Below are 61,259 nucleotides of genomic sequence, written 5' to 3' on the forward strand. Positions count from 1 at the left end.
GAGCCAGCCAGTGGAGGGGGGCGTGAAGGGGCGGGGTGGCCGAAATCGCGTCATTTCGGCCCCGCCCCCTGTGACGTCATGACGCAAATTGCGTCATTTGACAGCGGGGGCGGGGCCAAACGCCGCGATTCACCGGGAATCGCGGCGTTTGGGATCTAATTCTGCCCACTTCACTAGGAAGTGGGGCACTTCCTAGTGAAGTGGGCAGAATTCGGGAGATTGCCACACTCGCCCGGGAGACTCTCCCAAAATGCGGGAGTCTCCCGGACATTCCGGGAGAGTTGGCAAGTATGCACTAAGATGCACACAGGTTTGTCCTGCTTAAGCCATATCCCTGTGGAAGGTATACGGTGAACGCCAGACCATGTTTTATCACATAGGACTTCTTCAGGGGAAAGAGATACCTGGGGGTAAATGTATCAAACTGAGAGTTTTCCTGCGGGTTTGAAAATGATAGCTAGAATCTGATTGGTTGCTATAGGCAACATCTCCACTTTTCAAACCTGCCGGAAAACTCTCAGCTTGATACATTTACCCCCTGATCGGTATACTCTGAAGAAATACCACATGTATACCTCCCTTGGAATGGCAGTAATCAGGCATTGGCCATTCAGTTTAATATTATTTCTGCACCATCTAGGTATATTTTCTAAAACACAATTTTGCTTACAAAAAAAAAAAAATGTAAAGCATTAACATAAAAAAAAAAAAAACAGTTTAGTTTACTCTCATTACATAGTTAAGGCATAAATGAGGCTTTAATGAGTAGTACATTAGAGACATTGGGAGCCTTGTAATTAAATAAGGGGTTAGTCCAAAAGTAATAGGAAGCAGTACCTCAAAGTGATCTGGTGGTTTTTTGTTTTTTTTTGTTTTCACCCTCCACTTTTTCCAACGTGCAGTTATACAACAGACTGCAGTCCTGTAAATGTTGTACGTCTGCACAGAGGAATAGTAAAAGCATAATAATCAATGGTCCTTGGAATACACACAGTTATTCTGACTGACGTCTCATCACACATAGGAAAGTAGGTGTAGGGAACAGCTTCAACCACTAGATGTCACTCTATGCCCCATGTTCTAAATATCAACGGTCTGATTCATTAATGAACATATCTCACATTATCAACACATTTATTTATTTATATAGCACCAGAAAATTCTGTAGCGCTTTACAATTGGGAACAAACAGTAATAAAACAATACTAGGTAATACATACATACAGAGAGATTAGAGGGCCCTGCTTGCAAGCAAGACTAAGCTCCAATGGAGCAAGGACTGCTGTGAATGAGTTCTCTGTACAGTGCTGCGGAATCAGTGGAGCGATATAAATGATGATGATGAAGCTTATAATCTAGGGGATTTGGGCATACGCACATCCGTATTCAACTACAAGCTTATCTAAAGATACATATCTTGTTGAATACAGGTCTAGTTGCGTTCTGCTGTGAAAGACAATACACTGCAGGATACGTGCAATACATATGTGGAATATAAAGTCCCAGAAGAACTCACAGAAAGAAGTATTTAATTATTGTCACTAATAATAATAGAGTCGTTAATGACAGGACATGAAATAAAAAGTTGTGGGTTTTTTTGTTGCATTTTTTTTCCATATATACATTTATCAAGATATTTCTAATGTTTACATAAAATGCGTTTTTACAGTTGCTCTTGGTTACAAACACATGTTCTATCATGCATACGTGACCATCATCACTATCACTTAGCACTTACACCTGCCCTGAAGCTAGTGCAACTGATAAGACAGGGGAAAAAAAAATGTTCCGATGCCCAAAGCTTAAATCGCTATGTACACTCGAGCTTGCACACCCTTACTGTAAATTAAGAATGTGCATATGCCCATTCCATTCGCGTTCTGACCCATGAAATATTAGTCTGTCGAAAGTGTCCTTTGCGCTCATAGATGACTTGCATACACTTGCATTCTCTGGCATATGGTATGTTTCTGGGCATGTGCAGAGTAATATAACGCAAGGTACGTATTGGAGTTTACGTTCCTTAATGAAACAGTCCCGGTATGTGATGATCATACTGAGGATTGGTAGGCACTAAAAAAGAGTTACAAATAGGCAGGCAAATAAGCACTAAAAAAAACAAAATTGACAGTATAAATTCAGCATTAAACAGAAAATACGTAATTCATTAAGAACCATTTTCTTATTTCATTATTAAATAATAAATCAAAATCTTCACAAGTCTTCTCAAAAAATTTCAACTGAAGTGAGTGGACAGTGCTTCAAGCAAGCTAACTGTGATTTCATTTATATTACAGTTACTTACGACTTTGTCATCTGTAGTAAAAGTCTTGTCTCCTTGTTTTATACCCATACTTGTATACGTGAACATTAAAGTAGGCTGTACAGTAATATTTTCCAGAGAACAGTAATACCTGGTCTTCAAACATTTATTTCAAAGGGATGTCCCCCTTGAACAAATATTTTATAAATCTATTCTTCATTGCAATACAATTTAGCTCACTAATGCCAGGGTAGCAAGTAGTTTATTTTGTGCAGAAGTTTCTTGTGAAGTCTGCGTGCTTATGTTTCTAAGTCACTCGAGGGTATTCAGGGTCCTATGCAGACGTCTCTTGTGGGGTCTGCATATGTCAGGATTCCCAATATAAAACCACAGAGAGAGCGTAGTGAACAAAGTGTTTTGTTTTGTTTTTTTTTTTTACTAAACACCGGTTACACAGGTTTCAGGATGCAATACAGTAGGGTATGGCAAAAATAACAAGAAAACTCAGTAGACAACAGATGCAGAATTCGATGGAATGCAGGATTTTACCACGAGGTATTGGAGATGACACCCAAGGTGTGACAGTCTGCAGTGCAAAGCACTGGTGAGCAGGAAGTGGAGACTGCTAGTAACAATCTGCAACAGGTTAGTCCTCTGTAACACTGGAGAGCTGAAAGCAGGTATTGGTGGTAATACTCTCCAGCAGGATAATGCTGAAATACTGGAGAGCTGAAAGCAGGTACAGAGTCACAGACAAGCCGATTCAGGTGTCACAGGAAGAGGTGCAAAATCTGAGGGACGAACAGAGGTCAATACCAGGAGAACAATCATGATAGTACACAGTAAAGGCAACATATGATCTGCAAAGGCTGCTGGGACAAGCAGGCTTTTATAGGCCAAGGACAACTGTTAAGCATCCTGGAGTAACGAGCCTAGCTCTGGCAGCTAAGAGAGCAGACAGGAGCTGCAGGATACAGATCGTGACAGTGTACTTATGTATCCAAGGCCCTGTGCAGAAGTTTCTTGTGCAACCTGCGTGCTGATGTTTCTAAGCCACTAGATGGTATCCAAGGCCCTGTGCAGAAGTTTCTTGTGTAGTCTGCGTGCTTATGTTTCTAAGCCACTAGATGGTATCCAAGGCCCTGTGCAGACGTTTCTTGTGCAACCTGCGTGCTTATCTTTCTAAGCCACTAGAGGGTATCCAGGGTCCTGTGCAGACATTTCTTGTGGAGTCCGTGTTCTTATGTTTCTAAGCCAATTAGATGATATCCAGGGCCCTGGCCCAAACAGTGCCAACACTACAAAAATGCCACACTGCACACTTCATCCCTGGCTGAAAGTTGCAGAGAGGCAACAATTGGTCTTACATGAAAGGAAATCAGGCGTGGTGTCTTTCATCAGCTTTATGTCCTATGTAGGACATCAATTAATCCTTCCTATCCCGGCTTCTGATGATCCCACGCACCTTGCACTGATATAGATCATCATCATCAATATTTATTTATATAGAGCAAGCAAATTCCGCAGCTATTTATAATTGGAAACAAATAGTAATAAAACAATACTTGGTAATACATCTATACATAGAGGTAAGAGGGCCCTGCTCGCAAGCTTACAATCTATGGGAAAATGGTTTGATACACACAGTAAGTGCTTCGTCATAAGGCATATTTTTCAGCTAGAATGCAAAAATTACAAAGTATTTTGTGGGCTGTATGCTCAGTCACAACTATGTTGGTTCAGAGGGCCGTTGTCTTGTGTTAGTCGCATAGATGGTGGTAATAGGTTAACCTAGGAAGATTAAGATGCTGGTTGAGGAATATTATAAGCTTCTCTGAAGAGGTGGGTTTTCAGAGAACGCTTGAAGACTATAGGAAAGTCTTGTGGTGCGAGGGAGGGAATTCCATAAGGTGGGTGCAGCCCGAAAAGAGGGAGGATGTGATGAGAGTGGAAGAGAGACATAGATCTTGTGCAGAAACGGAGGTGTCGAGTTGGGAGTTATTTTGGGACAAGTGAGATGTATGTCGGTGCAATTTTGTCAATGGCCTTGTATGTTAGTAGAAGAATTTCATATTGGTTGAAAAACAGGCGAGTAGAGACTGATAGAGTGGCTCAGCAGAGGAAGAACAATTTGCAAGGAAAATCAATCTAGCTGCTGTGTGCAAAATAGATTGTAGGGGTCGGAGTCTGATTTTGGGAAGACCAGTAAGGAGGGAATTACAATAGTTGATGCGGGAGATGATGAGTGCATGAATTAAAGTTTTTGCAGTGTCTTGTGTGAGATATGTGCATATTCTGGAATTTTTTTTTAGATGTATGTAACATGATTTAGATATAGAGTCGATGTGGGGAACAAAGGATAGTTGTGAGTCAAGGATTACACCTAGGCAGCGAGCTTGCGGGGTGGGATTTATGGTCATGTTGTCAACAGAAATATAAATGTCAGGCAGGATGCTTCTATTGTTGGGCGGGAATATTATTAATTCTGTTTTTGAAAGATTGAGTTTGAGTTGGTAAGAGAACATCCAAGATAAAATGGCAGAAAGACAGTCAGTAACGCGAGACAACACAGATGGTGAGAGATCTGGAGAGGATAGATAAATTTGTGTATCATCCACATAGAGAAGATACTGAAATCTATAGGATATTAGTTTTACAAGTGCAGTGGTGTAGATAGAGAATAGCAGAAGCCTTGTGCTACTTCAACTGACAGAGGAAGCAGAGCAGAGATGGATCCAGAAAAATTAATACTGAAAGAGCGATTATATAGGTAAGATTAGAACCAAGATAGGACAGGGTCTTCAAGACCTAGGGATTGTAGCGTTCTGCACTGATACAGATGGATCTACAGCTTTCAACTTCGGAGTAGACAGAGACTGGCCAGGCTTTCTGCATATTATCTAAAGTCCATGGTGTCATCAACTTTTAGAATTGTCAGTGTTGTTACTAAAAAGTTAATAAAGATGTATGGGAAGGGGCAGAGAGGTGATCATATCCCTTATCTGCACCACTGCTAGAATATCTATTTCCAGGTCTTGGAAAAGTCCTTAACAATGCAGGTGTGACAGTGTTTAAACAACTAAAAGAAGAGAAACTGAACTGTATTTGTTCGGACTCATAAGACAAGAGGCTTGCAGGCAAAATTTGATTATACTGATAGCCCACTGACTTGATATTGTATAAATTGGTCACTGTAATAGTGAAAGTGGATTATATGTCAACATTTAAATACAAAAAAAGTTTTATTTTAAAAGCAACAGATTTTGTTTAAAAAAAATAATTAACTGCCCATGCAGAGAAACTATAATGAGATTACGACTCATTTTGCCCAAATTAAACTACTGAAAGATATAATAATACTTATTCCATGTGCACATAAACTTCTCAGATATTCATCTCCTTACATAACAAGATTATCTTTCTGAATCCAAAGCTCTCGTTTTACAAGCTATATAACCAAGTCATCTGTGCAAGCATGTCAATGGATTATATCCATCCACTCACTAATCACAGCATCATTACAGATGTAATAGTAAGTACACTACCAACCACTTAACCAATGCAGAAACTGTGAACGTTCAGCCTTACAAGGGAAACTGTGTTTCTTTTCCATTTTTTGTTCATTATAATAATTGCATCTGTACAAATAAATATAAATAAAAGCAAGTTGGTAAAGGTCTGTCATATCTTTTAAAGAAGCAATTCAGTACCTCTTCTCTTCCATAAGCACTCAGCCAGCAGCTTTCTGATTTCGTGCTGGTTTCTTATATCATAATACACTATCATTTAGCGCAGGCCTGGTTAACTTGTGGCTCGCCAGGTGTTGTGAATCTACAAGCCCCAGCATGCTTTGCCAGAAGATAGGCAACAGATAGTTAGCAAAGCATGCTGGGACTTGTAGTTTCACAACACTTGGAGAGACACAGGTTGGCCAGGCCTGATTTATAGACAGGGGCAAATAGAGCTATGGGGCACAGATTTATACCTGGATAATACATGTTGCAGTTCAAGGTGTATAAATGTATTCTGTGGCACACACATACTACATGGCCAAAAGTATGTGGACACCCCATCTAATTGGTGTGTTTGCCCATTGAAGCCACACCCATTGCTAACATGTGCATACAGCCATGCAATCTTCATAGTCCCTGTCATAGTCTCCCCCTCTCCCAAATTGCCCCCCTCAGGAGCCAGGTTTTAAGGGGGGGTTAGGGTCTCAGTCGGACCTCCCATTGGTGTGCACTGGGCAGAACTTTGACTCGAGGAGCCTGTTCTGGGCCTTCCACTAGATGGATTTGGACGATATTTAATATAAAAACAAAAACAACACTGGGCAGCCATTTCATGGGTGTGTTGGACGAGCTGCTAAGCTGCTAATTATTTTTACAAGTTTGACAGTTACATCCAACTCACTGATAACTTAATAAATTGGATATTTAAACCCGGGCAACACCGGGTACTTCAGCTAGTTTATTATATATTATCTTTATTTAATAAACTGGTGAGAAAGCAAAACGTTGTGTCATCAATACAATGTCAATATTTTAGAGATTTTAGTCTAATATATAAACATTCAAGTTACAGTTTCACCAGGGTGTTTTAACATTATTTCTAACAATAGGAGAGAGGAAAGAGGGGTGTGTGGGAAGGTATAGGGATTGAGCTGTAGTTATCTGTAAGTTTACTTATAGTTGGCAAAAATGGTCTGAATTAATTGGTATTAATGGTGCTTTTCAAATAAAAATGCATTCATCCCAAGTGAATAACAATAATTGTTCAGGTTGACATAGATATAGTGATAAATAGGCCTATTTAACATGGATCACATTTCTGCTCCATTAAGAATCATCTGTGACAGCAGCGAAGACTGATGACTTAACGTTACCAATTTACCATAAAAGTAATTTTGGAACAGTGCATCCAATAAGAGGCTGTCCCAACAATGACTCAATTTCTCTTACCATTCCGGGTCCTAGGGCTAGTTTCAGCACGGTGGCGTAGTGGTAAGCACTTCTGCCTTACAGCACTGGGGTCATGAGTTCAATTCCCGACCATGGCCTTATCTGTGTGTATGTTCTCCCCGTGTTTGCGTGGGTTTCCTCCGGGTACTCCGGTTTCCTCCCACACTCCAAAAACATACTGGTAGGTTAATTGGCTGCTAACAAATTGACCCTAGTCTGTCTGTCTGTCTCCGTCTGTGTATGTTAGGGAATTTAGACTGTAAGCTCCAATGGGGCAGGGACTGATGTGTGTTCTCTGTACAGCGCTGCGGAATTAGTGGCGCTATATAAATAAATGATGATGATGATTAATCAATGCAGGGGAGAACAAAATCTCCCATATCTCCTTCATTAGGCTTTTGTTACCTTGACACTATACTTAAAAATGTCTAAATGAAGCCGAAATAGCTGTTTCCGCATGGAAAGACTTGAGACTTGATAAATAGGCCTCATAGACTATAGTGCACAAAAGTTGACAGTGCAGCGTAAGATGTACTTAAGATATACACCTGCTCTGCAGCAAAGAATCAAAATCAATTTAATTTTTTTAAATCTTAGCAACTAATTATGGTATGTTATTGTATGCCTTAAAAGAATTACCTGCTAGGCAATCTGCCTCATCAAAGCTATAGTATACTCAACAGTAACTGTGCCCATACGCCCAGCTCTATGTAGCTGTCTGGACAGAGGGCAGTAACAGTTATACTAAATGCATTCCTCTCCCCCCAGCCCTTTGGTTGCAGTATATTTTAGTACACGTCAGATGCCAGTAACAAAGATGGCCGCCACGCAGCGGGTTCATGGGTTTTGTGCGACTACGGAGACGGGAGACGGATGGGCGCATGCGCGGAGGGCTCTTTCGGGATGTTCGGTCCAACATAGTGTAACCCTCCGCCCAGGGCGCGTTCTGGAGCGGAGGGTGGGGGGCGAGGACTCGGAGGGTGCCATGGGACCGACATATGCAGCTCACCGGAGAAGAGGCCGCTATGTAGGACCGTAGACAGGAGAGACAACAACTCCCCGCCAGCTGGGCACAGCCTGTGAGTCACGTGTGCAGAAGTGGTCACCTCTCGAGGTGCTCACCGGCCTGTGCCAGGCACTGGGCTCTAGGTGCCCCATGGCAGAGGGAAAACTCATTAAGCTTGTACAGTAAGAGTAGAAAGTAATTTTTGTTACTGAAATTAATTATGTATTATTTAACTCCCCAAAGAGCATTTACTATACCATTATATATATATATATATATATATATATATATATATATATATATATATATAATCTCATCTCAGTGGATTGATCCTAATAGTGTAGTATGTTAAGAGGTGGTTAGTAATTGTAATGGAAATATGTGGCTTCCAAGTCCAAAAAAACTTATTGGTAGCCTTAACTGTAGAAACTAGACCTCTTTGTCCATATGTATACTCAGTGCTTCAAGTGGAAATTCAGAAGTGGCAAAATGTAGGTGAAAGGAACAGTGAAAGTGGCGGTATGGCATACCTCCATATACCGCTCCACGTTCAACACTGTGTATATTGTCAGTCTAGGCCATTTAGCAGGTGTTGGCCCATTTTGGTAGTCATCAGCCCGAAGGCCAAAAGGGCAGAAAAAAACAAAATATAGTGTAGTAAAGTATATCCTTTAATAGACAATAAAGAAATACATGCACAAAAAAGAAATAGAAATCATGGTAATTGGAGTATTGATGTTACACTCCAAACTCATTGACCTCTTTTATGAATAGACCCTAGTTGCTCATCTGGTATCTCCTTTCATCAGAAGGATAAGCAGTGATAGATGACAATTAATCCAAAGAAGGAGACTGCCCCCCTATTGTGCGCCAACACGTTTCATTCTCTTATAGGAGTTTCTCGGGGATAATATCTATCAATAGTATAAGTGTTTTTAAAAAAAATCATATATTCTGATACAAGTCATGTGTACATATGCTGTTATTCTTAAATTGACAAACATGAATACATTTTATTTACAACACCAAACGTTGTATAGCGCCGCTATTCATTGGTGTAAGGAAATAAGTTGGTGGTTGTTAATAATACAGGCGCCACTATTTGAAACATGGACTATCCGCATGCTCACCTGTCATTCCAGGGTGTATTCAATTATCTTGAGCTCACATGGGGAGCTGTGCTACTGAATGGAATGTACTCCCTTCTTCTCCACCATGTCCTAGGTGCCAGACTGTGGGATGAATGCAACTCCCCAGTTCTCACCTGACTGTTGGCAGTGGTGCCCAGAACATTCAAAATTTCAGCAATATTTAGCAGCATTGCCATTGAGTTTCCCTTTTGCCATTGGTGCCAGTATAATTAACAAGTATCAATAACTTTGTGGTCATGTAAAGATAACCTCTTCTGATGTGAAAATTGCAGTGATATGATTTTCAATTGGTATGTATGCTGACATTGGCTGACTATACACAGGACATGAGGTCACCCCACCTAAGCTTAGAGGATAGGAAGTTGCACAACCAGTACAGGAAGGGGTTCTTTACAGTAAGGGCAGTCAAGATATGGAATTCGCTATCGGGGAAGGTTGTGATGGCAGATTCAATTGATATGTTCAAGAAAGGATTAGACAATTTTTTTGCAGAAAAGGGTATCCAGGGTTACAACCGTTAATTAAAATTATTATTAATTATTATTAATTTTTATTTATAGGGCGCCACAAGGTGTCCGTGGCGCCGTACAGGGACAAAAACGAATTACAATACAAGGTGAGACAGCACAGTACAGTAAACATAAAGCACAGTAACTCAGTAAGCTCAATGCACAGCTAGTGAGGGCGGGGGGAGTATCCGCAAATGACGGGGCCCAAAAAGAGGGCGTGGAAGACAGGGAGACCCCCAGAGGGGGAGGAGGGCCCTCGAGGAGAAGGGCAAAGTAGCTGGAGAGCAGAGTTAGAAGTGGTGGAAACAGGAGGAGAGATGGCCCTGCTCAGAGGAGCGTACAATCTAAGGGGAGGGGTGGGCAGACGGAGAAACGCAGGGGAGTAGAGGGACGGAGGCAGGGAAGGGGAAAGAAGGGGGAGAGGCAGAGGATAAGGTAGGTAGTTAAGTGGGAGACTGGAAGGCTTAAAGAAAAAGGTGGGTTTTTAAAGCCCGTTTGAAACTGGACAGGTTAGGGGAAGTCCTGATGGAGGGAGGGAGCTTGTTCCAGTGGAGGGGGGCAGCGCGGGCGAAGTCTTGGATACGCGCGTGGGAGGAGATGATCAGGGGGGAAGATAGGCGACGGTAATTGGCAGAATGATGGATAGTAGTGGATCCAGGGAGAAATAGGACTACAATATTGGGTCTGGAGGGATTTTCCCTGATGGAAACAGATTACCGATTACTTCATCTGGATACATTTCAAATATAAGTGAGGGATCGCAGGAGAATCAAAAATAGGTTGAACTTGGACTGATGTCTTTTTTCAAACTCATTAACTATATTGCTATGTAAACGTGACTTGTTTAGTTTCTCATTGTGAAAGCAGACCTATTGCCAGGTCCAATCATGTAATTTTGTTTTTCTTGCATTACTACATAGTGTCATTATGCACAGTCTTGTAAGCAAAAAGTAGGGGTTCCCCTAGGAGAGAGCATTTTGTTTAGCATGTTTATGTTCTCCAGCTAATGGCAGCTCGCACAGTAGTAGGACTGTGATGTGTAGATGAAGCCGGCCCTGTAGCGAGCATAGTGCATACTGACAGCTAGACTCTGAAGGTGAGTCCGCTGTTAGAGTAGAGTTTGGTCCTGGGATGGATTCCTCTGCACATCACAGCTTTCTTGTTGCCCTGGAGAGAGCATAGAACTTAAACAGCGCTTTAAATAAAATGCAAATAGAATTATTGGATAACCCAGTTAAATTTTTTGCTAACTACATAGAGTAAAATAAAAAATAGGTCCTCCTTTATTTATTTTTAGAGTTTATCTTTGTTTCCTTCCCTCCATTTTAGTTGATTACAGCTTTTGCAGTTTCCTTTACATTAAGTACATCGTGCAGTAAGGATGCATTTTTACAATCATCCCAGCATTATATTGTTTAAGAGCATGATTTTTAGGTACCAAATGACCTCCTACACATGAGTGTTATTTTAAAGCATTTAATATGTTCATAAAGCATATTCAACTCTGATAGTCCAAAAAAAGAATTTAAGCAGTATGATTTCTTTTTGCGTGACTTTTGATGTTGCCTGCAGCCTTCAGAAAGCATTAAATGCATGTTAAAAATACAATGAGATTCTATGAGAATACTCATCTAGCACTTAGTAAGCACTTGTCGGAACACTTTTGGACAACTTTGACCATATTGGACGCTGTAGAGAGAATCGAGGTGCAGCCTTTGGTCTCTTTCACATAATGTGGTCAATTGCAATCCTTTTTCTTCACTTTTAACTAGCTGTGTTTGAAAACACTTGTGTGTGAGTTTCATGTTACAGCTGATTGTTCCAGTAGTCAGATATAGTTACTTTTATCTTCTGACAACAGAGCACCAGGGATGGGCACCCCAGGTGTGGCTTTACTGCAATTATTCCCAGCAGGTTTATAGCAAGGTATGATTCAGTAGTGTACATAATTGTCCCTTACATGCCCAGAATTGATTCCTGGTTTATTAAAGTCAGTTTGGTCCCTGGCTTGTAAAGCAGTGCAGATTTCCTTCTTGACTTGCATAATATAAATTGTTCCAAGCTGGGAAAACCAGCCAACCAGCATTCCATGATGACTTGGAGAAACTTCTGGGTGGAACAAAGTTTCCGGCATTCAACTGGTGCTGTGAATGATTTGGCTTAAAGCGTGTATTCAGGGAGCCTTTACTCTAGAAGTTTGGTATGTTAATGGTAAAATTGATATTTTAAGTGCTTGAGTATGTCACCAGTTACCTGCAAGAGTTTTTAAATGATCTTAATAATATATATGTTAGATTTTTATGGTCCACAAATATATTTTGAGTTCAATTGTTCTTTTTGGCATGTTAGTTGCTTCATTTTAACATTAAAGGGTATATTTACTAAACTGTAGGTTTGAAAAAGTGGAGATGTTGCCGATAGCAGCCAATCAGATTCTAGCTGTCAGAATGCACTAAATAAATGAAAGCTAGAATCGGATTGGTTGCTATAGACAACATCCCCACTTTTTCAAACTCGCAGTTTGGTAAATTTATCCTTAAAAGTGTTTGGAGATGAGTTTTCTGGGTTGAAGGTTTGTATTGTCATTGTACTTTGTTCTATGTTATTATAGTGTTTGGATGATACCAGTAGTAATAGAGATACATTTTTGTCGATAAGAAATACAGCCAATCTATGTCTTGTGATTAACTACTTGCAAACCCTTCAGCCACATGAAACAATTACAATGTCTGTTTTCCTTGCGGCTGTGATTGTTAATATTTTTGGTGCAAATTGTATTTCCCAATCCAGACTCCTTCATATAAATGCAGAAGTGCATATTTGTTTTTCTATTTCACCTACTAACCTCACGTTGGTAATCATGTACATTTTTGTCCTACTAGGTTGCAAAAATGAAGTTGAAAATGAATGATGCTGATGTCATGGCAGCGTCTGTATATGTAACATTACAAGGCTTATCTGATAACCACGTGCAAGGCGTACAGAACAGCCTGTCAGATATTGACCAGTCTGGTTTATGGTAGAATAATGAATCAAATATCTGATTGGCTGTTACAAGTAAAGCAATACCTGCAATTTACCTTGAAAGCACACAAATGGGGATGGAACCAATTGTTTCTAATGACCCCACACTTGCCAATATCCCTAGAATTAGATGCTGCATGTTCCAGTTACTCACTTTCACTGAAGTGAACTTAAAGGAATTGACCGCAGGTGTATGCGTTGGTTACACACTGCACGATTGATATAGTAAAACAGTGCCCCCCCATTTTCCATCTTTTGGGTTTTCTATGTATGGTTATACCCTGCAAGTGAGTTCTCTGTACAGCGCTGCAAGATTAGTGGCGCTATATAAATAAATGATGATGTGTATCTTAGGGAATTTAAACTGTAAGCTCCAATGGGGCAGGGACTGATGTGAATGAGTTCTCTGTACAGCGCTGCGCAATCAGTGGCACTATATAAATAAATGGTGATGATGATGCCCTTATTTTGGCAGCTACAAGTGCCCATTTTTCTCTATCGCTTTGTTTTTAGCAGTGTGTAAGATGTTGTGTCTGTAATATATATTTGAAGGTCTGCTATGGTTTACTCGCAGAAAAAGATGTGCTTCTTTGTACAGTAACCTTCCCTGTGGTCATCTCGCATACTGAGAAGTCTGATTACTGTTGGCAAACATTTGCTTTAACAATACCTCTCAAGTATAGGGTGTTATAAAAACTGAGAGTGAAGCACTTTAGTAAATACTAATATCATTAAATAACCCATTCTATAAGAACTCATTGACACACTAGTGTCCTGTGTTTAATTCTTGTTTCTTAACATAATTTCTATAATGTTAGTTTTTTTTCATTTAGATAAGGATTCCAGATGGTGTGTGTGTATGTATGTATGTGTGTGTGTGTATGTGTATATATATATATATATATATATATATATATCTATCATTGTGCAGTGGATATTGGCTGTGTAAGAAGTATGGCTATGACGTTTTGTGGAGCGATTTTTCTTTTCTTTTTTTTTTTTAAAGTGGTTTCTTATGAGGTTAACCATTAACAGCTTGTATGTTTGTGACCAAAGTGTCACTTCAGAGAGTACTTAGTCATCTAGCTGCTGTCATATTTTTTTGTAGAGGTTTAAGACCGATTTCTTCAAGTTTAGGAAGCTTAAGAGTATGGGATGGATTCTAAAATGTGCCGCAAAGGCTGCTATGAAATGGTAAGGGCGATATATGTCCGTCGTTGTCTTAAAAACACTTATCCATGTGTTATGTAGAGGCTGTATCTGCATGTATTTGCATTATAGCAAAATGCTGTATTCCGTACGTTTGTACATTTAAGTTTATTAAGGTTGGCTGCTGAAAAACAAATTTTAGACTTCTCAAAAAGGCTGTTTAATGGGTCTGTGAATATGTATACTTTATGCTTAAGGGATATTGCTATCTAAATGAGACTGGAAAACAGACTGTGGAATTTCCAAGTATGCTGCATGCCACAGTAAGTCCTGTACTGTCTCCAATGCATATGATCTGTTTGTAAGATTGTCATATTAGGCTGGTTACAATAAACCGCTGGAAACATTGTATCATGCTACAACTTCCATGTCCAATATTCTGTTTTCCCATCTTGTTTCCATCCATTGGGACTTGGCGTTTCCATTGATCAATACTGCATGGCGGATTTAATTTCTGTTAGTCGGAATGTATCTGTTGGTAAGGTTCCGAGAGTGGCGCATTCACAGACACAAGCGCCATTGTTTATTATTAGATTATCAGGTTATGAGACTCATTTAAAATGATTTTCTGCTTCATCATGTGGTTATGCTGCATTTATATTGCTGTGTAATCTTTTGCTTCGTATAAATGGAAAGTGTTTGTTTCACATTTTTTGATTTTAATTGGTATTTTGGTATACTTTTTCATTGGAAATTTTATATAGCAAATCTTTTTTTTTTTTTTAATGAAACTGCTAAACACACTTTAAGAACTTGTCAAAACACATAATAAATTACTAGTTGCTTTACATGATTAAGGAGTTGGCTTGAAAACTGTATTATTGTGAGCAGTCCCTAAGCCTGGTGCATAGAAACGAAAATGCTGCCTATCCTTGGTACCTTGGCTAATTGGCACCACTATTGGCAGTGACATCTGTTGATTTTAAACTTTCCCCAAATCTCTTGGGCCTCTAATGATCACTCTGCCTGAATACTAAAAATGTTGTGGAATTGACCACAACCTATATGTTTGTGCTGTCACTGTTCAACCATAATTCATAGGCTTGATGATATCCAAACGTTAAGACCAATCACCAGTCAACCAGATATATCCAAGCTAGCCAGCTGTAGTTTAACGTATATGGTGTCCAGCGTAAGGCGTCCTTTATGTTATCTTATATTTTTGGCTCTTCAGATCTGTCAGATTTTGAAGTGAACTTCTGAGCAGGTCAATGACCTGTAACACAGGATTGAATTGTGATAAGACTTATCAGTGCTGAGTGAACTCTTGTTTCAGCCTGTTGGGGTACAACATCCAAGGTAGATACATATTTCTGCAAATGAAATCTATAGGATATTGTAACTGAAACAGCGTGAATATTAGTAGTTAACCAGAAATAGACTAAAGGCCAGGCTGCCCAAGCAATTCTTGTCGTGTGATTTTTGTGCTATCAATCAGCAGTTATATTGCGTATTCTCAATTTGGTCTTCTACAATGGAATAGTGTTGTATGCAAATACTAGAGCTCAGATGCATGTTGTCACACAGCCAAAATGTAATTAAAGGGTAAATATTGCATGGGAACAACATAACTTTAACATGCTTAGCATAGTTTTCTCCAGTGTGATTAGCCACACAGAATTATAGTCTCATGATAGAAAATAACTTGTTTGACCCTGTAAAATGTGAAATATGGTTTTCTGGCTTTCTACAAACATTTTAAAACACCGACCAAACTTGGTGTTATAGAGAAGGTGGCATCATATAGAGGAGAACACATAATGATATTAATACATCTAAAAAACATTTCCAGAATACGTACGTATCTCATACAAGACACTGCGAAAACTTTAATTCATGCACTCATCATCTCATCTCCCGCATCAACTATTACAATTGCCTCCCTATTGGTCTTCCCCAAATCAGACCCTAACCCCCACAATTTATTTTGCACGTAGCTGCTAGATTGATTTTCCTTGCAAAACGTTCTTCTGCTGAGCCACTCTGTCAGTCTCTACATTGGTTGCCTGTTTTTCAACAAATCCATTATAAAATTCTTCTAACATACAAGGCCATCAACAAAACTGCACCTACATACAGCTCATCACTTGTCTCAAAATATCTCCCAACTCAACACCTCCGTTCTGCACAAGATCCTCGTCTCTTATCCACTTTCATCACATCCTCCAATTCCCGGTTACAGGACTTTTTTCGGCTGCACCCACTTTGTGGAATGCCCTCCCTCACACAGTAAGACTTTAGTCTTCAAACCTTCAAGCGTTCTCTGAAAACCCACCTCTTTAGGCAAGCTTATAATGTTCCTCAACCACCCTCTTAATCTCCCTAAGTTATCCTACTACCACCCTCTACACAGTTAGCACCAGATTAAATCCCTGTGACCAATATTACTGTGTAACTGGATCATATAGCCCACCAAGTACTTTTTACCTTTTCATTCTAGCTTGATCAATATTATCTATGTGGCACTTACTCTCATGTATCAAACTCCCATTGTCCCATAGATTGTCAGCTTGCGAGCAGGGCCCTCTTCTCTGTCTGTATTACACAGCATTGTTTTATTACTGTGTATTCCCAATTGTAGAGTGCAACGGAATCTGCTGGCGCTTTATATATAAATTTTGATAATGAATAATACATTTGTTGGCGTGAACGATGAGTACTGTAGTGTCCCGCCTCGCAGTGCTGGTGCTATGGTATAATTCTGGCCAGGCAGCTCTCTCAATGGACTCTGTATTTTCTGCCTTGGCCTGTGGGTCCAAAAACATATTGGTAAGTTATTGCCCTTCTGACAGTATTTGCCCTAGTGTGTGTGTGTGTGTGTTTGTGTTGTAGGGTAATTACATTGTAAGCTCCATTGGAGCAGGGACTGATGTGAACAAATAAACATTCTCGGTGGTGTGCCATGTGATATGGTGGCGTTATATAAGTAAATAGGAAAAAATAATAATTACCAAGAAGGACTCTTAGGGTTTTACTGCTAGTGTAGTTGGCTGTGTCCACCATGCATGTCAATGCAGAAATCATTGATCTCTATGGGATTTATATACTCGCTGAACAACAGGATGCACGTGTATTACCAGTGGTGTGGCGAGAGATGGCCTTTATCATAGATATCAATGACTTCTCACATGAATTGAGGTGCGTCTACCATTCTGTAGACATTGCTAACTGCAGCGGTAAGGGGTAGGCTTTCTTATCCATCGTGTCCCTAACCTGAAGACTAAATCCAGTTTCTAGTGCCAGGCTGGTTACCCATTGGTATTGCGTTCGTTAAACGCCAGTGATGTCGTGTGTTTGACATGCCGTAGTAATGAACACTTGTGGTTGGGGAGTCCTCCATTGACCCTGCAGAAGTGCACTTGCAGTGAATGGAAGGAAACGGTGACAATGCAAATACTATTGGGTATGGGGTTCATGCACACACCTGTTTTACATGCTCCTACTAGCTTTAACCAACACTAGTAAATGCCTCTATTTTGATACCGGTGCCTAAGGGGCATTAGATAAGCAATCCTAACGCTACCAATCGCATTTGGTTAGAGATAAAAGGAGAAGTGTTTATGCTTTAACACAACTTTAGAATTGTAACCAGCTTTATGTTTACAGTTGTTTCCTTATTAGATGAATTAATTGATGTGTAACCCTTCCTCATATTGTTACCTTACGCAGGTTGGGATTTTTGTTTTTTGCTCAAGATATTTCCTGAATCCTACGATATCACAGGTGATTCACTGGTGTTTCCACTAATTATTTCCTCATGCGTGTGTCCAAACCATGACATACTCAAAGGTGTAGCCGGTCATTTCAAATATGATGAGACTGCAGCTGTCTGAGTCTCTATATTCTCTTCCTTGTTGATTGTTCTGCAACACATACAAGTCTAAGGGGTATATTTACTAAACTGCCGGTTTGAAATAGTGTAGATGTTGCCTATAGCAACCAATCAGATTGTAGTTATTTATTTAGTGCATTCTACAAAATGACAGCTAGAATCTGGTTGCTACAGGCAACATCTCCACTTTTTCAAACCTGCAGTTTAGTAAATATACCCCAAAGTGTTTCAGTGCAGAGTCTCATCGTCTTAGCACATTTGTTTAATTATATAATTGAGAGCTATAGTTTGGCTTTAGATGCTATGAAGTGTCACATAGTTGCCAAATTATCATTAATTACTGCTTTATTGAGCAGCAGAAAACATAAATGGAGGCCACTGAAAATGTTGGTAAAACAAATGCTGGTTTAGACATATTTCGAATTGAAAATGGGACTTATTTAACGGCATTTTTGGCAACTGTGTCTAGGTTCTACTATTAACTCTTTGTAACGGTTGCATAAAATAAAAGGGGGTGATTGGTCCAGGGAGTAGTACTAATGTGGTAGCTGTCACCGGTGACTTGGTTTTCCTTCCTCTAGATTAACACAAATAGAATTTGTGAAAGTTTTTATTTGTTGAAAGTGGGGTTTCTCCGCAAGCTTACTTATTTACACCACTTATAAATTACATCACAGCAGCCACATCCTCTTCTAGTTTGAAATAATTATTCCCCAGGTGTCTGTTTTAGCAGCAACCTTGCTGGTCAAATATTAAACTGTCTCATGGCCAGAGGTCAGACATTCATGACATGGAAAATTTTCTTTTTTCAACCTTTACCATTGTGTCACGCTTTGCCCTGTGTGCTACAATAAGACCCTTGAAACCTCAGCCCGTTGTAATTAAACCGTGTTGTGCTCACTCACATTACAACCGTAAACTTTGCTGCACAAAATGAGTCATTATCTCTAGTATATTTTTTACTGCTTCATAATGAATAGTAGCATTGGATGAAATGCACAGGACGTTCTAAGAATGTCTGCATATTGTAACATTGTCAGATGTAACATTGTCGCTGTGTAGAACAGAGTGATTTGAAAAAACAAAATAAACATCATTTGACAATAATTTGGCCACTGGGGTCTTTTTGGGGCACTGTTTCGTAAATCTTTTTGTTCAGATAGTTGAGAAAGAAGTAGGGCACCTTCCAGTTTATTTCCGTCACAAATAAAACTAGTACATTGGCCTTCCTTGTCTAAGTCTAGCAAGGGACACTGTAGGGATCCTATTGGAGGTCGGTGATCACATGTTTTAGAGCCTTTTCCAGCCAGAATCGCAGCTTTGTTGAGCTCCAGTAGTGTCGTACAGTCATAAAAGGGCTTATTTAGTTTCCCAATCATCCAGGGGACACTGCACCCCTCAGCCAACGTTCTTCTTCAGCTCATTGAGTCCATTTATGATGTTGCTGGCTCCTAGTGAATTGATAGACTGCTTTCTCATGGATATTGCTTTGAAATTGAATGTTTCAACCATGTGTATGTAACTGTTGAGCCTAAAATTTGTGTGCGATTCCTAATGTTTGTAGTAATGCATTTTGTAGCTATTGTACGATAGGCTGTGCTTGAGCAATAGGCCTTAGGCTGGGTACACACCACTACAGGTTTTTCGCCCTCATTATCGCGCCAAACACACGATAAACAACCGTTAGGTCCGATATGGCAGTAGTATCGGACTATAACCATCATGTTTTATCGTTCCAAAGCACATTGTATCGTTTGATTTTATAAACGTACTAAAATCTCCATAAACAACGGAATGATGTCGGGCAAATTCTGAAGTGTATGTGCTCATGACCAGCAGTTGTAGGCAGATCTCCATAGAGCTTAAAGAGTCATGGGGTATATTTACTAAACTGTGGGTTTGAAAAAGTGGAGATGTTGCCTATAGCAACCAATCAGATTATAGTTATCATTTATTTTAGTACATTCTACAAAATGACAGCTAGAATCTGGTTGCTGTAGGCAACATCTCCACTTTTTCAAACCCGCAGTTTAGTAAATATACCCCATGATCTCTTCAGCCGATGGTTATGACAGATGAAGAGCACAGATCTGAGGGTTAAACATGTAAAATGTGTATAGTGTGTACACATGAATCGGCATGCAGATCGGGACTTTGTCATTGTAAAATCAGTAACGATATCGCATCAGGAGGAATCTTCTGCAGTGTGTACCCAGCCTTATACAAACAATAAAACCGCATTATGTCAAATACTAAAACATATTTCACATAAAAGATTTGTTCATTCCCGGATTCCTGTCTGGCTCGCATACTGACAAAAGACCCAGTTAATGCAGAAGTGTTGGTTGTGTATGAATGTGTTGTAAGACCCGTAAGTGGAAGTTACTGTAATTACTTTCGACATGTAAAATAAGGAATTTAAAGATGATTTTGTGATGATACCTTTGTAAGGACGACCTATAACCAGGAACATTTGGATCCAGTTATCAAAAGGGGCTGCACAAGCACATCTTGGGTTATATTAACTAAACTGCGGTTTGAAAAGGTGTAGATGTTGCCTATAGCAACCAATCAGGTTCTAGCTGTCATTTATTTAGTACATTCTACAAAATGACAGCTAGAATCTGATTGGTTGCTATAGGCAACATCTCCACTTTAGTGTATATACCCCCTTGGTGTGTCTGTCATTCTCTAATTACTTTGTTTGCCAGTCTTCACTTGTTACTGTTCTCTCAGCAAACCATGCACAGAATTTCATGTGTATACCAAACTGCACAGGCGTTCCCATTGATGTAAGCACATCATTTCTGAAAATAAGTAGGAAGGGGACACATAGCAATGGCCTACAACTGGCCTATAGAACGAGCAAGGGTACGTACAAACGCTGTACAGAAGGCTGTAGGATTGGAATGTCCATCAATATGTTCTTGGATGTAACATAGTGTCCTAGACAACTATCCAGTGTAACCTTGTAGTTGTGCAGTACTGCTTCAGTAGACAATCCCCATCTTGTCACCCTTACTTGATTTGGATATAAAATATTTATTTACATTGTTATAACGAGCAGAGAATAATAGGTTTTTCGATTTGCATCAATCTTGCAGAAAAGATGACTTTTTTTTTTTATTGTGCACACCTAGGTCAATATTGAAAAATAGGAAGCTGTCAAGTATTTTAATGCTGGGACTGGCCCTAGAATTTATTGACATGCATTGGTAAACAGTCTGCTTTGGTTGCTGTAAATTTTGCAACAATCCCACAATGTAACAACCTGTGATAAGTTTATTTTCTTCTTCTTTTGGCAACACTGTATCCTGTTTGTGTAATTGGCAGACTGTTCGTGTTCCCAGCGCGTTTACTCCCTGAGCACTAACCTTTATCAGTAGAGAGGAAGCCGGGTGGAGTTTCCTCCATTCTCCTGCAGGGTGAAGTACTGCAAGGATTACTAGAGCTATTCATCCAGACAGGTATTTCTATAGTTCGCCATCCTCCCTAAGGCATGGTGTGACTGCCTAGGTGGTACTGTTGTTGTACAGCCAGTTTAATTTCTCAGGTGTCTGTCTGACTTTGAACATCGTACCTGTGATTGTATTGTCTGAGTTACAGAAGAGCATCTTTTATCCAACACAGCCTTGCAATATGTAATCCGTATCATTCTCTGTTCTAGACCAGTTCATTCTCTGTGAGTGAGGCATTCCCGATTGCACTATGGAGAACTGCCAGGGCAAGGACTGTGGCAAAGAGAAGAGCGTGAGCTCCGACGAAATACCTTTCTTTGCGGCCTGCGACTGCGAGGAGGATCTGACCCGCGGGAAGCCCATCCGAGGAAGGACAAAATCCCGCAGCTTGTCTGCATCTCCAGCACCTGGAAGCGCTAAGGAGTTCAGGTGAGCGGCCTAGTATAAGTCAAGTCATAGTATTAGTCATTTAGTCATTACAGCCTAGTATAAGTCATTTCTGCATAAATCCTCTCTGCTTTATTTAAAACATCAAAGTAGTATTTGTTTAAATGACTGTGTACTAAAAATTAAAGTACTTGTGACATATTTTTTTATCTTGTACTTAAAGAACCATCAACTACTAGTAGAATGTTTACTCTAAAAGTGTTTTCATTTGTATACCGGGCATTGGCATTAGGAAGCAAAAGTAGGAGACTGATGATTAAAAGAACGCCATAAAATGAATTTATGTTTGAATAAGCATGTTTATAGATAGACTGTTGGTACATGTTAATTCATGGTTACATGTGAGGTTTAAATGAACATCTTTTATAGGAGCAGAATTGATTTCCCCTTAAATTTCCTCCTCGTTTTCTTGCAGAAGTAGAACGTTTACTTAGTAAGAAGAACATGCTTCTTATGCTCATACACACTGCAGTGGTTTCACTTACTAACTCATTCCTGGCCATATCTCAGAGGGCAAGTGAGACCTCTGCTCCTTGTGAACTACGTCCTCTTTCTGTGCACTTTGAACAAACCTGCGTTTTATTGTTTCTGAATACAGTTAATGTTGTTGTCATTGATATCTACCCGGAAAAGCTTGGACCATGCATGCATTTAAAAAATCCCTTACTACATTCCAATCAGCCTCTGCCCGGCCCCATGTGATCTCCGTTCATAATACTTAAGGAATATAGCTGCTAATGATATGTGTGAACTGTTAGTGCGGGGTCCTCAGCGTAATAACTAAAAGTGCATATTCAATCTCGTTCATTGTGAGAGCAGAAGCTGAATCAGTCATGGAAATCTCTAGGGTTAATTCATATCTCTGTAACATTTGCCTTCCTCAACTTCTCCAGTTCTTAACAATGCAACCAAAATGCTGCTTGTACTCACAGCTAGGAATGAGCAAGCACTTTTCTGAACCTTATCTTCTGGAACCCATCACTTGTCTGTCTGTCTCCATATGACATTTACTGTAAAACTAAATGTAACCCCCCCTCCCCCCCCATAGAATGTCAGCGCTAGTGATATAATCAGCAGCATCTGGGAATGTAACATATTCATAATAAACACACCTTTTACATTTATGGGGTTTTCTAATAATTACAGACATGAGAACTGTAAATAGTTTACACAACGAATTGAGTGACACATTCTGTGAGACCCATGTGCATAAGAGATTTTGTTATATCCTAGTAAGGAACACATGGAGTACATTATTTAATGTTGTGGAAAGGGCATATTTTTATAAAATGCAGAATGCCCTTTTCCTTGTGTCATGTATCCTCTAGTATGATCCATATTAAAAGGAGAACACCAAGTTATGACTCTTACACTGCATAGGTCATATACCCAATGTCCCCACGGTACCGATCATACAAATAGAACCATGTGGTACATGATTAGCAGAGTAAGATCCTTGCTTCTATTAGTTGGGATGCCAGGGGCTTACTTGAAGAAAAATATGTATGGCATTATATTTTCATAAGTTCAACAGTGTTTTTAAAAGGTGAGAACTTTCTAACCAAAGTTGCTGCAATGCCCGTTCATATAATGCATTAGACCAGGGGTAGGCAACCTTAAAAGTTCAAAGAGCCATTTTGACTCTTTCCTGAGAAAAGAAGACTCTGGGAGCCACAAAACACTTATTTACTTACCTTCACTCAAGTGGTGTCCCGGCCCTGGGTCTTCTCCGTTCCTCCTTGGTGCTCTCTCTGTCAATTGAATGATGCTGAAGCAACCTTAGGGTCACGTCAGCATCATTCAGCCAGCAGGGAGCAGCGGCGGTTGAGGAGCGCTCTCTCCTCTGCCGGCTTCCATTCGTTTTTTTATTTTTAAACTGCAATTAGTTTAGCAAAGGGGGTGACAGAGAGGCGCTCTGTCACCCCCTTTGCCACTAACACCCGGACTATGGAGCCGTAGCAAATAGCTGAAAGAGCCGCCTGCGGCTCCGGAGCCGCAGGTTGCCGACCCCTGCATTAGACATGTATTATGGACTTCTATGCGGAAGACAGTCCTTTTCCTGTCTGTTTTGGCACTATGGGCCTGATTTAGAATTGGGAGCAAATCCAGTTAGACCATGGAATAAAAATATTGTGCTGGGGGGGGGGGGATGTGAGGACAGATTTAGAGTGTGTGGGGGGGAGGGGAGGGTCTTAACTCAACCTGAAGGTGCAGTGTTACAATAAAACGGGCCAATATTTGTGTGCGCCATGCAAAATCAGGCAGTATTTTCCCTGCTAATATAAACAAACCGTTACATCTGCACCCCTTGCATAGCATGGTTTGGCTCAGTGTATATTTGTTCCCTTTTGCTGGGTTTACTCCTGAGACCTCATGTGAGCGTAGTGATCTCTCTACAGTAGCCATATTTATTGTTAAGTCTCCAAGTACAAATTAATGTATTTTTGTACTGCCAATAGTTAATCATTTTCATTGATTAGAAGAGGCTCTCTGTTATAGTGTAAGTTCGAGAGAAATTTCTTTTTATTTAATTTCTGATCTAAACTTCCCCCTAGCTTCTCCCCTCCTTGCATCACATGGTGAAGACAATGGTTGATTTTAATTAAAAACTCTCCTATAGTGTCTGTAACTTTCATATTAAAAATAATAAACATTTACCATAGAAATTTCACGTCTGAGATACTATATTCAAGTGTTTGCGTAGTACCAGTTTGTGTGTATTGTCACATTGTAGGTGCTGTCATTGAAGTCCATACAGTACCTTTTATTTTACATTGCCTGGTCAATCAGTCTGGCAGATGCTAATGAATAATTAATACAAATATGTAAAGATATAAGAATCTCTGAAGTGTATGTCCTTACAAGAAAACTTTGTTGTAAGTGAACTAAAATAATTACCTTCACTTCATTTATCTTCGAGGCTTAGCCCGTCTTTCCCAGTGCATCTCTACTACATTCACTTATATATGTGTGACGTCTCACTAATAATGAATGGACCAGTAACTTAATAGATTGGCATCAAATTAATTATTGAATTGAGTGAGGAATTGTACACACGGGTTACTGATGACATAGTTTTATAGATTCCCTTCTTGTGCCTGAACATTGGTATCATAGAGGAACAACCCTGTTTTGTCAGACATTAGAGACCCATATTGTTTATTTCAAACTTACAAGATGTGAAATGTAAATGATCTCATTAATATATAATTGTATGCAGACAAGAAGGAGGAGTCAGAGCAGCAGGCAGTCTGTGCCTAATGTCTTATTAAACACTCAATCACTCTTCAATGGGGCGGAATGAACAAAAGGTCATTAGTCCTATTTTAATAATACAGAGATGGATATAGACATATATTCTATATATATTGTGTATTAATAATACCACTGTAGTATTTTATGGTGTGAATCCATCCTACAATGTTATATTTTTAAATAACCCATTTATTTTTCGTCTCCTTGTTAATATGTTTGCTCAGTAACTTACTTTTCTTTCATAGCTGTTTCTGCAGATTAATTAAAGATTTTATGAGGATTACTTGTCAGATATACACCCAATGTGTTACCCGTTATCTTGGTGCTACTTGTATTTAAGGCTATATTAACACTACGTAAGAGAAGATTAATTTTTATTTTGTTACACATTAATTTCAGTAACTTTCACCTCTATATTGTAGTATTTGCAAGTTTTGAATACATGCAGATATGTTGATATTGTCTCCATCTAGGATCTAGGTAAGATGATGTCCCATAGCTAGGAACGGCCACTAATTTCCTGGGACAGTCAGGTTTTGAACATTTGACTCAATGCAGATCCTCTTACTCTGTATATATGATGCAATTTCCCACAATGTATTATTACTGTTTTTAATTATACAAGGAGTGGCTGTTTTTGCTCTTTACGTGCAAGTTCAGTAGTCTGTTCTGATGGAGAGCACTGAGTTTCATCTGGACAGAATCTAGAATGATGAGTTTAGATGCAGCAGTAAAACTACCTACTGTGATGTCACTGCACACTAATAGCCATTACATCTAACAGTACATGTGATTGTAACACTACCTACTATGATGTCACTGCACACATATAGCTATTACATCTGACAGTAGATGGGATTGTAAAACTAGTTACTATGATGTCACTGCACACATATAGTCATTACATCTCACACTAGATGTGATTGTAAAACTAGTTACTATGATGTCACTGCACACACATATAATCATTACATCTAACAGTACATGTGATTGTAACACTACCTACTATAATGTCACTGCACACATATAATCATTACATCTAACAGTACATGTGATTGTAACACTACCTACTATAATGTCACTGCACACATATAATCATTACATCTCATAGTAGATGGGATTGTAAAACTAGTTACTATGATGTCACTGCACACATATAATCATTACATCACAGTAGATGGGATTGTAAAACTAGTTACTATGATGTCACTGCACACATATAATCATTACATCTCATAGTAGATGGGATTGTAAAACTAGTTACTATGATGTCACTGCACACACACATAATCATTACATCACAGTAGATGGGATTGTAAAACTAGTTACTATGATGTCACTGCACACACATAATCATTACATCACAGTAGATGGGATTGTAAAACTAGTTACTATGATGTCACTGCACACACATAATCATTACATCACAGTAGATGGGATTGTAAAACTAGTTACTATGATGTCACTGTAATGATTTTAGGGGATAAATACAGTTATTATGAGGGAATACAAGACACATTTGTGGAAGAATCAGTGAATTAAAGTACAAGTTGCCTCATACAAAGGAGCTACTGGTAACATTCTAAAATTTTGCTGCAATAAATCGGAAGTGAGATAAGGGTAAGATCATGGCGGGTGAAGCATCTCTTCCTCTAGATTTCATGTTTCCTGTCTGCTGTCGTATAAAAGTATGATGTAAGGAGGTTTCCAGAGTATTAATGGCTGATAGCAGAGAACAATAGGTTTCACTACACTACACATAAAGAACACATAAAATATCAGTGGTAAGGGGGGTTGTATCCTGTCACTATAATTAGTGACCCCCATATCGCAGTCAGATGTATACTGCCCCTGGACACCAGACCAGGCTGGGGCCTCTTACATATTTATGAATGTCACAAGATACTTTTCACATTGGTTCAATTTATTTTTCTGGTTTGGTTTCTCTGTGACAAACAACTTTTGTTATGGGGGTTGTATGAAATATATGAGCTCAGTGCCATTACACAGACGTGTTTACTCAATGTCTGTGGTCTCGTGTTCCTCCTTCACTGTATGCTGCTGTTGTTGGTCTCTTCCATCTGTGAGTGCTTTATGGTGAGGTTGTGTGGTATGTAGAGTAAGCATGACTCTGCAGTCTCTGTGTCACTCATACACTCTACCTGTGTCTTACCTACTGTAATATTCACCAGCACATAGCCCTAGTGCAGGCCTGGTGTGCAGTTTTCACGCATTCTGTTACTGCAGTTGTCTCAGTGCTGGTTTTGGTACCAGAATAGAGACAATTAGGAATAACGTGACAGACTGGGGAAATGTTTCTAAATTGTTTGCTCTTTCTAAAGTCAGGAAGAGACAGAGAGGGTCTTGTGTCATATACCCTGATTATCCTGTGGTTCTAATGGAATGTGATCCTTTTTGGCCTATATTTAGTAATGTCAGCATGATCCTATTCATGTTGTAGAGCACGTCCGCCACACCCACCACCAGTGCCCTACACTACAGAAGTTGACCACTGTAGCCCTGGTGGTCATAATAGCTTAATGATGTGGAACATATGTCTGGTTTCTGTAAGGATGAGTACATAATACACATGGGGCTCATTAAGTTTAAAAGGGAAGTCCCACTTATGGAGCAATGCGATGTGGTTTATCGGTCCTAAAACCGTTCCCTGGAACACTGGCTCCTAAGTTCTCAGAACATACTTCTTTCCTAGTCCATTTCAGTGACCTACATATTACCTTATAATTCCGCTTTGTTTGGACATTCAACTTGTAATGTACGTGAAACCTATTTCTTGAGTAACTGTATTCCTAGGCTGCTCCTGTATTTAACTTTTTATATTTCTGCCTTTTAGATATATAGTACTTTAGTACTTGTACTTGCATTTTACACTATAAGATTGGTTACTGAAAACCTTGATATTTTTATTATCTTTCATTATTCACAAACAAACTCTGCATTTTGGGGTGAAGGTGACAGTAGCCCATGCTTGTTATTTGATTGGTTATAATGACTAGTAATTAATTTAGTCCTTGAAACACATTCCCCCCCCCCCCCCCCCCCAGTTTTCTGGTCTTGGAGGAGAACTTGTTTAGATAATAATGTCACATATATTGGACTTCGAACACTGACAGCTCTGCTGCCTGAAAAGCAAGAGGGAATTAACTGGTTAATGCTGTGTGACAATGCCGTGTTCTGTGCTTTTGTAAGATAGATTAGTAGAGGGTTTTATATTGATTGCAGGATATTCTGTGATTTTTGATTTGTGTCCCTTTTTCTCCCCAGGAGAACGAGATCCATGCATGGACCATGCCCAGTAACCACGTTCGGACCAAAGGCCTGTATGCTGCAGAATCCGAAGACGATCATGTGAGTACTCTCTACTCTCTGGAGTTCTGATAACGGGGACAGATTCGCATCCTGCTGCTAATCTGGTCCTTCAGCACAGAGAGATCTGTACTACCTGTGTAATGTAGGATACTTATAAGATTGTTGGACCTTAATTTGCGCGGTTGCGGTACACACCCCTCATTTTCTTTGCAGCGCTTTTTGCAGAAGTCTTACTGATGGCTGATGCTTGAAAATATTTGCCCTGTTTACAGTGGGGAGCATTCAGCTGAAGTTACAAGTTGAGGACAATTATGAGAGATTAGAGTCCCAGGCTAATGTTTCCAAGGGTTTATCTACTCCGTTTGTTCATTTACAAACACATAATTAGCGTACAACTTTCCAAATTAAGCTGTGATGGTGGCTCACATGCTTCTGAAAGCTTAATGTGGCACTGAAGCCTGGTAACACTCCAGTATGTATTCTTATGTATTCTTGTGGTGGTGGGTTCTGGTGCTAAGACTTGCACAGCCTTTTACATACTGTTTTGTCATTTGCAGAATGAGCTATTAGTGGTGAGATGGGGCAGCTTTGAAGATATTACTAATTTAACTGATTTCGTTAGAGCTTTTTAGCCATCCAAAATGTCCTGCTGTTTGGGAGCTGGTGCCAATCAGTACTTGGCCTGTACTTTCAAGGGAACATAGGGTGCACAGTCTAGGCACATTTTCCTAGACAGAATGCATTGATATGTGCAGATAATATAAGAAGAAACTCATGTTAGATACAGCCCTGGGTAATAGAAGACAAAACTAAGGGTCAAATGAGCAGTACATTAGGAGGCAAAATGGGAACGATTGGTTGGTCCGAGAGGGCCGGTGAACTGCATTTCCTTTCGAGGTGAGCATGCCGTGTGGGCAGCACGGTGGCTCAGTGGTTAGCACTTCTGCCTCACAGCACTGGGGTCATGGGTTCAGTTCCCAATCATGGCCTTATCAGTGTGGAGTTTAGTATGTTCTCCCTGTGTTTGCGTGGGTTTCCTCCGGGTGCTCTGGTTTCCTCCCACACTCCAAAAACATACTAGTAGGTTAATTGGCTGCTATCAAAAATTGACCCTAGTCTCTCTGTCTCTCTATCTGTGTGTGTGTGTGTGTGTCTATATTAGGGAATTTAGACTGTAAGCTCCAAAGGGGCAGGGACTGATGTGAGTGAGTTCTCTGCCGCGGAATCAGTGGCGCTATATAAATAAATGATGATGATGAAATAGATACGATTGCACATAAATTACTGCGCTTCTGTGTGGTTAGAGACGGAAGCAAGTTTAATATATTCAAACTGTTTCCTAGCTGAGTTTACCTGTTATTTAACCCTAAACATTATGTAATTATGACTTGCAAGTTAAGAAATTCCCATTGTGCTCTTTATTGTAGGTGCAAGGCCATAAAAGTGCAGTTTCCCGTACCTAGATGCACATTTCATACCTAGATGCACATTTCTGTGTGAAAGTTGTCCCGTATCTTCTCCATAGGAGTGTCAGTAGAGAGTGTTTGGTACAATAACTATATGGCTTGTAGTGGAAGCCTGTTGCTTGACATGTACTATGTAGAACTTCAGTGATTCATACTTCAGATGAACACCACTAAATTGTTCTGTTATAATGCTGACACAGCAAGTATTGCTTCACTAGGTAAGCAAAGGAGTGTTACTTTGTTTATCTTATGGTTACTAGTAAATAATTTACAGTAAATACTCAATATTTTGGGGGAAAGCTTAAGCTCCTTTATGCTGTCAGTACACAAGTACATTTTGTTGGCCAGGTTGGATATTTACAACAAGACAATCATAAGAATCAAAATTGGGTTTGATCGGGCAGAGCAAAAGAATAAGAGGTAATTGTATCGGCTGTTATTTAAACTTTCGCTTTTTGGCCAATTGTCACCGGACTCATGTTCATCTTTCTTTATATAGTGCTACCTATTCCACAGCGCTGTACAGAGAATGTTTGTCATTCACATCCGTGCCTGCCCGACTTAGACTAAATTCCCTACCACACACATGTAAACAGACACAGGCTAGGGTTAAACTTGTTAGCAGCCACTTAACCTACTAGTATGTTTCTGGAGTGTGGGAGGAAACCGTAACACCCAGAGCAAACCCACGCAGACACGAGGAGAACATACAGACACTACACAGATAAGGCCATGGTCGGGAATCGAACTCGTGAGGCAGAAGTGCTGACCACTGAGCCACCTTTACTTGCATTGCCTTTAATGAAATTGCTATTTTAAGTAGTGTCGGCAAATTGCGGAAAATGTTTTTTTTTTGATGACCATTGATTTATTCATTTACCTCTTAGTCGGCTGATAACCCACAGTGGCCTCGGTGTGAGCCCTTGCAGTGAATGGGTTGTTCGGTTAATGCTTAAACAGATATATGCAGTTTGGCTCTCACTTGTTTGTTGCTTGATTGCTCACTGATCTGGTGTCTGAGGTCGGCTTGCAACATGTAAGACAGTCTGTGCAGTCAGTACACCGAGCAGGCCTGGACAACCGGTAATAATCACACTTATTACAGTTGGTCATCTGTCGACTGATTTTCATCGCTATTGTTATCCTTGGTTTACCCACACAAATTCAGGATTTTTGATTTTGTTTACAAAGTGTACTGGCCACACACTGTATTTCTTACACCTGTGTGTTAGTCTCCAGATTGAAGACTATTATAAATGTTTATCATCTGAATTTATTGTTACTTCTGCATTTGCAGACATGCATAGTACTATACTGTGTGGAGTTTGTATGTTCTCCCCGTGTTTGCGTGAGTTTCCTCCGGGTGCTCCGGTTTCCTCCCACACTCCAAAAACATATTAATAGGTTAATTGGCTGTTATTAAATTGACCCTAGTCTCCCTCTCCCTCTCCCTCTCCCTCTCCCCAATGGGACTCGTGAGTGAGTTCTCTGTACAGCGCTGCGGAATTAGTGGCGCTATATAAATGGTGATGATGATACATAAATATATCCTCTATTAGAGGCAGTTTTTATATTATTCCAATGTTGGTGGTTTATTCCAGTTTTATGTATTATTATTATTTATATTTGTTATAATAAAATACTATTTGCATTTTAGACTAAGCCCACCATCTTTTATTTTATTTTACTTTATTTGCTACGAATGGTTTCCTTGGCGGACCTGTTTTTTTTTCATTTATCTTACATCTTACATATGACCTACATCTTACAGATGTGACATACATGAACACAATAAACATACTGACAGTTGCATGATTACAATTAAGTATAACAACACGTTCATGGCTAGTCATGAGCTAGCATGGCTACCACTATGAATTCCATGCGTGTGAGAGAACAAACAGAAAATCCAGCTTTAGAACATGACATCAGGGTTGTATGAGGTGGACGTGCAAAAAGTGTAGGAGACGTGGGGAGCAATGAGTGGACATGATGGTCTAGGAGGGGCGTAGGGTAGGCTAACCTGAAGAGGTGAGTTTTGAGGGAGCGTTGGAAGGATTGTAGGTTAGGGGAGAGTTTGGTAGGACGACTTCTATATTGCTAATGATAGATTCAGAGTTTTTCTTTCTTTAATGCTGTTCTGTTTGAGTTTTTGTGAGCCTATTATTATAACACACACTTCACAGTCTTATTTAATCATCGGTGGTTACGCTAATTCTCCCGTGTGTGTCAGGAGTCAGTGTGCATGAGAAGGTTTCTGTTATAAAATAATTATCTTTTGTTATGCAGAGATTGGCCCACATAAAAACCACTGTAATCACCAATGTATAAAAGGGACTTTGGTTTGAAGATAACTAGCTGTGTATAGACAATAAGAAGGAAAATCACGGCTAAAAATACACCTTTTATAGAGACCTTTAGTCTTTGTTTAGTGCGTAATCCCGTCCTTGTCTGTTTACTATCTGTTACCCTCTCGCTCATCAGGCTGCTTGAGCATGTGCTCTGCTCCTATTAATATTATAATCTCTCTTACATATACAGTAATCCAGGTATGGGAACGTGGCTCAGGTGTCAGAAGAAGTTCACATACCTTTTTTAATTCAACTTTTGTAGAAAGAAAATAAGTCCTACTAGACTGTTGTGTATGTCTCTTATCTCAATTATTCTCTTTTGGGAATTTCTTTCACTCCTCCACTTTTATTGAGCTTTATGTGTACTTAGACGTATGACAGGCACCTACTGTGCTTTTTGGGCCTGATTCATTAAAGAAAGTAAAGCAAAAAAGGGAGTAACTTTGCACCTTGGCTAAACCATGTTGCATTGGAGTGGGAGGCAAATTTAAAATGTGGGGACAGATTTATAGTTGGGGTAGGGAATGTCCTCGATCAACTTTAAATCGCAGTATAGAAATAAAGCTATCAAGTATGTCTGCGCTACATGCACAAACAGCCAGCATAAAACTTATATGCAAAATGATAAACTTAATTTGCACCCCTTGCAGTGTAACATGGCTTGTCTAGGAGCAAATTTACTCCTCTTTTGTTTTTGTTTTGTTTTTTACACCTTACTTTCCTTTATTAAATCGGGCACTTTATATGCATTTACATCATGTCAGTGCTCAATGAAACATTTTAGGGCTACATTGGGGCAGATTCAGTTTGGGTGCTGCAGAACATCGATGCTCAGATGTGCCTATTGCCGGGTATTGTGTAACAAATATCTGCACTTTTTTTTCTGTGCACCTCTATGGGGCAAGAGGAAAACATTACAGAAATTTCTGTAATACCTCTGACACAATGTATCTCCGGACTGTTCCGTAAATGCGTCGCGTCACCTGGCAACGGATTGAATCTGCCCCATTGTGTAAGGATGAATTATCTTGCATAGTACCCAATCTTTGCTTTCGCCTTTTGAACATGGACGTTGTTCCTAAGCATTATAGTCAAAGAACTGAACTATGCATATTATTATATATCATTGCGCAGTGGGAAGTAGACTAGTTATTTCCACAGTTAGACGTTTTGTATTCCCACCTATACATAGCCCTTATGTTGGATATTTGGTTTGTCACACACATGCTAGAATATTCCACAAGATAGCTTATGACGTAATTTTTGACCCATAATATAATTATTGATTGATATAAATAACTAGTGCAGTATGGGCCATTGGCTTTGTCTCACAAAATAGTATTAATATAGAATTGTTTATAAGCGGCAACATATTAAATCCACTGTTTAAAACAAGATTTCTTCCACATAAACATAGTACTTCAGGGGTTAAATATATCAAGCTGCGAGTTTCCGATGGGTTTGAAAAAACTGAGATGTTGCCTATAGCAACCAATCACATTCTAGCTGTCATTTTGTAGAATGTACTAAATAAATAATTAGAATCTGATTGGTTGCTATAGGCAACATCACCACTTCTCTAACCCGCCGGAAACTCGCAGCTTGATGCATTTACCCCCCAGGAGTGTAAAATAATAGAATGATAAATAAAATGCTGAATAGATATAGATAGAACATAGTCTTCAACTTAGGTGTCAGATGCTAAATCTAACATTCCTCCCTCTTACATGGAAGCCTGTGGTGACATCACACTTGCAAGATTTAGGATGAGGGTTACGCCATATCAGAGTCACTGGTGTGAGAACTCGTGGATAGAAAAAAATGAGACCTAAATCTTATTTAATTTTTAAGGTGAGAAATAAAAAAAAGTAAGTGATTGTAGGAGGACCTCCAAATATTTAAGGGAAAAAACACTTTGACGTTTTAGTGACAAATCAAACATGTATGATAGTGTAATAGAACAGAAGAGAAATGCTCTGACAACTTTACTAATTAATCTTTAAATATAAGACCAGCAGCTTGGGTGGACGGGGGATGATTTCTAACACAGAAGATTGCAAATGGGAAGCTTTTAAACTTTCAAAACCAGAAGACATATTGAGAAAGAAAATCCTGTGTGAAATTACAGGAAAGTCTCAGTTCATATACAAAAGGCAAAAAAAGTTGTTTTTTTTTGTCAGCATAATATACATGCATTTAATAAATTGATCTGAGTGCCCATTAATCTTGGGCATCAGATCACTAACTGGTTATTTATCAACATACATATACATTTGTACAAATCATATGCTAAGACATTGCCCTCATATATTGGATTTCCTATGAAGATTTTAAATATGGTAGAAAATGCACTTTGCAAAATTTTGTATTATCCCATCTTTATCATAAATTGAGATTTAAAGTGACAAGACTTTTCTTGGAGGAAAGCTATTATACATTGAAAACAAATTAATTGTATAATTGAATCTATAGCATTCATTGTAAAACATTTATTTAATTATTACAAATCCTTGGAACTGCAATGGGCACCAGCTTTGCTCAAAAGTATGCAAATCGCTAATTGGGATTCTGGGAGTACAATACTGTCTCGTACCCCTGTATTTCCTTTGGCACAAATCCTTTGGAAAACATAAATTGATATGGTGTGAATTAAAAAAATCCTAGAGATATCTTACTACCCCTTTAGATTTATGTCAACAGCAGCTCATTTTTTATTTTAAATTTACAACAGAATATAATATGTACTAATACATTATTCACCAAATCATATTCTAACAGTTTTATCTCAATGGAGAGTTTTCATCTACCTAGATAGAGACCATCTTCTGTCAATTCCAGTGATTAATGAGAAAAGCTACCGCAGTGGAAGATTCATTTAGAAGCCAATAAAATCAGGAAGCAATTAAATAAAATATGTTGATGAAGCATTTAACAAAGGCAAACCATTCATTTTGGCAATGGAATATAGGATAAACAGCAGCCGGCCATTGCTTACCCATAGAATAATTTGTTGGGTTTTTTTTTCAGATAAAAAAAATGTATGTTGTAACATCACTTATTCCTTCTCAGTGATACATTTGTATCAGTGCACAACCAGACTGGAATACAATGGAATGATCTGTAGAATCAATGACGTGCTCTTGTCACCTACATACAGGGGAGGTGTACCCACTTTTAGTTAAAGATTTACCTTTAGCATTTCTCTAGAATTGTGATGCAAGAGCGTCCAACCCTTGATAGGAAAAAAAACCATGTTTAATTGCATGTGATACATGGTTTATAAAATGGTCTTGTTTTTTTATTGTATGCTTGTAATCTTGATGTCATGCACAGACTGTGCCAATAGAGGTTCAGCCAGAACCTTTTTATAGGTTTCGCTTCCTGCATTTTATAGGATTTAAGTAATTTAGTAGTTGACAGTCAGTTGAACGGTAGATTCCTGGCCATTTAGAATGAGGCTAGTTTTAGACTGAGCCAAGATATCAGTAGATATTGTGTGATCTGATTGTGTAAATGTGTTTTAATAGGTAGAAATGGAATGTTCTAATGGTCTGAATATTGGTTCAGCAGTGACACATAGGGCTAGATTTACTAAGCTGCGGGTTTGAAAAAGTGGGCATGTTGCCTATAGCAACCAATCAGATTCTAGCTGTCATTTTGTAGAATGTACTAAATAAATGAAAGCTAGAATCTGATTGGTTGCTATAAGCAACATCCCCACTTTTTCAAACCCGCAGCTTAGTAAATCTAGCCCATAGACTTTAAAACATGACAAACATTACATGTTAAGATGGTGGCGGGATATAGTCCATTCTGTAGATGACTCCCTGAATATAGTCGAGAGGACGGGACTCATTTTTAGATGTAATTTGAAAATGGGGTTGAGGTTAGTGAAAAGATACTGCAATTATTTGCCCTGAGTGTCTTGTTTGGGATTATCTGAATGTTTTTTATCTATTGGGTTTTCAAGTGTCTGGAATTCTATATTAGACTATATTTGTAGAACCAAATTAGTAATTTGTCCATTTTATCTGTTAAAACATCAGGGAAGAAAAACATTTTTAAAACTGCATTGTGACACTTCACTAGGAGAATGCAAAGCATAAGACTACATAATGGTGATACTCCCTGTGATTAGTGTACTGTTGTTTCTCACACACATTGTTTTTAATATATGTATGAATTAAAAACGGACGTTCCTTGATACATTTACTAGTTTCTAGTGAATTGATGGGCTGAATACTGGTTGGCTGCACCCCCTAAGTTTCACAAGTGATTTGAATAAAATGCTTATTGTTTTGTTTGTGGATGTAAGGAAAATAATCACTTAAGATGAAATCCCTGAAAATTATTATTTTTTTCTTGTAATTTGTGTATTTATATAATGACAAGGAGTGCTTTCCTGACTATGAACACATGCTGTGCTCACATCCTTCTGTATCAGAGATCAGCAGTTTGGTGCCTGTAATAGAACACACAAGTCACTATGAAGTTTCTGATCTCTTGTCTGTGTAGCTTTATATCATCCACAGTGTATTGCTCTTCATACCTGCAAGTCCAAGCATCACAGAAAGTGTCCTGTTCTGTGCAATCTTGTCCAGTTTGGCCCCCGGCATGTGTGACCAGTAGCCTACAGTAGTGCTCCTTCTACTGAATGTAATATACTGTGCCTAGGAGGGGGATTTGCGTCAGATGTTAGGGAAGTCTCCAATATAGTAAGGAATCTGCTATCAGTAGAACATATAGGCACAAGTTATAGCTCCCGCATCAGCGTGCCTCCTTCTAGCTAGCCTTATGGTACCCTAATGGGCAAACATACACATGTAGGAAATAAAGTTATGTTTAGAAAAGTATAGCGCAATACTGGATGTCCCTAAAGCCCCCAGTATCTCCATGTCTCACAGGAGTGTTTTTTCAACTAGCGTGCCTCTTATCTCATGTCATATTGGGTCCCAATAACAAGAAATATACTGCGTCTACAGGGCAGCAAAGTGGTTAGCATTGCTATCTCACTGCACTGACGTCTTGAGTTCGATACCACCCAAGGCACTATCTGTGCGGAGTTTGTATGTTCTTCCCGTGTTTGAGTGGGTTTCCTCCTGTTACCTCCCACACACAGAAATCATACTGGTAGGTTAATTGGCTGCTAACTAAAAAAATGACTAGAGTTTAGTCCTAGTAAGCTCCAGTGGAACAGGGACCGAATGACATGTAATCTCTGTACAGCGCTGCGTTATGTAGTGACTATATAATAAACAGTAAATAGAGCTACAGGTCCATCATACTGTGTAAAGGCTCATTCAGATGAGCATTGTGATGCGCTGTAAATCAACGTTACATTTCAGCATGGTTAATATTGTTGATGAAATCTAAAATACATGAGTTACAAAAAAAATAAATGCCTGTTTAGACTAGTAGTAAGTGTCTGTTTTTACCAAATTGCTAATTTATAGTTGTAGCTAAACTACGTTCCCCATAATGCTGACTTAGCATTTCAAAATAGTCTTTCCTAGAGAAGCTATTGTCTGAGAAACAAGATTCGCACACGTCTAACCCAAGTGATGTGGATCATAGAAACATCTTGTTTAGCCACTGTAAGAAGATATCCTTGTAACTTTATACATTGTAAGTGAGTGGAAACATTGTTTCCACGCCCCCTTGCTCAGCTATAACAATAGGCTCTGTTCTTTATTCCTTGCATACGTTGTGGTATTGACCTGAAGCCGTATTGGTTTAGGTGTTAGAGAATGTACTTCCTGATGTGTGTGATCAGCCCTGGTCATTTGTACAGTGAGCACATCATCATCACTCCTCCTCCTGGGCAGGACCAGCATTATGTAATGTAGTGAGCGTGTCTTAAGAGGCACTACTGTGACCGTCTCTCGTCCTGATCCTGTATACCTGGACAAGACATCATCCGGATCTACAGCTGCTTGCCAAGTTCTCAGGGGAAGGTTCTCCAGTGTGTTAGATAAAAGCCACTGAACAGCTCCTATCAGTTTTTCAAGCTTTCCATAGAAGCGTTCTATCATTATACTGCGAGTGGGATGGCAGATCACTGTACACACACACAGCAAACTTCAGCTGCACTCTGTAACACGTGCAGCTCTCTCCACTTATGTCCCCAGGACAAGATACTACACAGAGTTTGGTTTTAGAAATGACTGGATAGATCTGCAATCTCCAAGCTTCTTTCCTGCCTCTTTCTCCTCTCCACAGTATCAACTGTGTTTGCAAAGCTGTCATTTTTTTTATGCTTTATCCCACAATCCCTACAATGCCGTACTGCCGGTAGCATCCGTTCTCTAACAGGACTTACCATTCCTAATTTCTGAGACGTCTGGGCGATTTATGCAAAAGACCATGAAGATTTATGACCAAGTGAAGCCTAGAAACCTTCCCAAGAATACCTGGCATTGGTTAGTATGCAACAAGCCCACCCCTGTCCATAGGGATCTGTTTTGCTTTATCAGCGTGAATGAGCACATGAATGGGAGCAGACTTATAGAACAGAAACAGGGAATACACACAGATACCAGGGCAGCTTTCCAAGCTTGTGTGGCAGCTGCCCAGTCTCTGCTTATTCTGCAGTTACCGTCTGATTTAACCAGAATTTGAACTGCTGAAAGGGCTGGGCAGCAATGTTTGTATACTTCTCTGTGTGCTGGTGTACATTTTTTTTCTTCTTGTATTGTTGCTTTGTTTTTGCTGCATTCTATTTGCTAGTAAAATGAAACGTAGTATTCAACAGTTGTTGTGAGAATTATCTGCTTATGTTTTAGGTTTGTTATTTATATAAACATAAGATTATTTCATGCCAGCCAATTTATCACCGTAAATATAGTTTTATGTTTACTGATCATTGTATGGACTCCGTCATTCCCCTGTTCTATATGACATGTTTTTTAAACAATGTTTCTAGAATATATTAAAACTAAATATTTTGGTTTTCAACTTTGTATATATTTAAACTTTTTTTTCCCCATCATTCTCCTCTTTTAGTTTGTTGCATTTTATGTCTGAGATGGCAATCTTAGCCCGTTGTCAGAAAAAGGAACAAATTAAGTATATTTCACTTGTACTTTTGCCTTTTGAAATTTCATGATTACATTTTTTGAGTCGTCCGATAACCCCCTGTGGAACAGCGTGTGCAGGCAGGCCATTAGAGTGCAAGCTTAGTGGCATTTGTTTTCAAGGTATCTCTTGGTATGTAAAATATGCACCAGTATGTTTCCTATCTGCATAAAAGCAACAGGTATCTTCCACCTGTGTCCCTTCTGCTGTGAGGACATACAATGCTGGGAATTGTAGTTCCACAACATCTAAGGAGAAACCAGTTGTCTATGCCTGTTCTACATAGTACCTGCCGTCTGGTGGGTTACATTTTTGGGTACATCTTTATTTAAAAGGCAGCGTGACCCTCATTACAGAAACGGCATACCACATGCAATTGCCCTAAACACTTCTAGAATGCTTTAAATAGATATTAGCGTGTTCTGTTCAGTCAGCTGATATATTTCACCTTCTCACTATGAATCATTAATAATAATGACCTAAAATTCTTGTAACATTATATCTGTAGCTGATGTGGTTTCAATGCAAACCAGTTAGTTTGTGTAAGATGAAAATAGATTGTGTGAATTTATTTAGACCCCTGAAGCTCAGGACAACAAACGATTGTACAGTAGTGTTTGGGAGATTTAAATGGGAACCCCTATGTCAGCTGATCCTGTTGTCACAGAAACAATTATTCCCCAAGTCCTGTCCATCTGCTTATTAGCGGCTGTTTGTGGCATTAAGTGTGAGCGCCATTAACCTGCAGCTGTTTGCTCCCTGTCTAAAAGACAGCTTTCCACACGTTTATTTGACAAACGCTATGTATAAAAAATATTCTACTCATTTGCATCCTTAGGGGTGATTTTTTTTTACCTTCTACAAAACATTTGATGAATTTTTGTAAACATTTTTCTTTTTGTGGACGATGTTATGAAAATCTGCTTATTGATGTCATTTGTTGCTGACATTAAAAACCAAATGTGCTCCAGATATGTAAGTAATAGCGTCAGGAAAGTGTAAGTCTGCCGTGCTCACAACCGTTAGTAGTGTCAGGAATCTGACACTCACTGCTTCTTACAGTTCATAAAAAGATTAGTGACTTTTTCATGCGTAAGTAAATATACTGACACAATTGGCAGCCCCGATTTATATTCAAATATAATATTTTAGTACATAGCTATAAGAGGATTGACATCCCTGTTTTCACCCACTGATTGAAATGAATTTACTGATTCATTCTGTCGGTCTTAAGTACAAAAGGACTATATAACTAAGTGCCATAATTAGCACCCCAAAATGAGCTGATAGTATACGATTAGCTTTATGGATATTTGTAAATGATAATATAAATACATTGATATATACCATGTTCTTTTATCAGTTTCGGCTATTGTTTGAAAGCGAGGGATTTGCAGTATTGTGCTACCGGCAGTTTGATAAGAAGCAGTCTCCGGGATTTACGTTAATATAATCAGTCTTTGTGTGTCAATGTTTTCTCAGAACCTTGTGAGAGATTCTCAACGTTTTATATGTTCCCATGGTCTGCTGCTAAAATCTTAAGTGTGTGTATTTAAGGAGAAAATATTTACCGGTTGATTTTAATAGTTAACGAGCACCATACACTAATAGCAAATGCAAACATGATAAAAGCGGTTTAATTAAATAATCTGTTTTGTCAAAGAAAATTATGATGGTACAAAAATCCCTTAATAAAGGTTGTTGTACCAGAGATGATCATTTGAGCAGAGCACAGTTAAGCTTTGTTTTGACAATAATAGTGTATATTTATCTTCACATAAAATAGAAATGGTGACATTCTATGTGTGATTGTATATGTGCTGCTAACCCCCCCCCCCCCCCCCCCCACAGAGATCACTTGGGTGTGTTCTCTCCTCCTTCTCACATGTTGTATTGTTTTGCTCATGTTGAAAAGCTCCTTTCTTTTACTTACGGATGCAGGGTTCACCCCCATCATTTTGACACTTTCCCTATTGAGTTAACATGAATAAATGACTTCCCACCCGTTTATCCTTTTGGTTTATTGTATGATCCCCAGCCCAGAAGTCATTGCTGTCTTATAATCTTCCCTCTTACTTCCATCTAACAAGAGCTGGGATGTGGTTGAACACATTTTTAGAAAAATAAAACTTTATTTACTCCATTAATGAAATATTTGTTAGTAATGCAGCTTTCTGCCCAGGCATCAGTTTATGGCCATATCAGAATTATACACTAGTATCTGGAAATATTTTATCTAGTAATCTCATATGTGACATTAATGTTCTAAATTGTCCTGGTCTTAACCTGCAAACTTCAACTGGGAGAATTGTTCCTGATTGGTTCGTGAAGTCTTTGTTTGGAACAACTCGTCTTATGGATCCAATATGAGGGCCAAGATCAGGGTCACTTTGCTCATCTTCTCGGCACCTGTTTCTCTTCATTGGTAGTCACACCCTGGGTGGACAAAGGGATTTCTTTATGAAATAGCCCGAGAGTCATCGTACGTCCTCTTCTAAAGTGTCCTGATTCTGGAAACTGCCTATCGCTCAGAGACTTATCGCTCTTCAAGAAGATGTTTGCCATCTATCTATCTTTTAAATGCGCCAACGTTTTCTTAAGACATGTGACCTCGTTGTGTGCGCAGAACTTGAGTTTCTTTGAAAACTTGGAAATGCAACCAGTGAAAATGTACAGTGTAATATTTATATAAATGTAACTTATGGGCAGCTCCACTGTTCCTACCTATGCTACTTTATTATCTACGCTGTACTCTCTCTACAGCGGTACAGTATTCTCCCGACAAGCTCAGTAGAAGACACCAACAGGACCATTCGTTGTTTTTGTTTGCTTTTCGTTTTCCACACCTTGGAATTAGATTATTAAACATAATTCTATTATTGAAAGGCTATGGTTTCAACGTGAACTTATTTTCTTAAACTCTCTCTTCCTTAGGCATATCCAGGACCCAGCAAACCAGCTGCTAACGTGGAACAAGCCACCGAAAAGTGTGTTGGTGATTAAAAAGGTCAGAGACGCGAGTCTCCTGCAGCCCTTTAAAGAGCTCTGTTCGTTTCTTACAGAGGTACGTGGCAACTAGTTGCTGGATTATTTCTTATGTCTGTTTTATACACCGTACTTTTTCGTTGTTTTAGCTTCACCCACTGGAGACCAAAGTCGAAAAAAATATGCAGTTATTCATAAGACCCAAAATACTTACTATAGTTAATTAGTACTCATGATTATTTGATTTTATTTCAAATGTTGAAACAGACTCTATATTATACAGCTTACTTGGCTTTTTACCTGGCTCTGACAAAGAATGGGAAATATGATTGTGATACCAGAAATTCCAGCGCTCTTTTAGAGATGGGCAATAATTCGGCTTTCACGCATTATAGGTGGGAAATTGCACATTCACAGTCTTGAGGGGAAAAAAAAAGCTACTACAGTCAAAGGAACTGGTAAAAACCACAGTTTCAGTTTCTTCATATAGTGAACTCGCTTCACTCCTTACCTACAAATTTAATTTAGTATCTTTATAACCTTTAATAGTTTTATTGTTGACTGATGAGTGGCAAAGTATTGTTTATGCCTGTGATTGTGTTTAGTATGTGCTGTTATGCATGAAATTCTGAAGTCAGGACTGTAAGAGGAGATAATCGATTTTGATGTTCCCTCTATACAATCTGAGTTTGGGAATCTGTATAGAGGTTACATTTACTGGAGAACTCCAACTATGAGCAATATCTTCCAACCCTTCCCGAGGAAGAGAAACGTTCTCATACGGGTAGACATCCAAACAGCTTAATAGACAACTAGGATGTCCGTGATTTACTGACCGTTTGTTGTGACTGTTAGTCAGGGAGATGTGATACAAGAGTGCATTTCCTGGGATTGGATCCCTCGCTTTTTTTTTTACTTTTCCCTGGGGAAGGAAGGTTTTTGTTTTGGAAGATATTGCATCTAGGTGGAGTTATCCTTTATTCTGTTTGTTTTTTTAAATTGCATAAAATTATGGTTCTACTTCTGTGCTTGACCCCCTCACACTGGAATAGCTACAGACGTGTAGTTATTTCTGTCACTCTCTACTTTATCTAGCATAAGAGCATGATTGTTTATGTGGAGAAAAAGGTATTGGAAGACCCTGCCATTGCGAACGATGAGAATTTCGGACCAGTAAAGAAGAAGTTTTGCACTTTTAGAGAAGGTGAGCCTAGCATTCAGCTGCCTTACCTGGCTGTTACTGTATACATTTAATGCTTTCAGACGTGATTGCATTCTGCAGAGTCTTCTGATGTGCGGGAGTGCTTTCTTATCCGATAAACAAGACCGTTCTATGCAATTATGTAGCTGAAGCTATTTGACCTAGACGGGCAATTGTGTCATTGTGCTGATATCAGCATTATAACAGTTATTTCGCACATCCAGCCAATGCTTTCTCAGCATCACGTTACAGCGTTTTCTTGAATGTTTGATAATGTGCCATTCTGTTAGACCTCCTGTGAGCGAGCTTGTTGCTTCATAGTAAAGTAACTTGTTCTAACAGCACAAAAATAAAAATATTAATGGAGTAGATGATACATATTACATGGAATACATGTACACCCATCTTAAGTGATCCTAATTTGAATGTTGTGCTATGTTACTTTTTAATGTGTTGATTTTTAAAACAAAAGTCCTATTAAATGCTTCTGCAATGTGAGGTGAATGTTACATAAAGCAGCCCCCTCAGGGGTGGTGGTCTTGGGAGCTCCAGATGAAAACCAGGGCTGTGTGGTGCTGGGGAGGGGTAGGACAAATGTCACAAAAGCTGCAGCTTCTGATTGGTCCTGCCACATGTTTAATCATTGACATCTGTATATCAATTCTAGAACACTCGCTGACACTCTCAATTCCATCAGGAATCAGTTGACCTACTAGCATATTTTTGGACAGTGCACCCAGAGATAACCCACTTGAGCACAGGGAGAGTATACAAACTGTACACACATAGTGCCCTGATTGTAAATGAGCCAATGGCCCCAGAGCTGTAAGACAGCAATGCTCACCACCGTGCTACAGTGATGTCCTCTTATAGAATGTAATTGAGTATTAATACATAGCAACCAGTCTAGCTGGTCCAATCATATCTCATTGCTGGTTACTTTCAAATCATTGCACCTTTACATCATCATCATGTTGGTAATAGGTGTCAGCTTTTTAAACCTCTTGATATTTTTATTTGGGTTATTGGATCAGCATCCTCACTAGCAGCTCAGTCTAAGTTGTGTTCGTTTGCAGTTCAGTGACTTGGAAATGTTTCTTTCTGGCACCTGCTCCACTCACGTCTGAGATCTGCAGAACCGATAGAACTTCCTTCAATATTAACTTTACCTTTTGTGACTCTTTACTAGATTTTGATGACATCTCCAACCAGATTGACTTCATTATTTGCCTTGGAGGAGATGGGACCTTGCTGTACGCCTCATCGCTCTTTCAGGTCTGTACTGTCACCTGCTTCTCAATTTGCCTATATGTGATAATATCAGTGATTGACAGTGCTAATCCCAATGACTGAGATTTGTGGTGATGTTACCCATCGTCCAACTAGCAAAAGCACTGGTTTCCATGTCTGGGGAGAAAGTCCCCAAACTCCCGTAGTCCCAATGATGCTCCAACCGGGGGCTAATGTAGGCTCTTGCAGATGGAGATGGTCATCACAACTGATTGGAGGACCCGCGTGCGGTATTTGTAACCTCCTTCAACAGCACCTTCCATTCATTCACACCAGTAGCTGTGAGCACTAGAGCACCATGGGACAACAGGGGTCACTGGGGTGACCTCCTCCCTAACCAAACCGATCCCGAACATTGCTGCTGTGCTTGTTGGACAATGGGACATTATATTTTGAAAGATTTTATGTAGTTTTAAGAACAAAAACATACTCTACATAACTATAGAGTATACTGTCAGGAGGACATGGAAAGTTGAAAGATTTGTATAAAACAGGTTTGAATGTCTCAATTAGTAGATGTGTAGACAAAGTGCACCTAAATTATTAATTACTTTCCTCAATTTTATTCCTGGTCGCCAGCTTCCCTGAAAGCTTAGTAGACTTTAATGGATGGCATTTTTTGGACATTATTCACCCCCTGAAAATGTATTTTAAAGCAGAAATGTGGCCCTTTTCATGATATTTGGACAGTTACACTATAAAACAATCATATTTTAGATGCATTATATGTGCGTTTCCTGATTTATAAAACGCCAAACACCAAGATTTTGTGCCAGGCTGTCCTGAACCTCTACACGGTTATCAGGGTCAGCAGTCCCACCTGTATGACATCTCTTCATCTGAAAGTCTTCTACGGCGGTCCACAATACAAACCACTAAAGGTATAGAAACGCGTCGTGCCCCAGTGATATCACAGATTCCTAGTGAATGGTTAGGCTCCATCCTCCATTTGTTCAGCCCTAAGAACGGCCGCATTCACTGAGGGCAGGCAAGTAGTTTCCAAATGTTTAGGTTACGTTTTATTGTCATAAGGCTTGGATACAGCTTGGGATCCATGTACCCAAGTAGATCTCTCATCAGAAGCTGTGAAATGCAACAAAACACAAAGGGTTCAGGTCTCAGTGTCTTCACTGGTCTTTTGTAACTTGGCTCATAAGGCTGGAGAGCTGAAGCCATATTCTGTGTGTTCGGAGATTATAATGCAGGACCTGGTACAGTGTATATGGACACATTGTATATATACTGCTTAACATACAGTGCTTAGGACCCATCCAGGGGTCTCTTGTTTGCACCTAGTGTACTGCCAGATATTCCAGTTACAGATCACATGTGACACTAGTGTACACACCACCACCTTTTTTTTTAATTGGCCTTTCTACCTTCATACAACTTTAATTGGTTTGTACAAGCCCTCCGGCAACTTCACTAATGACATTAGGGGTTTATTTATGTTGCCCCTGGATACGACAGAGAACTGCTGTGTAATAGTTTATCCAAAGCACACAACTTGGCTAATATGTGTGTTCTAACCGTTCCAAGAGGGTATGTACAGACCAATACATGGAATACTGTATGAAGGTGTAGAAAACTGTTAACACTATTCTGTACTATATTTCTGTTTTTGTGTAAGTCCTCAATCTTCCAAGAAAAAGTTCTCTTAAAAATGATCTTGTTCAGTATCGGCTCACAAGGAATGTGAAATCAGGCATCCAGAACAAGTTTGGGCTGTTTGTATACACAATGTGACTTTTCACTAGGCGCAGGTGGCTGCCCTACAGGAATGTGAGAGGCGTTTACACCTGTTTGCTCTTTTTCAGTTATAGATTTAGTGTCTTATCACACAGTCCCAGTTCATAGTTACCTGTCCAAACGGTCAGTTTTCATATATCTCGTGTAACCACAATTAGATTGTACTGGTACTAGAACTAAGGGCGACCATAAGGGATGGACATTAAAATGCAATCATTCTAGGGCTGCAGCGGGGCAGTAGAGGTGTCGCGGGCTGCAGCGGGGCAGTAGAGGTGTCGCGGGCTGCAGCGGGGCAGTAGAGGTGTCGCGGGCTGCAGCGGGGCAGTAGAGGTGTCGCGGGCTGCAGCGGGGCAGTAGAGGTGTCGCGGGCTGCAGCGGGGCAGTAGAGGTGTCGCGGGCTGCAGCGGGGCAGTAGAGGTGTCGCGGGCTGCAGCGGGGCAGTAGAGGTGTCGCGGGCTGCAGCGGGGCAGTAGAGGTGTCGCGGGCTGCAGCGGGGCAGTAGAGGTGTCGCGGGCTGCAGCGGGGCAGTAGAGGTGTCGCGGGCTGCAGCGGGGCAGTAGAGGTGTCGCGGGCTGCAGCGGGGCAGTAGAGGTGTCGCGGGCTGCAGCGGGGCAGTAGAGGTGTCGCGGGCTGCAGCGGGGCAGTAGAGGTGTCGCGGGCTGCAGCGGGGCAGTAGAGGTGTCGCGGGCTGCAGCGGGGCAGTAGAGGTGTCGCGGGCTGCATGATGTGCCTTACATGTGCCATAGTTATATCGGTAAATGCCTTTGCTGGTCACACTTATGTGCAAGGTGTTTGTGCACTGTATTTCCATAAAGTTGACACCCGTTTCTCTCTCTCCCCCTCTGCAGGACAGTGTCCCTCCGGTCATGGCTTTTCACTTGGGATCACTGGGGTTCCTCACCCCTTTTAGTTTTGACAACTTCCAGTCTCAAGTCACTCAGGTTATAGAAGGTAAGAAAACGCCCAGAGGTCAACAGACGGGCAGCCAGATTCCTAAGCTCTGCATTAGTCTCCTGTGTAAGCTGGGTCACTGATCACTGGGTGAACAGTGTGCTTGTCTCTAGCACGCTCTCTGCCTGAGCACATTGGCTAAGCAGACTGAAAACATCCATGCTTATATTTCCTGATCTATGGAGTGGTAACAAGTGAGTAACAAGTCAGTAAACACAACTTGTCCAGTAAGATGGCTCAGAATCCTTAAGACCAATGTGGATAAAATGGTTAAGATATAATTTTCTGTGCTCCCTTGTAGCCATGCCTAGGGTTAATTTACCACCCCCTCCCCCCCCCCACTTCCCCCCCATCAGGTCTTAGAGGTAATGAAGTGGTTAGTAAGTTAGGCTAGGTACACACTGGAGAATTTTCCGACCAATCTGTTATCTACAGTCCGACAGGTCAGTCGATTCAGTCTCAGAATGAACGAATCTACAACAATCTACAGAACTCTCTACATTTAGTCACCGGGACATGTTCATTGTCGGCATCAGCTGAAAAGACCATGACTCTGTAAACTCTACGGAGATCGTGATCGTCAGTGTGTACACACTGCAGGATCAGAAGGTGATTGGAACGAGATTATTAAACGGTACGACCAACCACATGAAACAGTTGGCACTTTGGAAGGATTGTCATTCATCGTGCAAGTATACACAGTAACACCATATGCGGCAGTCGTTTATCGGGTGATTGGTGCGATAATCGCCTGAAAAACCTCCAGTGTGTACCTACCCTAAGTGAGATACTACAGTCACCCCAGGAAATGGATTTTAATGTTCAGAATGAAAGGCTTTTTACAGACGTAGCAAATGCGTTCAGTGTGTTATCATATTACAGATTACTGGTACTTGTAAAGGGAGGATGTTAAAAAACAAAATGTAATTGTACAACGTCTTTTGCATGATTTTATCCCGCCTACATTTGGATGACTTGATAGAAATTAGAAGACAGCCTTCTAATGCATTGTTGTTTATTTTGTTAGCCAAGCCTAACACAACATTGTCTTATATTGTAATATTTATATTGTAATATTTTCTTGCTCCGTTTTATGTTGCATAAATTTAGTGCCTATTTGGTATATAGGATTAATTCAACAGATGGTTATTTTGCACAATAGAACAAGTGTTCCCTACTTCTCTGTGAAAACATTCACAACCCTTTTTGCTGATCCTCCTTGTGTAGCGCAGATTTTACATGTGACCCTGTATATGTGATCTCTCCGGTGCCCCTGTCCAGGTAACGCGGCTCTTGTCCTGCGCAGCAGGCTAAAGGTGAAGGTATCAAAGGAGCACAAAGAGAAGAAGTCCATTCTACAGAACGGCGTGGAGGAGAACGGGCTTATTGTTAATCAGTCTGAGAAGGAACATGTCAAGCAAACCAAGTACCAGGTGTGTCCTCTTGTAGATCTGTCAGTAAATAGCCACCGGGAGTTTGTTTTGTTTAGAATTAAATTAAGATTTCTCTGCAGATATGTAGTGTCATAACTGAAGCATATTAAGGAACTGTAGGGTGTCGTAGTTTTGTCTTATTTAAATATAAATGTGATGCTTCTTGTTGTTTTCATGGTGACGGCCTCCAGGGTTGACACGTTCCCTCAATTTTCAGAAACATTTAGGGATTTATTTTTTAAATTCATCAAACGTTCTAAAAAGGAAAAGTGGAGCTAGTGCCTATAGCAACCAATCAGATCCTAGCTCTTATTTAGTACATTCTAGTAAATGATAGCTAGATTCTGATTGGTTGTTATGGGCAACATCTCCACTTTTCCTTTTAGAAGGTTTTATAACTCTACTTCTGAGTGTTACTATAATAAGTACAGGTGCATGATGTCACACAACTGTATATTTACTGGAGATATATTGGTGTCCCTTGTTTATATCCTAACCTTGGTTCATGTAGGTAACATACAGGAAGATTCTTCCATTTTGTTGATAGGAATATTTTGTACAATAATGTAATGTATGTAATCTATGAATCCTAGGTCCTGAATGAAGTAGTGGTGGACAGAGGCCCTTCTTCTTATCTATCCAACTTGGACGTCTTCCTAGACGGACACCTCATCACTACAGTTCAAGGAGATGGTAAGTGCCTTATAGAGAATGTGATGGAGATTGTCTACTTTGTGTTCAAACTATTTTTTTTTTTCCAGTCTGCAAAACCGCATCTAGATTTTATGTTCAATAAAGAAAGCAAAGTTTGAAATACATGAACAGATTGTTAACCCGTTTAGTCAGTTAAAACCACAATAGCCCAATGTTGTAGCTTTCATGGCCATACGGCCAATGATCTTTACCAAACGAAATGTGGTCAATCTGATCTGAGTCAATTGGACAGGGTGGAAAACCAATCATCGGCCAACCACAACAAGGAAACTGCTTGCGGTAGTCTCCTATCCGGATGGTTTAGACTAGTGTAGCATCAGATATATGGCATATTTGTTAGAATCTGCAACATATGGTGGTTGTATGGGCAGCTTAAGGCTTGCATTGCGATTGTTATCTTTTGTGTTTAAATAACAAAATGATTGTTGCAGAATAAAAAACAGCAGCAGGTACTTCTAGTGAATATGACATAAAGGGTCATTCCCGCCATACTGCAATATACCCCATCTCAGCTTACCAACATCATCTCTGTGTCCTGGACGCCAGACCCCCTGTTCTGTTACTCTGGGTGTGTTATACCATATGTGTGACTGGAGTTCTCCATTAGTAGTGACCGACTCCTTCTAACCCGTGAATGTGCTGTACTACATACTGCCTCCTCTGGGAGCAGTTCTGGAGAGTTTGCACTATTGGGAGGAAGCTGAGCTCTGCCGAGTTTACACCATTTGATTTGTCCCTCCCCCTCAGGAGTCATTGTATCCACACCAACGGGCAGCACAGCGTACGCAGCCGCAGCGGGAGCCTCCATGATTCATCCCAACGTACCTGCCATCATGATCACCCCGATCTGCCCCCACTCTCTGTCCTTCCGACCAATCGTGGTCCCTGCTGGGGTGGAGCTAAAGGTGAGCGCGAACCATAGGGGTTTAATGTGTTCCGAATGTTTTCCATATGCTAATAAATAGCTGCTTCTGACCTGTATGTACTGAGCACCGCACTGACTAATGCAGGTAATTCACAATAGTATACAGGCAATGAAATAATACAATTGCTGAAGATGACCACTAGTGGTGATCTTCAGCAATTGTATTATTCCTTTTTTAGAGGCGGCAGCTATGTTTATAATTTATCATTTATTTTTTTTTATAGATAATTTTTTCTCTATACAGAATTATTGGTAAATGATGTTACTGTAGTAGTTTATTTTTAAATTATAATGTATTAAAATGTATTTTCTATGATTCCATGTGTGCCCGAAGGCAAATAATTCTATGACTTTATGACTAATAATGACTGTGATAAAGGTCAGATAGATTAAGGGGATTGCTATTTATATTAAACATTTAAAATAGAGTACAGTGACCTGAATCTTGCTGTGTGCAGTGATATACAGTATAACACCAACATAAATCCCAAGTCTTCAGAAATGAATTTGTGCTTAATTAAGTACATTGAGGGTAGTCCGCTTGCCTTTGTCTGCATTTTTGTAAGTTGTTTGACAATTTCACAACAAAACGGGTTCCTTCTCAGATCATGCTCTCTCCTGATGCGCGGAATACCGCTTGGGTCTCGTTTGACGGGAGAAAGAGGCAGGAAATTTGCCATGGAGACAGGTGAGCGCCCAACGCAGTATAGTGAACGGGGAATGGTAGTGACCTTTTACAGAGAGAAAACTGTAATAAAACTGTTTGAACATATAATATACAAGTAGTTACAGAAGGATTGTATCCTCCAAGGAATACATATTTTAGGTGAGGGAGGACGTTGTAGGGTAAGGTGGGCTGGTGAGAGGGAGGACGTTGTAGGGTAAGGTGGGCTGGTGAGAGGGAGGACGTTGTAGGGTAAGGTGGGCTGGTGAGAGGGAGGACGTTGTAGGGTAAGGTGGGCTGGTGAGAGGGAGGACGTTGTAGGGTAAGGTGGGCTGGTGAGAGGGAGGACGTTGTAGGGTAAGGTGGGCTGGGGAGAGGGAGGACGTTGTAGGGTAAGGTGGGCCGGCGAGAGGGGGGACGTTGTAGGGTAAGGTGGGCTGGCGAGAGGAAGACGTAAGGTGGCTGGCAAGAGGTAGGACGTTGTAGGCTAAGGTTGGCTGGCGAGAGGGATCACGTTGTAGTGTATGGTGGGCTGGCGAGAGGAAGACATTGTAGGGTAAGGTGGGCTGGCGAGAGAACATTGTAGGGTAAGGTGGGCTGGCGAGAGGACGTTGTAGGGTAAGGTGGGCTGGCGAGAGGGAGGACGTTGTAGGGTAAGGTGGGCTGGCGAGAGGGAGGACGTTGTACAGAAATTACACTACCGTCATGAAAAAGCCTTTGGTTCACTTAGACGCGCTCTCTTTATGTTATGATGTAACCGATTATTATTATTTTTTGTCTCTTTTCTTTCCAGTATTAGCATCACTACCTCTTGTTACCCTGTCCCTTCCATCTGTTTCCGGGACCCCATTAATGACTGGTTTGACAGCCTGGCTGAGTGTTTACATTGGAACGTTCGCAAGAAACAAAACCATTTCACAGGGGACGAGGAAGAGGAGTACTAGCAGCTCCAAGAGCTGCGTGCTTTCGCCACACACCGGTTTCCATGTACAGTGATCTTATTTCCTTTTTACTACTTGTCCCGGACTATAGACCAAAACGAACAGAAGTGCTTTTACAAGCCACGAACTGCAGCGTACTGGTCCACCGACAACCAGCTTCCTTTATTTATCAAACTATACTGTTCTCTCTTAAGGTTTTAAGATAAAAGTTTATATTGGTGTTTCTTATTAATGAAACGTAAAAAAAGAATAAGTAACTGCTGTGTAACGGGGGCTGCCTTGTGTTGTCCTTTATGACAATAAAACGCAGACCGATCCTTACAGCAAAGCGGTTATGTAGAGTTGTTTACATTTTATAATAAATTGTCCCACGCCTGATAAATACTATAACAATAGTATATAATATCCCCAGAGCTTATTTTGTGAAATCTGTGGTTTACATACTGGTCCTTTATTGACGACACCTGGCATGTCCCCCTCCTCATGTATCCATTGTACCAGATCCTGATTGTGTCTGTTACTGGAGAGTGTAACCAATGCGTCCAAAAACATATCTGATCTTGTTCCGTCAGTGCTGAAAGGAAAGGAACACCTGGAATGTCAATAGCGATGCCAGAAAGACTGCATATGTTTGAGTTTCCTGTAGCCCACGTGTCCAGTATAATGGAGCAGAAGGTTTCTACTATTTCCATAACATGTAGTCCGTGTGATACATTGTAACAAGGAGCACTCCTGCACAGCACTTCCTGTTTTACTTAATTCCAATTTAAGTTATTAAGCTCTTTCATCTGGGACCCAAATTTAAATGCGTCTTCCACCCCAGGGTAACTTAAAGGTACCACCTAATGTTTTGGAGGGTGTGAGCGGGAGGACCAATGAGAAGCTGCAATGGCCGTGATTGTTGTTTTTCATTGGTCCTCCCACTAACGAGTCTAACCAGAATTTCTCACAGGCAACCTGTTTGCTTTAATTGCCCCCAGGATATCACACAGTCTGCTATTGTATACTGGTAGCTACTTTGTGTTGGGGACACAACAAAAACTTTGTGTGCTGATAATGAAGAAAGGACTAGCAGAAAGATGTAGCAATAATGGTCAATAAATTTAAGTCCCCTGAGGTTGGAAACCCCCCTTTAAATTTGGGCGTTTAACACCCATGGTTCAGTTTTGAGATATTTAGAACAGGTTTAAAAAATTTTTTTAATATTTGTTATGAGAATAAAATAATTGAAAGAATACTATAATGGGAACATCTAGTGCAGACCCCACCATGGGGTAAATAAACACTCTTAATGGGACTTTGAACAGAAACAATAGAGACCCTAATACTATTGTGTAGGGCTCTCCTTGCAAACAATAATAGTTCCCTGTTCGAGAGACACTTTGTGAAACATAGTCTGGTAAATCTAAGCACTTTACTCTCTTCCATATTGGCTACCAGTCAGACAGTGGCGGATTGATATAGTATGCGTAGTTTTTAACGTTTACTTATAAATGAATACCGTTATCAACATAGTGTCACTTATTTTCAAACCTAGCTTTGGCCGTCTCTTGATTTGTATCTATGTATAAGATATGAACAAAGTTTGCAGTAAATTTTGTTCTCTAAATGGCTTTTCTCACTAATCTTAATGGCTTGTTTATTGTGTGTTGATGTATTATTAATAATTAAGTCATAGTTGTGTCTATAATTTAGCTTGCAGAAGGCTAATTGAGTGAATGGAGCGATAGCTATCACCAAGTGATGTATCGCGAAGTGAGACGGACTATACTGATTTAGAGAGATGGTGGTTTTGAAATGAGTACAACAGATACTGGATTCTGTAATATGCTTAGAAAATAAAATATTTGTTAAATAGTATAACTAAAAATGGACATATAGGGGAATTAAATTCTGAGCAAGGTCCCGTCAGAGCCTTGCGTGAGGTCTGCCTCTGCGCGTTTCACGGTATCTAACACATCGCTGATTCTGCTCGCACCTCTGAGCAATGTTATTATTACCTTACCAGCCCACGTGAGTTGGTGACGGTACCTCTCTCCCAAACTGTTCTATTTTAAAATATATTATAAATGCCGCTGTTTGATAACAACTGTGACTTGTTAGTTACATTACTTTAAAGTGCTTTGCACCATTGTATTTCTAACTATTTTTCCTTGTTAATCCCAAAATAAGTCTAGCAAGTCCCGTGCAGGAGCGTTCAGTGCTGCAATGTAAATATACACCGTTTTCGTTTTTATTTATGTTTGTTAAAATACACATCCAGTAACTAAACCATTGTCTTTGTATACAAAAACTCTGTTGTATTGTGCAATTTCATATTTTGCTTACTTGCATAAAATTTGCAGAAAATGTATAGACTATTTTTTTTTCCCCAGACGTTTTCTATTCTTCATTTCTGGCCTGATGAATTTGGTATAATGTCAAACGCCTGTGTAAATAGTGTAAATTGTGAAAAAAAACAAACCATAAAATTTGCACCTCTGAATATGTTGCTTTTATGTGTGAGCCCTAAAGATAACCGATCTTGGATGAGAACTTTTTGTAAATGGAATAAGTTGAATAGAATATTCTGTTACATTGTTGGCTCCTATTGGTTCTTAAAGATCCTGATGGTTTCAAACACATATCCTATTGTAGTGGATCCCAAACCTTTTCAGTTCTAGGCACACTTAAGCCAAAATAATTACCAAGTAGTCCCCTGCCTTGCTTACCAATGGCCCTGGCTGAGGCACCCCAGGGAGCCAAGGCGCACAGTTTGAGAACTACTGTATCTCTGATGGGATGGATCCGGAAACATACACAGGTTCTAATTTCAGGGAACTGGTGTGCTGTTATCCCATTCCAAAGAAAGGTGAAGTAGATTGCCATATCCTTGCAGGACATTATGCTACATCCTGACCTTGCCTACAGTCAAGTCCATGCCCTCACCATAGACAAATGACGTGTCTATCTATAATCGCCTAACATTGATTGGGGGGGTGGAGCTTCTCTAGTAAAATCATTTTTTGGATCATAAATCACTAAGGCAGGATAATTAGAGCACTTTGGCACATTTCCAGCACTTACATGGGCTGGTGACATAACTAGTTCGTTTCAGTACATTTTTATTACTACATGGTATGTTTATATGGTCATTAACAGAAATGAGTAGTTTACATTTATCTTAATGGGTCATATGGAGAAATCGGAATGATTATGTTGGTATTCTGTTTGATATATTAATAATAGAGGGCAGGGAGTACAGAAAGAAAAACAAAGGTAAGAGCACATAATGAGACAGAATGTTATGAAGGTATAAACTACTTTAAAGCTTACTGGATGTCATCATTATCCACAAAAACATTCTACTGGCTCTAGAAGTCTTGTGGGGGAAGATCTAATGACTATTCATTAATGTTGGCCATTCCTTCCTATTTGTGGACAGCAGTTTTAGGCAACTCGTTATCTACTACACTATTGGGAAGCAACAAGAGCCTGGATAACATTAGGCTTGCTACTTTGGAATGAGTGTACTCCTAAGAAATGCTTTAAAAGCACCATGGAGTGAATTGATCCATAGAATGGGCATTTATGCCAAAAGTAACCCACCAATGCTGACCCTTTGCCCATTAAAAGTGAGCCAGAAAGGGGTTAAGCTTCCAAAAACTAATACTTTTATCTGTATTCTCGGTATTAGAGATATAAATATGTGTTTATCCAATTTGATCGCTGTGGTTCCAAAGCACAAACAGAGCAGTATAAATTATTCACTGGGATAGGGTCAGAAATTATATTATTGCCAACATTAATTTCAGGTGCACAGGTCATATAAGAACAATGGTCATTGTTACAATGTTGATTTTAGGATAACTAGTGAATTTATCCCAGACAATGAGAATTGTGTACTAACCAAATGCAATGTAGAATAGTGAGAGGCAATAGAGAATGTTTACCATCCCAAGATGTTGAATCTGGACAAAGACTCAGTAAATAAATATTGGTACAGCTTAAGTATATCTAATGTCTTAGTTAGTATAGCCTTGGTATTGATTCTTTGTTTTTGAGCAAATATCAAATTCAATAGGAGAGCAATTCTCATTGTCCTAAGTCCTCTTTGATGAATGGAAGCCTTGTCATTAGTAATTCCCATGCATATCCTATTGCAAAAATGAGTATCAATGAGAATATCATCATATATTTATTTATATAGCGCCACTAATGCCACAGCGCTGTACAGAAAATTCGCTCACATCAGTCCCTGCCCCATTGGAGCTTACAGTCTAAATTCCCTAACACTCACTGGGTCAATTTGATAGCAGCCAATTAATCTACTAGTATGTTTTTGGATTGTGGGAGGAAACCCACGCAAACAGGGGGAGGACATACAAACTCCACACAGATAAGGCCATGGTTGGGAATTGAACTCATGACCCCAGTGCTGTGAGGCAGAAGTGCTAACCACTGAGCCACTGTGCTGCCTATGTGATGGACCAGTGATATCAAAACAACAAGCGATGTGGTTTCATATCGGTGCGATGAAGCAATTACACATGACCACGTTAATGGTGACATGCAATAGCTAGTCCCATTGAATTGCAATCTCAACGCATACAGGGAAAACAATTTATTAGCAACTTGTATTGATTTGACAGATATTTTAATTGATTCTTTAACAAGGTTCATTGCTAACATCACTGGAAAGTGGTCTGAGAGTCCCTCTGTGCAAATATTCCACTTCTGTTACCATCAGAACTAATCTACAGAAGACCATATCATGCCTATTCTCGACATGGTGCATCCTTGAGTAACATGAGGATTGTCTAAATTGTGGAGATCGAATTCGCCCACATGTCATATTAATCTGGTAAATGGTGTGGGCTAATTCTATCTGTCTATGTGTCCATGAAGTTCTGAAAGTCCATGTATATTATTGGTGTGTCTGGGATGATACCATAAAGGTAGCACTCTAAGGATTCTTTATTGTATGGTGAAGGTATGTAAAAAGCCAAAACTATAAGTGGTGAGGAGTCCCCAACAAATCTTATAAAAACATATGTACTATATCAATCTATTGGAACCTCCTTGGGGACAAAGTTTACATTTTTTTTTTTTTAATACTGAAACCCCTCAGTTAGGCAAGTGCATAGCATGAAGACTTGTTAAGTGCCATAACCATACTGGCCTAACTCATGGCACTCGGCTCCCCCCTCAAGTTACATCACTCCCACAAACCACTGTCTGCAGCGAGCAGCTCCCTCCGCCAAGTGAGAAGAAAAAACAGTTTAAAAAATAAAATGCAGATCTTGTTGCTTCTAGTGAAGATCTGGGCCCACCAGGGCCCTTCCATTCTCTCCTCTGTGCCCCTGCCTGTAGTAACACAGAAAATGGGGGAGCTGCCAGGGCCAGATTGAGGGCCACATGGGCATGAAAATGATAAAGGGCCTATTGTGAGAAGTGCCATCCCAGCGGAGGTGTGGCCAGTGATGTGTGGGTGTGACCAGCTGTGTGTGGGTGTGGCCAGCACCATGGAGGGCATAGCTTGCACTTCCCTCCAACCACCTACATCTCCCTCCCATCTCCCCTTATATAAAGAATGCACCACTAACTGGTTCACACAACATGTATGTAAAGTGAAGAGTGGAAATACGTCCCAGCTGTCCCTCATGTAGGGAGAAGCTCCTGACTGATTAGGGTACTCCCATAAAATCAGGATTATCCTGATGGAATCTGGACAGTTGCGTCATTTACCTGGGGAAGAGGTGGCACCAGGATGCATTATGGGAAGTAGGCAAGCCAACAGAGGAAGTGTGCTGCTCTGGGCAATGTTCTGCTGGTATTTCTTGGGTCCTGGCAAACCTATGGATGTTACTTTGACACGTACCACCTACCTAAACATTGTTGCAGACCAAGCACACCCCTTCATGGCAAGGGTATTCCCTGATGGCAGTGGCCTCTTTCAGCAGGATAATGCGCCCTGCCACACTGCAAACATTGTTCATTAATTACTTGAGAAACTTGACAAAGAGTTCAAGGTGTTGAATATGTCTCTCATTGTACCAGCTGGTCCCGTATAATTGCGACACCCTTGTTCTCCATCTTCAACTCAGTGAACTGTGCCTGAGACAGCCATATCTCTGCTGGGGATTGGAGAGCTACTAGCTGAGTAGCAGAAAGGAGTAAGATAACTCTGTCCAGGTTTGAATACACAGGCAGTAGTAGAGGCTCTGGTTTGATTTTGCAGGTACATTTTCTTTTAGTATCTTGGATGTTGCACTAGTCTCTGAAGACATTCAGAAGCTAGGCACATTGATGGCATTGAGAAAAGTATCTGCACTAACATTCAAACAAGCAGGTTTGGTGGATTAGTAGCCAGAGCCATAACTTAGAATTCTAGTGTCTGGGGCGAGAAAGATAAATGCCGCCCCCCCCTTGCACTCAATTGTAACCAAATAAACCTAAAATATTACTAAATTACGTCCCCCTTCAGCGCTGCGCCCTGGGCGATCGCCCCTGTCGCACAGCCCTAGTTACGGCCTTGCTAGTAGCTAGGTGCTCTATTGACAACGGAAGAGTTCTTATTTTGAGTTCTAAGGCAGATTTCATTTTTATACATTTCTATATCGCACAAGGCTGGTTGATAACATTGAAAAAGATATCCAGAACCACTGATGGCCAAAGCTAACTCAGTTGTCTAGAAGCCCATCACTCACGTGGCTATGATGGGCATGTCTAGAAGCCAGGTACTCATTTGGCTGTGATGGTGGAACTTGTTACTTGAATCTCTAGGTGTGTTCTCTTACTACCATGAATGTTGCACATGGCTGGTTTTGTGGCATTGAGAAAAAAAAAAATGCATGAGCTTGCCCAGCAAGCCACCACCTGTGATGGTAGAGTCCCAGGTTTGAATCTACAGATAGGTATCATTTTAGTCCTTAGGACATTGCACATGTTTGGTGACCTTTAGAAAATCCTTACCTCTTAATGCTACTGTGCTGGGTCACTGGACTAGTACCCATGTGCTCTACTAACAGAGATGTTGAAGTCCTGGTTTATGTCCCCCATACATCATTCTGTTTGTACCTTGAAAGTTGCTCCAGTCTGGTTGATTACATTGAGCATATTCTTCCCCTCCCCCTCCCTTGGATTTTACATCTGGCTTGTTGAAGACATTAAGAAAAAACTTCCCACTTACTTACACCATATGTTGGCTCTGATGACTAGTAGCCTAGTGCTTTCCTGTCATTAGATGGTGGAGGTCCTGGTTCAGATGCCTCTTTGTACCTTGGTTGATGCATGTGGCTGTTTCATGATATTGAGAAGAGTCTTCATACTTACCTGAAGCATGGTCTGTCTTTATTCACATTGAGGGCATAAGTTAGTGGGCAAGTAGTAATGTGCTCAACTGACAGCAGAGTTCAAATAAATATTGAGAAAAGAGTAATCTACTGGCAAATTAAAAATGTAAGAAATAGTTGTCTTTTCCTGCATTGACTGTTGTACTTTTGGACACAACTGTTACACTGACAGTCAGCACACAAACTCACAGAACTAGTAGGCGGAGTTCTTCACCTTTAGCAGCCGCCTTTCCCATAGAGCTTTGTACGCTCACTGGTACTCAGATGCTCCCCAGGACTTATCTCCAGATGTAGTGTGTTTGTGATACTAAACCGTAGCGGCAGACCAGGAGGAAGCGTAGGAGGCAGCGAATAGTCAAACAAAAGCCAAGGTCAGGGGTCACTTGCAAGCAGGAATAAACGGGAAACTCGCCAAAGGTCAGGGTCACGAGCAATATAGTGGGGTCCAGGGCACAAGCAAAATGTATCCGGGTCACAAGCAAATCCAAGGTTCAGGCAGGGGTCATACATGGCAAATACAATCCAAACAGGTATACACCAACAGTACAGAGCAGGTAGCAAGCAGAAAACTGGAATCTATAACCGGCAGGGAGGCTAAGCCCTCCCTGCATTAAATACTAAATGTGACCAATCAGAACCTAGCTCTGAAATTGCCCCCAGCCTATGCCTAATGGAATATTAATTAATAATCAGCCCACAGGCTGGTTTACACACTGCGCACGCACCCGGCTGCCCCATAGTGCCGGGACGCGGAGCTGGACTGATTTGCGTTCGACCGTTGCTAAGGCAACGGACAGGCAGGCCCCGGAAGTGACGTCCCGGTCATCATAGCGACGGCCGGGATGCAGGTGAGAGTTGCGGCAGCTCGCAACAACAAGAACCGCCAAGTTTATTAAAGAATGCTAGACAAACAAGTTAACACATCATCACTAGCAGGAGAGAACCCAATAACCAGCCCCCTGAGCAGGCTAAAGGAAAGACCATCAAGCCTGTCAGGGGATTTGAACTGGGACCTTCAGCATCACAGTCAGCAACCCTGGCTACTAGTCAGCTGAGCCAGTACATGATGTAAGAAGCAGTGAGAAATTTATCTATGCAATCAGGGGGCCCGGAGCAAAAGCAAAGGAGCTGTAAATGTTAGCTGTTTGGGAATCCACATACATTGTAAACAGATCTCTTATCTACCGTGCCACCAAGCTAGAACATGTGTTAAAGTCCATGAGAAAAGTCTCTTCATATCTTTATCAAACCTGTTGCAACATGAAATGTGCTAAAAACAAAACCGATCGTAATTTAAAGCAGGGTCTCTACTATGACAGTTCTCGCTACTCGTCAACTGAGCTAACTTATACTTTTCACAATGTCTTCAATCAGCCGCTGCAACAATTTACTAAAATGAAACCAGACGGGATTCAAAGCAGAGACTCCTATCACTGCACACAAAGATCCTGGCTACTAGCCTAAGACATTTCTTCTTTAAGCAAGGTGATAGACTTTTCTCACTGTATTGAATCAGTAACTTTGTATCAGGAATGGGCCATGATTCTGAACTACAGGTCCCAGTAAACCTCTGTGTGACCATCAGTGGAGAGAGTCCAGCCACAACTGGAGTCCTCTATTTATCTGACTGTAAAAGCATTTGGTGTCTGATTATCTTATATTTCTACATAGGCACCTTTACAGCTTTGAAACAATGGTGTCAAATCATTCTGCTTTGTGGTGGGGATTGTACATGT

General features: G+C 40.2%; 1 protein-coding gene across 5 annotated transcripts; it reads left to right on the plus strand.

Annotated features, from left to right (window-relative positions):
* Positions 1–8,095: 8,095 nt before the first annotated feature.
* On the plus strand, positions 8,096–54,674 carry NADK (NAD kinase). Of its 5 annotated transcripts, XM_075189700.1 has the most exons (13): positions 8,096–8,303; positions 21,289–21,422; positions 21,623–21,842; positions 28,401–28,484; positions 42,271–42,400; positions 43,417–43,525; positions 44,712–44,797; positions 47,410–47,512; positions 48,794–48,945; positions 49,539–49,638; positions 50,407–50,564; positions 51,190–51,272; positions 52,042–54,674. In XM_075189700.1, the coding sequence occupies exons 3-13, from the start codon at positions 21,664–21,666 to the stop codon at positions 52,190–52,192; spliced, it is 1,335 nt and encodes a 444-aa protein (XP_075045801.1). In that variant the 5' UTR covers positions 8,096–8,303; positions 21,289–21,422; positions 21,623–21,663; the 3' UTR covers positions 52,193–54,674. The 5 variants fall into 5 exon arrangements, with proteins under 5 accessions (XP_075045801.1, XP_075045800.1, XP_075045802.1 ...); XM_075189699.1 differs by lacking the exon at positions 21,289–21,422; XM_075189701.1 differs by lacking the exons at positions 8,096–8,303; positions 21,289–21,422 and adding an exon at positions 11,989–12,090.
* Positions 54,675–61,259: the final 6,585 nt, after the last annotated feature.

Source organism: Mixophyes fleayi, chromosome 11, assembly GCF_038048845.1.
Source record: "Mixophyes fleayi isolate aMixFle1 chromosome 11, aMixFle1.hap1, whole genome shotgun sequence".
NCBI classification, from domain to species: Eukaryota; Metazoa; Chordata; class Amphibia; order Anura; family Limnodynastidae; genus Mixophyes; species Mixophyes fleayi.

What these genes read in the sequence shown, in the direction of transcription:
- NADK (XM_075189700.1), top strand. Translation starts at nt 21,664, where the DNA reads ATGGAGAACTGCCAGGGCAAGGACTGTGGCAAAGAGAAGAGCGTGAGC. An exon ending in CAGAATCCGAAGACGATCAT is followed by an intron (nt 28,485 to 42,270) that starts GTGAGTACTCTC and finishes TCTCTTCCTTAG; the next exon opens with GCATATCCAGGACCCAGCAA. An exon ending in CTGCTGGGGTGGAGCTAAAG is followed by an intron (nt 50,565 to 51,189) that starts GTGAGCGCGAAC and finishes GTTCCTTCTCAG; the next exon opens with ATCATGCTCTCTCCTGATGC.